The 60,948-nt window shown below is 57.8% G+C and overlaps 1 protein-coding gene across 2 annotated transcripts; it reads left to right on the forward strand.

The window, feature by feature from the left end:
* The first annotated feature begins 13,999 nt into the window (after positions 1-13,999).
* On the forward strand, positions 14,000-60,412 carry ALDH1L1 (aldehyde dehydrogenase 1 family member L1). 2 transcript variants are annotated; one of them, XM_065885725.1, is made up of 23 exons: positions 14,000-14,043; positions 17,642-17,793; positions 19,213-19,447; positions 20,224-20,389; positions 21,999-22,100; positions 22,869-22,958; positions 24,085-24,222; positions 26,147-26,272; positions 28,749-28,840; positions 34,814-34,961; positions 36,474-36,593; positions 37,645-37,772; positions 40,803-40,953; positions 41,909-41,979; positions 44,924-45,029; positions 46,071-46,158; positions 52,797-52,890; positions 54,288-54,387; positions 55,642-55,740; positions 56,387-56,552; positions 58,773-58,878; positions 59,352-59,551; positions 60,357-60,412. In XM_065885725.1, exons 2-23 carry the CDS (start codon positions 17,667-17,669, stop codon positions 60,410-60,412), a joined length of 2,709 nt encoding a protein of 902 aa, XP_065741797.1. In that variant the 5' UTR covers positions 14,000-14,043; positions 17,642-17,666. The 2 variants fall into 2 exon arrangements, with proteins under 2 accessions (XP_065741797.1, XP_065741798.1); XM_065885726.1 differs by lacking the exons at positions 14,000-14,043; positions 20,224-20,389; positions 21,999-22,100 and having other exon boundaries at positions 17,667-17,793; positions 19,213-19,436; positions 22,893-22,958.
* The last annotated feature ends 536 nt before the right edge of the window (positions 60,413-60,948 follow it).

The raw sequence follows: 60,948 nt of genomic DNA on the forward strand, positions 1-60,948 counted from the left end.
GGAATTAGGGGACACTTACCTCAGGTTGGTGATGACCAGGGAAAGGGGGACGCCCGTCTCTTCACTGTGCCTTGGCTTAAACCTAGGACTGAGAACTTCGTCCTGGGCCCGTGTTGGGCCAGGACCCCTCGTCCACGTGTGAGATCAGGATCCGTAGTCCACATAAGAGGCTGGTTTTTCATTTTCAGTGATGGCATACACATATTTTTCAAAGGATATTAAACAAAGACATAACTTGATTTAAAGAAAATTTTAATAATTGTGCCTGTGGTATCCAAATATGCCGTAAAAACCAAGGGACTCAGGTTGGAGACACAGTGCCCTGAAGGTAAATCATGTGACGGGTGAGCAAGGGGGGCGCAGTGGAGTCTCGCCACCAGGCCAGGTCTGGAACGACCCCCTCTGAGGCCAGGAGGGGAGGACCTGGGCCCCACGCAGGGCTCCCCCATGGCGGGCTCTGTGGGCCCCTCCCAGCTGGCACCCTCCTGGGCAGGACAGTCCCCCAGTCTGTACGTAGCGAGTCATTTCCAACAAGAGCCTTGGCCCATCTTGGAAGTGTCTCAGCCTGACTGACTTTAATTATGAACAAAGAGCCACACTGTGGGCTTGAGTCTTCGGGGCTTAAAAATGGGGCTTCCAGGTAGGAAAACGTGGTGGGAATTTTGACAGGCAGTTTGGGAGAAATCGTGATCAGAAAGGAGATGTCTGGAAAGGAAACCACAGCCAAAGTGTTCAAATGGCTCCTTTGTCAAAATGCCGACCGATGGCATTGTTTCAGGAGAAAGATGTGGCCGAGGTTTTGTGAAGGCCCACGGGCCTCCCCAGATCTCTGTCCAGCTCAGGCCCTGCACGGGCCTGGGGGCAGGGTGGGGGATGGCGGCGCCTGGACCAGCAGAGAAATTCCAGGTGGTGAAAAAGCACTCGCCCTCTGCAGGCAGCCAGGACCCTACTGGGCTGGAGGTTTTGCAGGAGACAGTGCAGGATCTGGAAGAACCAGTCTGCGCACTGAGAACCGATCCTGGGCTGGGTGGATTGCAGACTTCCCTCTGTCGTTCACTCGCTGTGATGTTGGTCCATCAAATTCTTCCCTGAGCCTCAGTTTTCTCACCTGCAAAATGGGTGTTTTGCTTCATGGGATTGTTTGGTCTGCGGGCCGCAGGGCCGGGCACGTGCCACTCCCCATCTTCCCAGGAGCCTCGGCTCTCTGCTGCCCTTGGCAGTGCCTGGATCGCAGGCAGCAGGACCTGTGTCTGGTCAACTGGAGCAAGAATCACATAGCAATGGGGCAGCTCACAGAATCGAAGAGGAGGTGGAAAACCAATTCCTAAGAACCAGAGCCAAGGGCAGCTCCCGCTGAAAAGCTGGAGAACACTCCTCTCGGGGGTGATGGTGGGTCTCCTGCCATCCACGTTTGCAGTACTCTGCTCAGGACCCAGGTCCCCAGGGACCCAGAGTCTCGGCTTGTGTCACAGCCTGTTGCCCAGGAGGTGTCTTGATCGACTTCTCACCACAACTGCGTGCACTACGGATCTGCAGGCCCCAGAGCAAAACCAGCGAGCACTTGGAAGTGGGACTGGGTCTGGGGGTTGCAGGAAGGAAGAGGGCAAGCGTCCATCAGCCCCTCCACTGAGTGTCTTCTCTCCTGAGAGCCTCTCCGCCTCCCGCGTCCCCCGGGCCCGGGGCTCTCTAAGGAGCCGTCAGGATAACAGGGCACCTGCTCCATGGCGATCACAGCCTCGGAGGTACATTAACACCCCACGTGGGCACGAACCTTCATGTTCCCCAAGTGTGATCTCAGCCTTTTTTCACACCCACTCTCTCTCGTACACCTTCGAGCTGGCAGGCAGGGGATCCCGCATGTTCAGGAGGCTCCACAGAGACTCGGATGGGAGAAGTGAGTGGAAGTGGCCGCTGTCCGGTCACAGAGCTCACAGGATGGTACTTACTAATTTTAGTAGTTTTTCTGTTTACTCTCTTGGGATTTTGTGGATCAAAATCATAACTTAAAGTGGTAGTACTTTGTCTCTTCTAATTATTATATATTCTACTTCGTTTTTCTTTTATTACACTACCCCAGAAATTTACAGTAAAAACAACAGCCGATGCCCCTGTTTGCTTCCTGATCTCAGTGCGTTTGCCCCTCAAGTTCTGCCTGGAAACGCGATGCTGGTTGATGTGCTTACAACAGCGTCTGGTCTACAGTGGGTGTTACATAAGTGTTCGAGAGTAACTATCATCACTCCGCCTCACAGAGCCAAGCCCCCTCACCCCTTCCACACCTGGGCTTGGGTGGAGCTGAAGGGGCCTTGGGTCGTGAGGCCAGAGGCTCGGGCACATAGTAGGGGCTCGGCGCGTGTTTACTGGCTTAAAGTGCATGCCTGGTGGACAGTGAAGGAGTTCCAGCAGCTCCGTCCGGGATACGCCAGCCTCGCAGTGGAGGGGACAGTGGTGGGACCGTGTGATGGTCCTTACAGCTCAAGGTGGAGTCGGACACCGTCCTTCCCCCCGCCTGCAGCCAGGCCCCTCACACCGAGAGCCGGACTCTGCCCTCACCCCGGAATCTGGACTGTCTCAGTGACTGGCCTGACGGGTAGACAGTGGTGGAAGCAACATTCTGGGACTTGAAGGCCAGTGATGGGCCTCATCACTCCTCCACCTGGACTCTCGCTGTGCTCACTCTGGGAACACTTGTTCTTGAACGCTCCCTCATGGAACCGAACTGTCACTGAGAGCAGCCCTAGGCCCACAGAGATGCCGAGTATGAGTGCTCCGGTCACGGGCCCCAGGTGACGGTCAGCATTCCCTGCCAGCGATGTGACTGAGCCATCCTGGGCTTCCGGCCCAGCTGAGCCTTCAGAGGACTTGCAGCCCCAGCAAAGACCTGAGAAACCCCGAGGAAGAACTCCTGAGCCCGTCAGCGCCCCTGACCCCAGCGTCATTGCATGATGGCACACTGTGTTTCAGGCCGCTGTGTGTGTGTGGGGGGGTGGTCTTAAAGCTGGAGTCGATGCCCAGAGCTTCTGCTTAGAGGGGCACACACCACTTCCCCTCTCAGGATCCAGCACCGAACCCCCAAGTCAATGGCCAAGAATTGGTGTCCACGGGGCAGAGAAGTATCATCCTCCCTCAAAGGGGCTGCAAGTGCTCAGGACAAGAGTGGAGAGCGGAGGAAAGTGGCTGGATACAAGATAAACGCAGGGGTAAGGTGCATTAGTACACACTGGCCATAACCCCTTACAGAATACAGTGAGTGAGGATCCCATTTACAGCCCCAATAACAAAAATAAAGTATCTGGAAACAGCGTTCGCACCTTGAATACATCTGGTTCCTGGTACATGGCCCCAGGGAGGTGGGAGAGGTTTTGCAGTGAGTGCGTCAGCAGGGTTGCATGCTGGGAAATTTCCAGCCAAGTTGCACACGGGCTTCCTGCATCTTCCAGATGACTGAAAATGTTCTTCTGAACTGTTAAAATGTTACTGTGTACGTGCTGAGGTTGGAAAACATGGTATAAAGTAGGGTAGCTGGTCTGATTGGACCATAACTGGGAAATTCTTTTAAGTATGTGCCAACGTGAAAAAGCATAAAATCACCTGCAAGACGGAGGCCCCAGGCCTGGGCATTGGTTCCACAAGCACAACCGACGCCACTGAGCCCTCTACCTCCGTGGGCGCCCAGCCCAGGCCTGGGCGGATGGCCCCCGAGAAGAAGGCAGGTGCCCCTCCTCTAGAAATAGAGTTTCTAATAAAGCTTTGCGTGCAGGAAGAACGCAGCGGGCGTCCCAGGGCTCCTACCCTTTGGGAGTGAGACTCTGACCAAGGCTACAGATCCTCTCCCGGGGAGAACCCCACCTGCACAGCACACACATTCCTGCGTGACACTTCTGATGGCTGCTAACTCAGAATCTTGTCCCAACCCCCAGGTGAGCAGAGCCTGGGTTTTAGAGGTCTGCGTGACCAGGGGAGGGGGAGGTCGGCAGGGAGACAGGTGAAGAGGGTTTGCAGCACGGAGCACACACCATAGTGCTGGGCAATGATCAGCAGAGAGCGGTGAGGAGAGAATGAACAGTGAGGGAAGAGGTCCTGGGGTGTCTCAGAGGATGGGGTCCAGAGCCCTGGGGCCTGGGCGGCCCGGGAGGCGAAGGGCACCTCTCCTCTGGAACGAAGGGAGGGAGAGGAGGGGGCAGGGCCCGGGACCAGCCTCACAGGTGCAGGACCCTCCCAGGCACGGGGTCCTGGACCCTTCCCACAGGCATTTACTGGGCATCGCTGGGCTGGGGCTGCTCTAGGGCACCGTCCCTGCTCTCATGGGGCTTGAAATAAGTGAGTAGAATTTCGTTAATAAACTGGACAATTTCAGGCATTGCTTGGTACTGGAAGGAAGTACATCAGGGGATGGGAAAGGGGACAGTAGGGTCCTCGAGGAGGCCAGGCAGCTGGCTGAGGAGAGCATCAGTGGGGGCCAGCGACTGCAAGGGCCTGGGGGAGCTGGCTCTGCTCCCACGCCCAGCCGTCAGCTTCTCCCTCCCCATGGAACTCTCACTGCCCACAGCGGGTGCTCACAGCCCTGAGTGAATGAGGAGCGAGGAAAGGTGGATATGTGGTCCATGGCCCCCCACGACCTAGGTGCTGGATGCACCCTGATTCCCCTTCATCCAGGAGCTCGCCAGGCACAGCCCTGCCCCAGAGCCTGTGCTCAGCGTGCCCTTCCCCCAAGTGTCCCTTTCTTCCAGGTGTGCCCTTCTGCAGGTGTATCTTCCCCCAGGTATGCCCTTCCGCAGGTGTATCTTCCCCCAGGTGTGCCCTTCCCCAGGTGTATCTTCCCCCAGGTGTGCCCTTCCCCAGGTGTATCTTTCCCCAGGTGTGCCCTTCCCCAGGTGTATCTTCCCCCAGGTGTGCCCTTCCCCAGACGTATCTCCCCCCAGGTGTGCCCTTCCCCAGGTGTCTCTCTCCCCAGGTGTATCTTCCCCCAGACGTATCTCCCCCCAGGTGTGCCCTTCCCCAGGGCCCACATGGCTCCCTCGCCTTCTCTAGGCCTGTGCTCAGCCATGACTGTCTCATGAGGCGTCTCTCACACCCTGTTTAAAAGGCAGCGTGCCCAGCCCTCCTCTTCCTCTTCCCCAATTTATTTTTCTGCATCTCACACACTCCATAACTGCCGTGTTTATTGTCCACCGCCAGCCATCAGACGTTGAGTGCCAGGCGGGCGAGGTGTGTTTTGAGATGTGTTCCTTTTGTACCCCTGGCGTCCAGAACAGCGTCTGCAGCACAGCAGGTGCTCAGCGCACCTTTAGCAAGAGAAAGAATGGTCTTTGACTTTGAACCTCAGAAGCACAGGAACCTCATCCTTTTCATCAGGGCCAACACACAGTGGGTGTTTGTTCAAATGTTGGTTAAACTCAGTGGCCCATCTGCCACTAGAGACACCAGTAATTTCCAGGAAGCTCAGAAAACCCTTACGGGAAAGGTTCTCCCATGCCCTGGTGGGGACGGCTCCCTCCCCAGTTACCAACTCCTGTCCCAGCAGTGACCTCAGTGGGGCTTACTCCATTTGATCAACAGAGAAATTTCACAAGCCCGGTGTCACTCCTGTGGGGAACCTCAGAACACAGGAGAGCTGGGGCAGCCCTTCCCTGTCCAGACTCACTGCTCGGGGAACCAGTCGCTGGGATCACGTTCACCAGAGCAACCCTCAAAACGGAGAGCGGAACGCTGCCTGTGAGGCTAGCCAGACCTGCCTCGGCGGGCGGCTCGCTCAAGCATGCATCAGCCCACGGACAGGGTGCCACGGTCCCGTTTGCAGTAGGGCCCCACCAGAGAGGGTCTCAGAGGTGACAACGAGCTCCCCCAGACAGCACCCGAGTCATCAGCCCCGGGCTCCCCTGAGGAAGAGGCCATGGAGAGATTGTCGCTGGCCTTCTGGGTCATCTGGGGGCCATCCGCTGGCCACGACCAGCATACTGTCCGTAGACATTCCAGCCGAGTAAGCCCCCAACTGACCCCGCATAACTGTTGGGCCCTTTCAGCTTCCCAGGACCCCATGCATGGAGCAGTGTATGTGTGTGTCTGGTGGGGAGCCCTCTGCACCTGAGTATGGCGAGCTGCTCTGCCCAGCCCGGGCACTGGTGCAGACAGCCCTGCTGCGTGGACGGTGCCTAGAGAGCAGTGCTGCCCAGGGAGGGGACACAAATGCGACCTGCAGGATGAGTAGGAGTGGGCGGGGCGCCAGGAGAGCTCAGTGTGTGCGCGACGTTCCAGGGGCTGAGGTCGGCGTGGTGAGCAGAGCGAGTGTGCTGAACAAGCGCGCACGTGTGGGTCCTTGGCTTGGGAAGGCGGCCCTGGAGGAGGGGACGGGGAGGGGAGAGCCATACAGCCTCCTGGCAGGGTGGCCTCTGCTAGTTCAAGCCACGAGCCTTCCGAGGAGCCTTTGGAAAGGCATCTCACCGGGAAGGGGAAGCTCTTAGCCATCCACCCCACCTCCCTCGGGTCCAGGCCTGCCTCGTGGGGTGGAGGTCCCTGAGCTGTGGCTGCCAACACCCGGCAGAGACGAGTCCAGATGGGCAGGCATTTCCACAGCAACCAAACCAGCATCCCCCAGCTGCACCTTGACAGATGCGCTTCCATGGTGACCTGTAGGCCGCGTTTGGTGCAGGTCTTAGGCGCCCAGACCTCCAGGGAGGACCTGGCTTTCACGGGCCCTTGGGACAAGTGTGGAGTTGCATCTGCAGGGAGCCGGGATGGTTGTGTGAACCTTTATTATTTTTTTTCTTTCATTTTAACTTTTAAAAGAAGTTACAGAAACCTGGTTAAAAGACACCCTTCCGATCCACCGTCCTCACTTTAGACCCTCCCTTCAGTGTCCTGGGCTCCGACCTGGCGATTGCGTTCTGCTTCTACTGCTCCTTGAATGGAATTTGCCTTTTTACATTTGACAAGCACACCAGCTTGTGTGGCTGCGTTAACTGTTCTTAATGGCGCTCTGCTTATCCTATGCTTAATTATCAAGCAGCACTCGACTCTGCCCTGATCGCACATTGAATTGGGATGTTCTGGTCGCCACATTCCAACCATCGTCTGTGTAGGGCCCAGTGAGCCTGCGGAGTCCTGCCCACCCTCCAGCCCCCCCTTGGGTGGCGTGGGGTCACAGACTCCGGCTGGGCCGGCCCCCCAGGCCAGCCGGGATGGCCGTGGCCAGTCCAGGTGGATCCGAGGGAGGTCCAGGCCTCTCAGCGCTTTCACAGGAGGGGTGAGGTGTGAATGTCTATCGAGATAAGGAAACACATCCCCTTGCCATGTATGTGCCCGTTCTGCTTTGCAGAAACAGAAAGTCCGTTTCAGGAGCGTGTGTCACCACAAAGGAGTTTTGGTGTAGGAAGCGCTGTGTGCACGTGTCCTGCTGGAAGGGGCGGGGGGGACGGAGCAGTGGGGACTTCTCTGGACTCCGGGAAAGGGGGGCTCAAAGCCCGAGGCCCCCCCTCCCTGCGTGGTGTAAGGAGGCCCCTAAGTCTGCCGGCCTCTGCGGTGCGTGATCCTGACCCTTGCAGAGGTTCGTCGCGTCGTCCACAAACAGCAGGGCCCAGTGCCTGGCTGCCCCCTGCCCACCGCCCCTCTCAGCACCCCATCCCCGAGAGCTGGCACGCAGCGGACAGCGGTGGCCTCCGCCTGGTGGCCTCACCTCAGCTCCTGCTTGGGCCCTATCCCGGCCTCCCCGCCTCTTCACCTGCACTCGATGACAAGTAACTGAAGACGCTGCAGCGGCGCCAAGCCCAGGGGTTTTCTCCCCAGCCTGGTGCTTGCCGGCGTGCTCTGGGGTCTGCCTGACACCCAGCAGGTGGCTCTGTTCCCCCGTGGACAGAGGCTGGGTCTGGGAAGGGATGGGGGGGCGGCCCTCCCGAGGGCGTGGGACGCGACCCATCAGACCATGTCCCCCGCATCGTGCTTTTCTAGTCCCTGTAGGGGAGAGTGAGGGAGAAGAGTCGGAACGACCCAGTTGTTAACGTTTGTTTTTATGAAAACGGCACGCGGTCACACGCTTGAACAGCGCTAAGAGCACAGGACGAGAAGGCCTCCAGACCCCGTCCACTCCTGCCCCTCTGCCTCACGCGGGCGCCGCATCCACAGCACGTGCGCTCCTTCAGCCGCTGACTTTGCTCCCCTGTCCCTGTGCCTAGAACAGTGCCTGCCGGGCAGTGGGCCTGCCAGGACCGTGCGGTGGACTCTGACTTGGTCAGTGTTTCCAAACAGCAGGCGTCCAGGACTGCGGCTCGGGGAGAAGGTCTGTCACGGCAGGCGAGGGTCTGGTCCTCGCCGGTGACTCCCCCTCTCCCTCACCCCCGACCTTCCAATACAGGAAGAGCAAAATTTTGGTAAAACTAGTAATCGGTCATAAACTGAAGAACCTATCATGGCCGTGCATCACTAGGCACTGTAGAGACACAGTCGGACATTGTGATTTTCCTTCCTGGTCCAGTTCTTCGTTATTCTTAGAGTCAGTTTTTTAAATGTGCTCAATTTCAATGTATGGGTCTTTATTTTTTATTTTTCTGAAATGCCCCATCAGGCCTGTCACATGCACAGCCATGTTCTTTCTTTCGTGCTTCTCCTAATGTAGAATCTGTGGGCTTCCGTCCCAGCCCCTCTCTGCGGACGCTTGTCCGGCCTGGCCGGCCATCCTGAGATTGTCCTTTTTTACTTCCTATGCTGAACCCTGTTTCCTTGATCCAAATCCTGCTGTCTCTGGGTTTATTTTGTTCTTTTTCTGGATCACGTGCTCCAGTGTCCTCTCAGAAAGAATGCTGTGTGTGTGTGTGTAACTTTCAGTACTAGCTTGTCTTCAAAGTGTTCTTACACTCCCTCTGTGTCTCACTTGGAGTTGGGAATAAAATATTTGAAAGTAATTTTCCCTCATAATTTTGAGAGCAGTGGTTCTTGCTTCTGAGAAAGCCTCCTTCTTTATTTGGTGCTCAGTGCCCTCCCTTTGCCCTGTTCTGAAATTGTGTGGACACCTGCTTTTCCGTTCATGGAAGTGGTGCCAGGCGAGTCCTTTCCATCTGGACGTCCTGGTCCTTCGATTCCTGAAGGGCATGAAGCACCATTGTCCAAGACTGTCTCAAATTATTCACTTTTCATACGAACTTGTTTCAGAACATAAAAGCTTTTCTAACTTCCAGTATACAGAGGGCTTCTATAAATTGACAGAAAGACAAAGAGAAAAAAGGGAAAACGCAGGCAAATTCTAGAAGCAGAATCCACAGCATTGATAAGCATAGTAAAGGTGATAGTTCCTCTGGTGTCACAAAGTTGCAATTTTAAAAGGACAGTAAGATTCTGGTCCTGAGGTTCTGGTTGGCAGAAATGAAAAAGCCAGACAACTTCCAGGGCTCTCTTACCCTGCAGTGTGAGGGGGAAGCGTGACGTATTGTAACATCTTCGAAAAGCAAATTTGGGTAATATCTGCTAATATCAAAAGTGTCCATACCTATAACTCAGCAGTTCAACATTTGGAAAACTAGCCTTCAGAAAAGTTCCAGCACGTAACGACGTTTGCTACAGTTTTGTCGGTTGGGGGGCAGGGGGGTGTGAAACTCTGCGACGTGCACCAGAAAGCTGTCCCAGCGGCCACACGTGAGCCCACGCCCGCTGCCGTGCACGTGTGTGCAGGACGGTGCCACCGGGCAGAGCGCACAGATGCGAGAGGAACCGCGGCTCCTCCCAGCCAGTGTGCGGGGCTGGGGGATGCAGGAGCCACTGTGACCATCAGCAAGCATCCCAGGAGGAGAGCAGCACAGAGGGCAGACCAGAGGGTTCAATGAGATGTTGCAGCTGAATTTGAGCTGAAAGTTTCATTATGAACTTGTGATAAAGTCTGTCTTTGCACGTGCTTCCTAGCTCCTGACCTGGGGTTCCTGATTAAACGCATCCCGGTCCTGCCAGGCCTTATCCTCCCAGGGGGGGCCTGACGCAGCCCAGGCCCCACTCTTTATGTCTCCCCTCTCACTGATCACAGCACTTCCCCGTCTTTGGTTTCTGCTCCCCCGCTGGGCTACAGGCACCTCCAGGAGGGACACTGCGCCTGACCCTCTGCCATTCTCACTTGCTCCCCTGCATCGAGCTCCTGGGGGGCCACCTGCAGCCCAGGCACTGTCGCAGGCGCTGGGGATACAAACCCAACCACCCCCCACCAAGGTTTGATTTTACATAGGGGTCAACAGGCCCTTGTGCGAGGCCTTTGCAGGAGCACAGCTGTGCACTCTGTGACTGTCAGCCCAGCTCTCCAGAAACCCTTGTTTTTATTTCCAGGTCCTTGCATGGGTCCCGGTTCAAGGCCTGGAGCTGTATGAAGGTTCACTCTTACTTTACCTCTGTCTGTGCTGTGGTCTGAATGTCCGTTTCCCTGAATTTGTATGTTGAATCCTAACCCCCAAAGGTGCTGGTATAAGGAGGTGGGGGCTTTGGGAGGTGATCGGGTCATGAGGGTGGAGCCCTCGTGAAGGGGATTTGTGCCCTTAGAAAAGGGACCCCAGAGCTCCCTCGCTGCTTCTGCCACGTGAGGACACAGCGAGAAGTCTGTGACCCGGGGAAGGGCCCTCACTCGACCATGCTGGCACCCTGACCTCAGACCTTCATCCTCCAGAACGCCAAGTGATGAATGTCTGTTGTTATAAGCCACCCAGCCCGTGGTATCGTGTTACCAGCCTGAATTAAGACAATATGTGAAATCCCATGTTGCCCGTTTCAAGGGGGAATATCGAGGAAAACCATCCTGAATTCTCAGTCCCCGTGGGGGCTGGGCATCAGGTGACACCATGAATAATTCACAAGGTGGGTAGACGCAGGGGTTGAGGGGGCGGGTCTCGCTTTGCACCTGAACAGGAGACCTTAGGGCTTGGGCAGAGGAAACACTGGCCCCAAGTTGGGAAAGAAAGCCTGGGTCATGCGGCCACTGCCTTTGCTTTCCCAAAGGCCACAGACCTCCCGAGTTAATGTTTCCCTTCCAGCATACGCACAGCACCCAGCTCCTGAGTTCCTGAAGGACAGCTGACTCATCCTTACACAACAGAAAGAGATTCCATCTGGTCACGCATCCACCTGGCTTGAGCCACACTCACCCCCTGGGCTACCCCAGACCGCCTCTCACCCTCAACCTCGGGCCGAGCAAGCCCCCACTGTGCTCCCGGCCACTGAGCGGCCTGCGGAATGCTAGCAGAGACTCTGTCTGTTGGGGGCATCCTCCGTCCACACTTGCCCGCTGGGGCCTCTTTAGAGGCAGCTGACGGAGACCCTTCCCCCTCCTCAGGAGTCCCGCCATTGTGGAAAGACAGACAAGCATATGGCAAAGTAGATTAGGGTGTGAGTTGTGCTATGAACGTGGGACCCCCAGGGAGGAGGGCTGGGGCTGCAGGAGCCCATCCCTGAGCCGAAGCAAGGCTCAGATAGACCAAGTGCAGGGGCATTCCGCAGAGCAAGCTGAGCTGGCAGAGGTGGGTGCGGTGGGACGCACTCAGCACCACGTAGTTCTAGGATGCAGGAGAGCTGCCTTCGGCCACTCTGACCTCAGGCCCCATTCCTCGATCTGGGCCTGAAAGGATGGACTCAGAGTCACACACCGTCACCTCCACCACGTTGCACGTGTGAGAAGTGAGCCGCGGAGTTCAGGCCACACTCGAGGGCTCGAGGAACTGCACTCCTCTCCTGAAGGGGCGTGTTAAAGACCTCTAAACCGCCACAGTCCTCCGAGAGCCCACAAATTACTCACAGTTCCACACGCAAAATATACGCACTCCCCAAATCCCAGCCACAGCAGATGGGCTCAAAGTCCAGAGTCTGCGTCTAAACCAGGTTCTGATGTGGAGGAGGCTCCTGGAGTACAGTGGCTCTCAATCTGAACACCTGTGAATTCAAGGACCAGTTGTCTGCACTCCCAAGCCCTGCCCACACCCAGCACACAACAGTGGGACAGGCACAGCGTGACCACCACAGGCACTCGAAGGGGACAGGGCTGGGAGGCGCACGGGTGTCACTCATCCATACAGTCCTGAAATCCCCTGGGCAGAGACTGGAAGCTCCTTCATTAGGGCACGGTGTGATTCTGGCCTGAAAATGTGTCCTCGGGCTCTTGGTTCCACCTTTGGACTCTTCATTCTGCTCTGCAAGCCATCCTTTCATTTCCGTAAAAGGTACCCTATGTTTGCACCTGTGTGGTCTCTCAGGCTGCTTCCTGCCAGAAAAATTTGGGGGTGGGGGAGGGGAGTTCCAGAGGTCTCTCTTTATTTTGCACTGTCTCTGATACTTTCAGTCTAAGCTTTTGCCAATATAATTCTTTTAAAAACCAAGTGTGTCTTCTGTGAATCTTATTGAGGTTCAGTCCTTTGATCAGCTGGCAAACCCACTCAACCTCTTTGAGATACACCCTTCTCTACCTTGGGCTTCTGCTGAATGACAGCTTTTTCTTTTTTTAAATTCATTTATTTATTTATTTTTTGTCTGCGTTGGGTCTTTGTTGCCACGTGTGGACTTTCTCCAGTTGTGTCGAGCGGGGGCTACTCTTCATTGAGGTGCGTGGGCTTCTTGTTGCAGTGGCTTCTCTTGTTGCAGAGCACGGGTTCTAGGCACTCGGGCTTCAGTAGTTGCGGTGCACAGGCTCAGTAGTTGTGGCTCGTGGGCTCTAGAGCACAGGCTCAGTAGCTGTGGCGCACGGGCTTAGCTGCTCTGCGGCGTGTGGGATCTTCCCAGACCAGGGCTTGAACCCGCGTCCCCTGCACTGGCAGGCAGATTCTTAACCACTGCGCCACCAGGGAAGCCCAGAATGACAACTTTTAAGCTTCCCGGAAGTCCTACTGTTGAACCGAATACCCTGAGGTGCCACTTTTGACCTTTTTGAGAACTTAACAAAGGATCTTACAGCATACACTGGGCTTCATCTTTAGACCCTCTTTTCCTGCCATGGCCATGCCTCATGTTTCCCTTCGCCTGGGAGTTGTGTGTTAATTTTAGCAGCACTTGACATCCAGAGAAGCTAGGAAATTTGAAAACCAGCAAGTTCTGGTTCCTTTTTATTTACCAGTCCTCCTTCGGCTTATCTGTCTTCTCTCACATTTTAGTATAAGCAGCCGGAAATCAGGAGGCACCTTCAACATTCTGCCTGGAGATTGCCCTAGCTGGACAGCCCAGGTCCCTTGGCACATTTTCTGCTTTCCATGTTACTGCAGGTGGCAGTGCTGCCAGACTTGCCGCTTAAACTCCCCTCCTCTCTGTACACCCCCTAAGACTATGGGTTCTTCTCTGATTTCCTAACACCTTTTTGGGGTGTCCGATCTCCCAGCCATTCTTCCAGTGTCACCTGTCACTCTTCGTTCTCTATTCCAGCTGCAACGTTCTCACACAACTTTCCCACCCCAGGCTCCTCACATTCATCCATTTACTCCACAGGTTTTATTGAACACCTGCTAAACACAAGGCACTGCACCAGGTGCTGGGGAATTCCTGCGACTGAGATCGTCTTTGACCTCGTGCTCCAGTGGGGGAGCCGGTCAGATAATCCCGAAAGCAGTGATAAACCTGCGGCTGAGCGGGTGCCTGAAGGAACACTGAAGCCCTTCTGTGGTCATGTGACGAGGGGGTCTTTCCTAGCGGGGCTGTGGTTAGGGAAAGCTTCCCGTAAGATGTGACCTTGAAGTAGGAGCTTCCTGAAGTACGGGTGGGTTTCCCGGAGCAAGACCTTGACAGCACGTGGAGAGTTGCTGAGCCAGTGAGTGAAGTTACCCGCCTGGCCACTTTCCCCTTATCCCGGCAGCCTTGCGGGTGCTCACAACCACGGGGCCTTTGCAAAGCCCTGTGGAGCCGGGAGGGGTGGCAGCCCGGGAGCGCCCTCCCCACCCGACCCGGCGGGACTTTCCGCCCGCCCCGGCCCCTCCCCTCCCGGGACTGGCAGAGGCCGGCCCCACCTCCCCACCGCCCAGGCCGGCCCAGCGCCAGCGCTGTCCCCTGCCCGGACCCGGACTCAGAGGTCCGCTCTGGCCAGAGACGCCTGCGCTCCTCCCGTGCGTGGTGAGTCCCGGTCCCCGGCGCCCCAGGGAGGGAGGCCGCCCCAGCTCGCGACTCCGGGAGCTCCGGGGGCTCCGGGGGCTCTGGGCTCAGGTACCCCGGCGGAGGCGCCTGGGGGCGCGCGAGCCTGGCCGGGGACGCGAGTCAGGGTTCCCCTGGGGGCAGCCGAGGCTCCAGCCTGGCGGTGGGGGGGTCCCCTGGCTACAGGACCGCGGTGCGGGGCAGGGCCTGTGGAGGATCGCAGGATCGCGCAGCGGTGGCGTGGGGGAGGGCGGGGCGGCCTGGGTGGGCGTTATCAGTCCCGCTTACAGAAAAGGAAACTGAGGCCGGAGAGGGAAAGAGACGAACCGAAGGTGACTAGACGGTCCTGGCCCGCTGCGCCGCCTGCCCCCCCCCAAGACCCTCACCCCATTTGGGGGGATGAGGAATGGTCCCCTCTGATTGGCCAGATCTGGGGGCCGGGAACGAGGACCTCTTGTGATTGGAGAGCTCCAGCCCTCCCCCCGCCCCCGCCCGCGCCGCCGTCCTTCTTGCGCCGGGGGAGGGGGCGGGGGGTGGGGAGCTGGGACCCCAGAGCCCCAGCCCCGCCCCACGACCTGGTTTGGGGATTGCACTAGCTGCGTGTATTCAGAGCCCGGGCCCTTGGCGCATCTGTCCAGGCCCCTCACCTGCCACCTGCCTAGGGGAGACGGAATCTCCCTCAGGTACCGGAGTCGGAATTCAGTGTGCTCGGAGCAGGGGACCACCCCCCCGGGCAGGGTCTGGCCGCTGGGCTGGGGCGGGGGGCCTGGGGAGCCCGACGGTCCCTCTAGTGCCACCTCAGCCCCACAGCGTCCCCGGGAGGAGGGCACCGAGGGCGCCAACCGGGCGGGAGGCCGTCGTGGGCTCTGCGCCTCCCCCATCTGACTTAACGGGCACCAAAGCCCAAGGTGGGCTGTCCCTGCCCAGGGCTCCTGCCCCGCCCGCTCCACAGGTGTCTTCCCTGACCCTGCCTCCCTGCTTCCAAAGGGATCTTCTTTGTCCCCTTTATTTTTCCACAAGTAATGTACGCTCAATAAAAAATAAAAACTTAAAAGAAAACATTCTGGAAAGAAAAAGAGAATTACCATCATCAAAAGACTTCCAAACCCCAAAACCCTAGCTGGTGACTTTTAATATTTCCGTGTGAGTTCTTCCAGGCTTTTTCTCTGCCAGTACACACGTGCACGTACATACATACCACACACACACATACATACCACACACACCCCACACACATACCATACACACCACACACATACCATACACACCACACATACCATACACACCATACACACACACGCCACACACACATACCACATACACACCACCCTCACACACATATCACACACACCACACACACACCACACACACACCACACACACCACACACACATGTACCATGCACACCATACACACACACGCCACACACACACCACACACACACCACACACACACCGTACACACACCATACACACCACACACACACGTACCATACACACACACGCCACACACACACCACACACGCATACATACACATACACACCACCCTCACACACATATCACACACACCACACACACACCACACACATGCACCACACACACATACCACACACACACACACACAGGACCACCATCCTCATTCATTTGACAGTGTCTTTTGCAGACTTTTTAATCTTGATGACGTCCAGCTTATTTTTTTCTTTCTTGAATCGTGCCTTTGGTGTTGTATCTAAAAAGTCACCGGATACTCAGTCATCAGGTTTTGTCCTGTGCTGTCTTCTAGGAGTTTTATACTTTTGCATCTTACACTTACATCTATGATGCATTCTGAGTTAATTTTTGTGAAGTGTGTAAGATGTGTGTCTAGATTCATCTTTTGCGTGTGGACGTCCAGTTGTTCCAGCGTCATTTGCTGAAAAGACCATCTTTGCTCCATTGTGTTGCCTTTGCTCCTCTGTCAAACAATAAAGGTTTTAGAAGGCGAAGAGAACATCTCTAGGAACTTGGAGGAAGCAAAGATTTCTTAACCAGAATAGAAAGCCCACTAAGCATAAAGGGTGACTTTGATGCAGTGCACTATATAGAGTTTAAGAAATTGTGCTCATCAAAAGGCACCACAGAGTAAAGAGTCCAGCTACAGAACTGCAGAAGGTGTTTCTCCTAAATATATCTGACAAAGGACTCATAGTCTAGATTATTTAAAAACAAAATGAAACAATACCAAGCACACAAAAACCTCCTACAAAATCAGTCGGGAAAAGGTCGCCCAGTGGAAAAAACAGACAAGAAGAAATCCAAGTGGCTGATAAAGGTAGGAAAAGGTGCTCACCTTCATCAGCCATCAGGGAATGGCCAGTGAAACCCCAGCAGCACAGCTCCAGTCCCTGTCAGCAGGACAGTAAAATGAACAGGTAGGAGGCTGCAACGCAAAGCACATGGAAATTGGTAAAACCACTTTGGAAAACTGGCAGAGGCTGGTAGGCTGAACATTTTCACACCTGGGACACAGGAATTCCGCTCCCAGGTACACACCCAACGGAAGTGTATTCTTGTGTTCAGTATGAACCGTGTGCCAGAATCTGTATCACATCCGTCTTGGTAATGGCTTCAAGCTGGAAACTACCCAGATGTCCACCCACCGTAGGATGGATACGTGAGCGTATTTATTTACTCTCACAGGGGAACGCTGTGGAGCAACGAGAATGGACACAGCACAGCTACATGGACAGCGCTAAGGGGAAACGATGCACAGAACATCACGCAGTGTGATTCCATTTATGTAAATGGAGTCCACCCGTGTCCTGCCTCTCTGTTATCTAAATGGGCTTCTGGAGTGTTTCTTTATCTGAGCACTGATTATACTGGTGTGTTCAGTTTGTGAAAATTCATTGAGCTACATACTTACAGTTTGTACACTTTTCTGTATGTCCAAAGCATGTAGTACTTCAATAAAATTTTCTCCAAAAATGTATATTTTTGTGGATAGATAATCTAAAGAAACGTATCAAGTAGATAATAGGTTTTACGGATATGAGCACGGTGAATGAATGAGCAAACTTTGGTCCAGCCGTGCGTCTTCCCATGCAGCCAGTGGCCCCTGTCGCCCCTCCCACCCCACCTTCCGTCCTCGGCCCGTCCGCTGGGCATCTGTCTCTGTGCAGCCAAAGTCCAGGCCCACTGCTGCTTCCTGCCCAGGGAGAGCCTGGCAGCATTTGAAGAGCATCTTTCTCATCAACAGTGAGGAAACTGAAGCTGACGTGACTTGACCGAGGCCACAGGACTGCTTAGTTACAGAAACATGCTCAGATACGCCTGGGAAGACACCGCACGCAGCGCCCCATGCCGTGTTGGAGGTTCCAGGGAGGAGTCCCCGAGGCTGTGCTCGCACGCGACTCACGCTGCAGTATCTGCAGGCCCACCGTTCAGGACCTCTTCCTTCGTTCCTCACGCGGCCGCCTCCCCACAGTGGCCGGTGGCCCAGGGAGCCCGGAGCTGGGCCGAGGGGTTGCGGCGGGGGCGGCTGGGCCGCCCCCTTGGCCCAGCGAGCCCTGTCTGACGCCGAGGCCGTATTCCTTTCCCAGGTCCTCCCGCCCCAGCCCCGCTGCCATGAAGATCGCAGTGATCGGACAGAGCCTGTTCGGCCAGGAAGTTTACTGCCACCTGAGGGAGGAGGGTCACGAGGTCGTGGGCGTGTTCACTGTGCCGGACAAGGATGGGAAGGCGGACCCCCTAGGTGAGTGGGTGGCCCAGGAGCACGGAGAGGCGGTGCCCCGTGGGCGGTGGTGGGAGCAGAGCCTGCGGGGTCTTGTGTGGGGCTGTGGGCTTCCCCGGACAGAAGCGGCCACTCATGGTCCGCCCCGGATCCTGCTCAGGTGCCAGCTGGCCGCTGGGCTTTTCTGGAACCAAGTGGACTGCAGGGTGGGGCCTGTGTCCTGGAGAAGGCACGTGGAGAAGCCTGGCCTGCTCCCAGGACCCTTCAGTCTGACCACTCTGGGCTCCCCCCGACCGCAGCACCCATGCTCTGAAAAGGCCCCTAGGCGGGAGTCACTGCGGCCAGTGTTCTCAGACGTGAACGTGCCCTGCACCGCATCTCGGTGGGCACCTGTTGGGCAGGGTGCCGAGGCCCCGACGCAGGCCCCCGGCGGACCCCCTGGAGTTTCTGCTCAGAGGGATGGGAGGGACTTGAGAGTCACATTTCTAACAAGTTCCCGAGGGCATCTCAGCAGCGCAGCAGGAAGCAGGGCCCTCCGCTCGATGAACAGACCTTCAGGCCCCTCCCGGGTCCTTCTCAGGCCTGATGGATTCAGAATATGGGTCCGGACGAGGAAAGGGGCCTCGCGGGGCTGCCAGGCCCCAGGGCTTGGTGCATTAGGAATAGAGAGTCTCCCCAGATGGAGAGTGCCGGCTGCCCCCATGCCAGCCAGACCTCGGCTCCAGATCAGAGCCCACCACAACCCATAGCATAGCCTGAGTCCTGCCCGTAGCCACTCAGGGACCCCTGACAGCAGCTCTGAGCCTGGCTGGGGCTGCTTCTTGACCTGACCTCAGATGTCCAGCAGATGTCCCTGGTCACAGTGGGGACAACTTTTGCAGGCGTGGTCTGGTCTGCTCACATTGACCCACGTCCCTGAACCCAGGGCACAGAGCGGGTCAGGTCAGCCAGGGCCACACACCAGCCAGGTGTGTACCAGAGAACCGAGGGCTGGGAAGTGCTGGACAGGGGCTGAGGGGCAGGCAGAGGGGAGCTCGGAGGAAGCGGCTAGTGTCTGCAGGGGCAGCGCCGCCTCCGAGGGGCAGTGGGGTGGGCAGAGGCAGGAAGCTGCATTCTAGAAGTTGGGGACTTGCGGACTGCACGTCAGACCCGTGGGAGGGCGCCCTGCTCCGGGCAGCTAAAGAGGCCAGGGGTCAGGCAGGCGCCTGGGAGAGGGAGGCGGTCAGCAGAGGTCAGTCCTGGCACAGCAGCTCCTGAGACCTGGGCCTTGGCCAGCGCCGTCCCCTCTGGGCTGTCCGGAGCAGCCCGGCTGGGCAGGGGGGGAAGTTGGGGGGACAGGCTTGGGGAGGGGGTGCGGGAGCCACCCTGCGGGGCAGGCAGAGGTGCCGAGTCGGAGTGGGTGCAGCAGTGGGGAGCAGTTTCTCACCCGCTGTCCCGCAGGCCTGAAGGCCGACAAGGATGGAGTGCCAGTGTTCAAGTTTCCCCGCTGGCGGGCAAGGGGACAGGCTCTGCCCGACGTGGTGGCGACGTACCAGGCCCTGGGAGCCGAGCTCAATGTGCTGCCCTTCTGTAGCCAGTTCATCCCCATGGAGATCATCAGCGCCCCCCGCCACGGCTCCATCATCTACCACCCGAGTCTGCTCCCCCGGCACCGGGGGGCCTCGGCCATCAACTGGTGAGACAGGGCCCAGACACCCCACCTGCCCGAATCGTCCCCGTCCCTCGGCCCGGAGCTCTTCTCTGCGCCTGAGGGGCAGGTGTCACGCGGTGCCTGTGCGCGCTGCTGGACGGCGTCCATGCGGTAGATCACAGCACGATCCCTGAGGAAGAACTGGGGTCAGGCAGCGCCGTGCACCCTGCATTCTCACAGTGAACCGCAAAGTGTTCCCGTCCTGCAGCGGGGTTGCCGGGGCAGAGTGGGCTGAGGGGCTCCCTGAGGCCTGCTCTGACCCCCTCCAGCTACCGGTGCTCTCAGCAGCCCCCCGCTTGGAAAGAGATAGAGATGGAGGAAAGAATCACCTGAACAACATAGTCTGAGACAAGAGGTGATGTATGTATCTGGAGGGTGGAGCCGTTCAGAGGAGCAGTCAGGAAGGGGAGACCTCTGAGCTGGAAAAGAGAGCGGGTTTGCAGTCAGACTGGTCTGATTAGGATTCAGGCTCCCTGGCCTCCAGTCACGTCTCCTCGCTTCTCTGGGCCTTAGTCTCCTTATCTGTAAAAGGGGCATACGATGCTCTTACACCAGTGGGGAGGAAAAGTTACACGAGGCGTTAAGGCTTTTAGCACAATACCTGGCACACAGTCGGCGTCAGTAAACACCATTTTCCTTCTTCAGTCCTCCCCCGGGGAGATGGGGGTGTGCTGCAGGGTGGCGTCGGTCACAGGGGCAGCCCGCAGGGCCTCCTCCTCCTTCTTCCTTCCGGACTCAGGTTCCACTCATCTGCTCCCTAGGACCCTCATCCATGGAGACAAGAAGGGTGGGTTTACCATCTTTTGGGCAGACGATGGTCTGGACACCGGGGACCTTCTGCTCCAGAAAGAGTGTGAGATCTTCCCGGACGACACTGTGAGCACGCTGTACAGCCGCTTCCTCTTCCCCGAAGGCGTTAAAGGGATGGTAAGGCTGCCCCCAGGGCCTCCCCTGCTGGCACCCCCACTCCGCCCAGCTCCAGCCTGCTGCCCTGAGCTGGCCAGGATTCTGGAGGGGGAGAACGCTCATTTCAGGGTTTCAGAGGCAGGATTAGGACATATAATATTGTATACGCGGGACTCTTGCTTACAACTGTCAGAACAACTCAACAAGCTTTAGCCAAAAAGGGACATTTTTGGCTCATTTAAGATAGAAGACTCCAGGCAGGATGCCATCAAGCCTGGCTGAATCCAGAAGCTTAAGGCCTGTCACGGGATTCTATCTTTCTATTTCTTCACCCTGATTCTACTTTCCTCCGTTTGATTAGCTTCATCCTCAGGTTGCCCTTAAATGGGAGGAAAAGTAGTCACTTGTGGCTCAAGTTTTACACCTCTTGGTTCTAGGGGAAGAGAAGCTCTCTTGCCTCTAGATATGAATAAAAAACCAGAGGAGACTCTGATTGGCTGATTCAGGTCATGTGATGACCCCGAGCCAATCACTGGCTGGCATGGGGGAGCACTCTGATTGGCAGCCTCTGTCACACGTTCCGGTCTTGAGGGCTTCTGGCCAAGGCTGGCCCAGGTGTGGTCACTGCACTGAACTCGCGCAGGAGGAGGAGGGCCGACCCAAAGGCTGATGTCAGAGCTGGTTGTGCAGGCCCCGTAGAGGTGGTGTGTCTAGCCGGGGAGGCCGGCCAGGACAGGAGTCAGATGGGGACATCTTTATAGCACAGCAGTGGCTGCGCCCCCAGCCCTGGGCCCCATTATGTGGCCTTGGATCCACCTGTTCACAGGAGTGAGCAGGGAGACCTGCTGGAGGTTTGACGTGAGAGGCAGGAAGGGGTCATCTTGTTCATCCTACAGAAAACAACCGAGAGCATCCTTCAGGGCGGCGTCCAGTGGGCAGCCGCTAGTCACTGGTGGTTATTAAATTAATTTAAATGACTTGTAGTTAAAGATCAAGGTCATCAGGCTCACTGGCTACGTTTCAGGTCCCCAGAAACCACACGGGGCTGACGTGGAACACGTCCGTTACCAGGGAAGTTCCCCCTGGGCAGTCCTGCCTTAGACGCTTCTGAGTTCTCCCGGCTTCTCAGCCTCGGGTCTCCGGGGGCTCCCACCACCACCTTCCCTCCCTCCGGGCCCAGCGCTTTGGCTCTCCTCCCCAACGTCCCTGACTTCTTCTCCACAACCTTCCTCTTTCCTGGAGCAGAGAAACTGCTTCCTGCTGAACTTATTAGGGACCTCCAAACCCATCACGCAGTCCAGGAGCCATTCTGCCTAAGAGACAAGGAAGGTTTTAGAAACGTGGACGTTGGTGTGTGTTACACCGTAGAGGGCTTTAGCTTACATGATCTTCTAGGGCCTTGTGTGGGAGAGAGGGCGGGGTCTTGCAGTCATTGATCAGACTGGAAGTAGATTCGAGCTAATTTTACCTGTCCCTACAGCACCCATTCCGTGGGTGCCCGTCACGTGCCCACGTGGTGCCAGGTGGGTCTGTTCAGTGAGTGGCCTGGTCCAGACTCAGTGTGAATCCAGGGTCTGAGAGTTGGGGGGGCCCTAATGTTGGGGACACCAACAAACCCTCGTCTCCCCAGGTTCAGGCCGTGAAGCTGATCGCTGAGGGCAGAGCCCCCAGGCTCCCTCAGCCTGAGGACGGCGCCACCTACGAGGGGATTCAGAAGAAGGAAACAGCCCAGGTGAGTGCCAAGGCCCTGCCCACCCAAAGCCTGCCTGTACCCGGGCTGGGGAAGATGGGCAGCCAGGACGTACCTGTTCAAGGCCAGAAGAAAGAACGGCCCCAGTGCAGGAAGCACGCGCTAGGCTCAAGTGGCACCTGGACAGGCAGGGAACAGGGTCTGTTTGGGTGCTTCCCCAAGGAAGCTCTTGGCTCTCGGCTCTTCCCCAAGGAAGAGGCAAGTGGGCCCTCAGGGAGAAGAGCTGGTGCGGGGGGAGGGTGTAAGAATCCGCCGTGCTGCTGGCTCCTCACACCTGCGATGAGACACCAGAGGGAATTCGGTTCCTCGGGACCGTCACCGGTCGGGAGCCCAGGTGGGCCCCTGGGCTGTAGCTGTGCTCAGGGCTCGCGGGGTGCTCTGTCGGGATCTGTGTGAGCCCTGTAAGTGAGGAGAAGCCGCTGGGGGGGAGGGATGGGATGGGACAGGCCTGCACTTTGTGTAGGGCCTTGGCCATCTTGAGCACAGAACATTATCTCCCCCAGGCCATCCCGGAGTTCACATCCCGTGAAAGACTGAGGGTCCACGCGCACCCAGATCCGGGTTGCCAGGGGGAGGCCCAGCCCAGCTCTGGGCCTCCGACTGGAGTCGAGAGGAAGCCAGACTTCCCAGCCCGTGCCCAGGGCTCCACCCAGTGTCAGGGTCATCAGGGCAGGAGGAGAGGCCAGAGGTGTTGCCCAGATGGTCAGGGAGAGGGGAGAGACCGCTGAGCACACACGTCCTGCCCCGCAGATCAACTGGGATCAGCCAGCAGAGGCCATTCATAACTGGATCCGCGGGAACGACAAGGTGCCGGGCGCCTGGACGGAGGCCTGTGGGCAGGTGTGTCCCTGCGTGGCCGGGACGGGCTGTGCTCCGTGTGTGTCCCCTGGCTGCACAGCTATCAGAATGTGGCTGAAGTAAGCGGTACACAGCCATTGCCCAGACCCCCAACCCCAGCCAGGTGCCCCCGGCCCCCTCAGCCTCTCCCTCAGGACCCGCGCGGCTGAAGGAGAGGGGCTGGCGCAGAGCGAGGCCGCCAGGCCCGGCGGCAGCTCTGGGGTCGAGCTGTGCTGGTTGTCCGACTCTCAGCCCCGGGCTGTCAGAAGTCCCGAAATAGCAGACGTGAAACTGATGAGTCGGCGAAGTACTGCTAAGGAAGTTCATTGTGCGCACACGGAAAAGACGCTTCCGGGCTCGGGAGCCCTCAGACCACACGCGGTCTGTCGATGAGCTGTGAACTGAGGAGGCAGTGACTGGTTATAACAAGAATTGCCTCCAATGATAGGGATTTGGCTAACGGTTACTTCATACCCATTTTGAGGAGCAGTGCGAATTTTGCTTACGATTTCCAGAGACACAAGCAAGACGTGACTGAGGTCAAGTTGGCCTTGACCAACTTGCAAAATAAGCTACATTGAGCTCTGCCCCTGGGACTGAACTGGTTTTGTCTGCTCAGGAACTCTACAAGGCTGGTCTGCATTTGTGTTTGATCTGAGCAGCTCCCAGAGACCCCGGGCCCGGCCCTCACTTGTCTTTGCCCCGGGGCTGGGGCCCTTTGGCCGAGCTCCGTCGAGGGCAGCCCTGTCCTCCACGGAGCCCCCGGCTGTCCCAGCCCCTGCTCGCAGGCTGGCTGCCAGACCGTCCAGGGTCTCTGCTGCCTGCGCCGCCACCAGACCCCCTGCACGGTAGCCGGGGCTTGGTGGCGTCCCCAGGCAGCACCCTCCCTTGGCGGTACTGCAGCAGACCTGCCGGTGACTGTCCCCCCCGGGTTGGAGGTCACGGGCCAGCGCGCGGTGACGTAGGGCCCCTCCGAGCCCTCAGTGCCTTCTCCAGGTCTCGTCCGTGCCCGCATTTGTGCCCTGACCCTCACCCCCACCCCGTGATTTCCCAGCCCCCACGGCCCCTCCTGGCCCCCCCCAGTGGGCCTCTCTCATCCAGCACCTTCTGCTTTTCCTGTCCTCAACAGAAGCTGACGTTTTTCAGCTCGACGCTGAGCACTGAAGGCCTGGTGCCCGAGGGAGAAACTCTGCCCATCCCAGGAGCCCATCGGCCAGGGGTGGTCACCGGAGCGGGACTCATCCTCTTCGGGAGTGACGACCGAATGGTAACGTTGCTGCTGTGGGTCCTCTGTCCGTACTGTAGGCTGAAGGCCACACACGCCTGTCCAGGGGCTCGGGCCCCACAGGGAGGCTCCAGGCTTTTCTGGAGGAAACGGAAAAAGGAGACCACAGGCACCAGGAGGGAAGACCCTCGACTGCTGGGTCGGCCGGCTTCTTCCCTGTCCCGGGAAGGCTGGCCCTGGGCTCTTCCTGCCCAGGTGCCCCCACCCAAGCTGGGTGCCCTGGGTGGGTGTCAGAGTTGGGAAGGCCCTCTCCGGGGAGCCCGGACCTGGAGTCCGGGTGCCCAGGGCACGGTCATTGGACCTCTGTGCCTCAGTTTCCTTCTCTTTGAACAGGGAAGCCGCACCGGGCACATGACATGCTCTGACTCGCCTTAGAGAAGAGCAGCTCAGAGTGACAGCTACGATTTATGCAGCTAAACATTTATAGCATCTCTGCGCGCCAGGCACTGTTCAAAACAGCTGGTTTAATTTAGTTTTCCTAACAACCGTATGAGACATGTGTCAGTACCATACCCATTTTACCGAGTAGAAAACTGAAGCAAAGAGGTTAAATCAGCTGCCCATCTTCACCCAGGCTAGCCTGTGGCAGAGCTGGGAGTCCAGCCCTAGCTCTGGCTCTGAGGCCCACCGCTCAGCCGTGATACTCTGCCTTAGCGCTCCCCCCACGCAGCGGTGGGCAGATCTGGGCCTTAAGGTACCAGGGGCAGAGAAGAAGCAGGACAGGCAGGGGTCTCTGAGCACTTTGGGGAATTTCAGCAAACGCTGGGATGCTGAACGCTTGGTAGCGGTGGCACGCACAGGCCAGGTGGGTGTGGGGCAGCTTTCGTCGGACTGGCGTGAGCTCACGCTGGGTGCCCCCCCGCTGGCCTGAGGCTGCCTGCAATCTGCAGTGACTGGGGGTTTCAGGTATTCGTGGTTGATGCCTTCAGACGCTACGTATCTGTCTCCGATCACGTTTCCAAAGCAGATCTGAAACAAGAGTTCTAGTGCTTGTGAGTTATCGAGGGAAGCGGCTAGGGCAGAGGAAAATGCTCAGCAAAGATACAGGTTCTGGAGCCGTACAGCCTCCTTCCGCCCCCCGGGCAGGCTCTGCGCTGTGAATTGCCTCTGCCCACTACGCCCCCGCATCCTCACGGCACTCAGGCCTGGGTTTCCACCCCCACTGGGGGTGGGTGAGGGGCAGCGAGGCGTAGCCCCTGGGCTTCTCTGCATGACCATGACCGTGCTTACCCACCAACAGCGGTCAGTGAGAAGGGTGCACGTGTAGACCACTAGCAGCAGGCGGAGGGAGTAGGGGGTTGGGCTAAGTCCTCCGTGAATCCTTGAGGCCGGCAAAGTAAAGGAGCAGCCTTCGTGGAGACCCTTGGTTGAGCGTCTTTCAGGAACTTCCAGCTGGGGCCTGGCTAGGCTTTAGCTCCAGAAATCTCCAGAGCATCTTGGGAAGACAGCAGGGGTGCGCAGTCAGCCGGGAGCCCGGCTGTGGTTCTGTCCGGTGTGTACAGAAGGTGCCGTTTTCATAGACCACTGTTACCCGACAGACGCGGTCCCTGCCGTGAGCTCACCTGCTTCTCTGCCCCGAGGGGCACCTGCTGACCTGTGCCAGGTTTCTAGGGAGTTTCTGGAAGCTGGGCTCTTGGGTGATTAGTTGTTTTCTCCATTGACTTTCAAGGTAGTGCTTGAATTACTTTAGTCTAACGAGTAGGCATCAGTTTTATAGGGTAACCCAGCCATTACTGGTTTTCGAGAGCATGGTGGGGTGGACGGCAGGGAAGGAGCTCGAGCGGGTCCCTATGGCAGCAGCCTCCTCGCCGGGTCTGGGCTCCCGGGCCTGCCTCCGGGGAGGATGGAGACGAGCGTGTGCCCGCCGCTCGGGCAGCCTCGGGTCCCGACAGCCTTCCTTTGGCAGCTGCTGGTGAAGAGCATCCAGCTGGAGGATGGCAAGATGATCCCAGCCTCGCAGCTCTTCAGGGGGGCAGACAGCACTGGCCTTGAGCTGACGGAGGAGGACCTGGTCACTGCGGAGGCTGTGCGGGTAAGAGACACCTGCGAGGCCGCCGTCTGGTGGGGCAGGTCGTGCACAGCAGGTGCGTTTCGCAAATCGCACCCCCTGGGGTCGGGCCGTGCATACCGTCTAAGGACGTATGTCCTGGCCCCGGGCACAGTGTTGGTCCTGTCCTGTCACAGGGCTTCCTGATGCCCCCGCCCCTCCTTCCTGTGCCACCGGGACCTAGGACTCGGCTGCTGGGTCCGACTCCTCTGGGGACACACTGTCAACAGTGGGCAAATAGAATAGCTGGAGGACCCGGTTGTCCTGCCGTAGAGCATGTGCGCCGGAACCTTCCGGAAAGGCCTCCCGAGAGGGAGACCCCCACGTGGTCACCAGCACAGGTGTCACAGTCGGCCGCCCTGGACTCCGGGCCACCCCTCCCGTGTGCCGCTGGACACCACTGCCCTCTCGGAGGCCCGGTGTCCCCCCGACCTGGAGTCCAGGCGTCGGCCACTTCCCAGAACCGCCCTCCTGCTCTCTGCTCCACCCCCCTCTCCCTGGAAGGCGTGGTTTGGAGGGTGTTTAGCTGTGTTGCTCAGAGGGGGCTGGATGGATTTTCAGCTGTTCACTCGTTCGGTCGTGGCTTCGCTTATTTGAGATACGCGTGAGACACTAGGGGTGTGATGGTCAGCAGTGTCTCTGCTGTCAGGCGTGTCCCTTCTCACAGGAAAGAGAGCTGGCAAGCGACCAGGCAAGGGATAAAATAATTTCCGACGGGAGATGTGCTCAGAGGGCGGTAACGGTGACGGGAACGAGGTGCCTGGAGGCCGGGGATGCTGCAGAAGGGAGTTCGGGGAATGCCACCCTGGGTAGGGGCGTGGTCTGTGCTGAGACCCAAGTGCAGAGAGACGGCAGGCACAGCAAATGCTGAGAGCCGGGGAGCCGCGGAGGGCCAGGCGGCGGCCGCGGGGCCACTGCGTGCTCGTGACCAGTGCAGACGCAGGACCCAGCAAGGGGGGACGGGGGAGCCTGCCGGTCCGGGGGGCACCGAGCACCTCCTCAGGCGGAGGCTGAACATTCTGAATGTCTATTAAAAAAAAAAGCCTGTTCATTCAAAAAGTATTCTTGGAGCAATTGCTCTGGCCCTGGGCCTGAGCCTGCCCTGGGGTTACGGGGCCAGCTGGACAGACTGCCTTTTGGAGCTGGTGGCCGAGTGGTACCGGGATGGCTGAGGCTGGTGGCAGAAGAGGTAACAGCTTAGGGGCACCTGTTAGGACCTCAGTACCGCTGGCCGTGAGCCCAACGGTCACAAGAAAAGCAGATGCTTCTAGAGTGTCCGGGTTACTCTAAACTGAGTTCCAGACGAGCAGCAGAGGCCTCACGGGCTCTGAGGCAGCGTGGGCTCCTGCACCCCGAGCTCTGCCAGCCTCGTTCCAGGGATGCTCCCAGGGCTGCCCCCAGCCCCTTGCCCAGATGAGGAGACCGAGGCAGGGGAGGCTGCCTGCATCTGACGGCTTGTCAGGCGCCGAGCTGGGGTCTGGACGAGGCCACGCGGCCGCTCGGGTTCCACACGCCCCAGGAGGGTCGGCGTGCACACCCACACAGCGACAGTGACTGCTGGCCCCAGGCTGAGCGAGCGTTGCAGTCAGTGAAGGTTTGGAGGAAGAGGTGATTTAGCAGTTGACCTTGAAGGATGCCCAGGATTAAGTGTGAGCTGGGGGTTCAAGGAAGCCTGTCACCAGAGGGTGAGAGCCTGGGTGGAGGCCCGGGGAGAAGGGATGGCTCAGGACGGCTTCTGATGGTCTCTAGGAGGATGGGGAGTGGGAGCAAATCCAGGGCAGCCTCCTGAGAGAGGCCAGGCAGGGTCAGCCTAGGGGTCGCCACGGGCTGGTCCTGGTTGGGCCACAGCCTGGAGCCCGGCCTGAGTATGGGCCTCCCGGCGCCTGCCCTGAAACACCCGGCTGGGAGCTGCCCAGAGAGCAGTTGTCCCGTTGTGTCCTGTCGTGACCCATAGGATGGCCCTCCTGTGCTGCCCACTCGGCTCTCACTGCCCTGTCCACGCTCGTCCACGAGGCCTGGGGCAGGAACCACTGCCCTCCACAGGCCCGGCACAGAGGGGCACAGAGCCAGCACCCCCCGCTTTGCTCTCCCTTCCACGTGGCAGCACCCCCACACAGTGTCAGGCGGGGACACCCACACTGGGCAACCCTCCAGGTGGGGCCGGCGGGGGGCGGGTCTCGGGAGGAGCTCTGGCATATCTGTCCTCCCGCCCCCCCGGACCAGTGTGGGGACCCCCGCGAAGCTGTGGTCAAGATGAGGTGGGTGTGCGGACAGCAGCCTGGGCTCCTGCTTCCCCAGGGAGGCTATCACCCCAGTACCATGAGGCACCCGGGAGCATCAGAGAGTGGAGTGGACGGGCCAGCCTGGCGCCGGGCAGTGCGCACGCACCCGGGGCTGTTCCCACCCCCGCCGCTCGCGTCCGGGCCCTGGGAGCCGCGTGTTCACCGCTCCTGTTTTCCAGGGTGCCTGGAAACGGATTCTCCCCAACGTCGTGGAGGTGGAAGACTCCACTGACTTCTTCAAGTCAGGGGCCGCGTCGCTGGACGTCGTCAGGTAAGGCCTGGAGTGGGGGTGGTGTCCCAGGTGTCTCTAGGTCAGGAGTCACCCTAAAACGGAGTGGCAGGAAACCATGCGGGTCAGGGATCCAGAAAGGACTCACGAGTGCAGGCCTCGGGCCCACCAGGAGTGGACCAGCGGGAGCTGGGACAGCTGGGCAGGCATGTCCTCCCCCAGGCTGTGTCGTGGCCCCAGAGCGGCCACTCTGGGACTTGGACGTCTAGCTGGCGGCTCCCGGCTCTACAGACGTGAGGCCAGCAAGCAGACGGGTGCGGACCACTGCCCTGACTGGTCTCAGTGGCCACAAGCCCACCCAGATTCAAGGGTAGGGGTGGGACTGAGACTCACCCCTCATGGGAGGAAGATCAAACAATGTGCGGCTCTTTTATTTTTTTATTTATTTTATTTACGTTTTTAAAGTAAATTTATTTATTTATTTTTGGCTGTGTTGGGTCTTTGTTGCTGCACGCAGGCTTTCTCTAGTTGCGGCGAGCGGGCGCGGCTCTTCGTCGCGGTGCGCGGGCTTCTCATGGTCGTGGTTTCTCTTGTTGTGGAGCACGGGCTCTAGGCTTGCGGGCTTCAGTAGTTGTGGCTCACGGGCTCAGTAGTTGTGGCTCGCGAGCTCTAGAGCGCAGGCTCAGTATTTGTGGCTCACGGGCTTAGTTGCTCCGCGGCATGTGGGATCTTCCCGGACCAGGGCTCGAACCCACGTTGCCTGCATTGGCTGGCAGATTCTAAAGCAGTGCGCCACCAGGGAAGCCCTGCACGGCTCTTTTAAAACTGCCACAAGCCCAGCACCGTGGTGAAAGCCAGCATGTGTGGGGAGGGACCAGGCAGGTAGGGCCTGGCACAGGTGGGCCCGTTGGGCTGGAGCGCGGGCAGTCAGGGAGTCGTGATTGCGACTCTTTCTATTTCATTTTATTTTTTGAAACGGATAGTTGTTTACTTATTTTTTTTTTAAGTCTTTATTGAATTTGTTACAATATCGCTTCTGTTTTACATTTTGGTTTTCTGGCCGCGAGGCATGTGGGATCTTAGCTCCCCAACCAGGGATCCAACCCACACCCCCTACATTTTAAGGCCAAGTCTTAACCACTGGACCGGCAGGGGAGTCCCACAAGTCTTTTTAAATTTTAGGAATGACTTTACGTGCAGTGAGGTGCACGGCTCTTGAGAGGACAGTGTGGTAGCTTTGATTTAACGTGTGTAACACACACGTTATAGCACATGTATAATATATATATTACGTGATGTATATCGTATCTCACAAGCTACACGTTGATGAAGACATGGGCCCCAGCCTCACTCCAGGGCATCCCTCCTGCCCCTCCCCAGTCGGCAGCCCCCAGGGATGATCCGTCACCACAGATCAGGTCACCCAGTCTTCAACTTCATGTGAACTGTCTCTCTTGCCCTTCCACAGTGGTAATAAGTTCTAATTTGTATAAAGAGAAGGATAATTTTGTATCTGTATTCATCAGGGATATTAGCTTGTAGTTTTGTTTCTTCTGCTGTCCCTATCTGGCTCAGGTATCAGGGTAACGCTGACCTCGAAACGTGAGTTTGGGAGTGTTTCCTCCTCTTCCGTTTTTTTGGAAGAGTTTGAGAAGGATTGGTATTAATTCTTTTTAAATGTTGGGTGGGATTCACCAGGTTTTCCCTGGTGAATCCCACCCAAAGTCCTGGGCTTTTCTTTGTTGGGAGGTTTTCCATCACCAATTCAGTCTCCTTACTTGTTATTGGTCTGTTCAGATTATCTGTTTCTTTATGATTCAGTGTTGGTGGGTTGTGTGTTTCTGGGAATGTATCCATTTCTTCTGGGTCATGCAATTTGTTGATGTGTAATTGTTCACAGGAGTCTCTTATGATGCTTTTTATCCGTGTGGTATCTGTTGTATCGTCTCCTCTTTCATCTAATTTTTTTGTTTTAGTCTTCTCTTTTTCCTTAGTCTACCTAAAGATTTGTCTCCTTTTTTTATCTTTTCAAAAAGCCGACTCTTAGTTTTGTTGATCTTTTCTATTGTTTTTTCCCCCCCCACCCCGGTTTCTATTTTATTTATTTCCACTGTGATCTTTGCCATTTCCTTTCTTCTGTTACCTTTTGACTTAGTTTGTTCTTCTTGTTCTGATTCCTTGAGGTGTAAAATTAGGTTGTTTATTTGAGACTTTTTTTCTTAATACGGACATCGATCACCACACACTTCCCTTTAAGAACTCTTTCTCTGGGTCCTATAAGTTTTGGTATGTTGTGTTTCCTCTTTCATTTGTCTCAAGGTAGTTTTTGGTTTCCCGTCTGATTTCTTTGGCCCATTGGTTGTTCAGGTGTGTGTTGTTTAGTAGCCGCATTTTTTTGAATTTAGTTTTCCTCCAGCTTTTTTTTTTTTTTTTTTTTTTTTTTTTTTGCGGCACGCGGGCCTCTCACCGCTGTGGCCTCTCCCGCCGCAGAGCTACAGGCTCCGGATGCACAGGCTCAGCGGCCATGGCCCACGGGCCCAGCCGCCCCGCAGCATGTGGGATCCTCCCGGACCAGGGCACGAACCCGCGTCCCCTGCATCGGCAGGCGGACTCCCAACCACTGCGCCACCAGGGAAGCCCTTCCTCCAGCTTTTGATGTCTAGTTTCCACCATCGTGGATAGAAAAGATGCTTGGTATGATTTCAGTCTTCTTACATTTGTTAAGACTTGTTTTGTGACCTCACCTGCGACCTGTCCTTGAGAGGAATTGGTACCGTGCCGCTGGGTGGAGTACCCTGCGTATGTGTGTGAGGTCCGTCTCACCCCCAGAGTTCAGTCCCCTGTCTGCCTCTTGATCTTCTGCTTGGATATTCTGTGCGCTATTGAAAGTGAGGTGTTGAAATCTCATGGATCTTTGCGATGCTACTTCTCCCTTCAGTTATCTCAATATTTGTTTCGTACATTTAGGTGGCCCGATGTCGGGTGCGCATATGCTTATAATTGTTATATCTTCCTGGTCAATTGGCCTTTAACCATTGTACGGTGTCCTTTGTTTCTTGACGGTTTTTGATTTAAAATCTATCTTGTCTGATAAGAGTATGGCTACCCCAGCTCTCTTTTGATTATATTTGCATGGAATACCATTACTATCCTTTTTCTTTCAGCCTTTTTGCATATTTTCATCTAAGTGAATCTCTGGTGGTATATGGATGGATGCTGTTTCTATCCAGTCTCATAACCTGTGTTTTGAAGAGGAGAGTTCAGTCCATTTCCATGTAACCAGATTACTGATAAAGGGTTTACTTCTGCTGGCTGGCTGTTTTCTGTATGTCTTTTATGCTTTTTGTTCCTCAGTGTCTCTATCACTGCCTTTTTCTGGTACTATACCACTTGGATTCCCTTTTTTTTTTTTTTTTTGCTATTTCTTAATTACCTTGGAGATAACAGTTCACATCTTTAACTTATAACAATGTAGTTTGAATAATACCAACTTAATTTCAATAAAATATAAACACTCATATCCTATATATAGTCACCCCACCCCTTTATATTGTTGTTATCCTAGATTACATCTTTATACATTGAATACCCATTAATATAGGTGTTAAATGTTTGTTTTATGTATTTGCCTATTACGTAACGTAATGAAAGGGGAGAAGCTGTGAACCATACCAAAAGTACAGTAATACTGGCGTTCCTATTTACCTACGTAGTTCCCTTTGCTAGTGCTCTTTACTTTTCCTTATGGCTTTGAGTTACTGTTTAATGTCCTTTCACCTCAGCCTGAAAGACTCCCTTTAGGGCACGTTTACTAGCAATGAACTCCCTCAGCTTTTGTTTATCTGGAAACGTCTTAATTTCTCCTTCATTCTTGAAAGATAGTTTTGATGCATATGGAACTCTTGGTTGACACTTTTTTCCTTTCAGGACTTTAAATATGCCATCCCACTGCCTTCTGGCTTTCATGGGTTTTGGGGGGGAATCAGGTTTTCATTTTATTGAGGATCCTTTGTGTGTGATTAGCTTCTCTCTTGCTGCTTTCCAAATTCCATCCTTGTCTTTGGGTCTCAGTGGGCTGACTGTCACGTGTCTTGGTGTGCTTCTCTTTGAGTTTATCCCGCTTGGAGTTCATTGAGCTTCTCGAACGTGTATATTCATGTGTTTCCTCAGATCTGGGAACTTTGGGGGCATTATTTCTTCAAATGTTTTTTCTGTCCTGTTCTCTCTCTTCTCTGGACCTGGTATGATGAGTGTGACCTGGTGATGTTCCACTGGTCCCTGAGGCTCATTTTCATTTTCATTCGTATTCATTCGTTTTTCCTTCTACTCCTCATACTGGATAATTTCAGGTTCACGACCTTTTCTTCTGCTTGTTCAGATGTGCTCTTGAAGCCTCTAGTGAGTGTTTCATTTCAGTTATTGTATGTGTCAGCTTGAGAATTTGTTTGGCTTATTATTATAATTTCTATCTCTTTCTTGATATTCTCATTTTTTTCATAATCATTTTCCTAGTTTCCTTTAAGTCACTGAACACATTTAAGATGGTTGATTTAACGTCTTTGGTAATAATCCCTAGGGATGGTTTCTTTTTTCCTGTAAATGGGCCTGTTTCTTCGTATGTTTTGCGACGTTTTGCTCAAACTGGACATTTTGCGTGTAGTGCTGCTGTGTCAGTTCTGAGAATCTGATTCTCTCACTCCGGGGAGGTTGTTAAATCTTGCTTGTTGAGGGTTGGAGCCATCCATTTGTGACTTTTCCAAACTTTTCTTTGCATGGTGTGTATACCTTGTTGTGTGTAATCATTGAAGCTTCTCTTGTTATCCCTGGGGTCCTACACACTATGCAAAGCGTGTATGAGATTGGCCGTCCTTTGGGCCAGCCCCTCAGCGATCAAAAGCAGCCCCAGCACTTGGAACCCACGACCCAGATGTGTGGAGGACGAGGACCTCATTGCCCCCCCAACCCCCGCCTCCAGGAGGCCACTGCAGGAGTGACCTGCTGCCACTGCTGCCTCCTGCCCCGGGGGTGGAAAGTCTGGAAGTTCCTGCCACACCCCAGCTCTTCGCCACGTTCTTCCCTGGAAGCTGCAAGTGTCGCCGAGACTCGAGAATTCCAAAGCATTTGGTTCAGACAATTCCTGTCTGTTCAATAGTTGCTTAGGTGGAGGGACGGGTTTTTGGAGCTTCTTGCTCTGCCATTTTGTGTCTATAAAGGGGCTTTTATTCCTCTTCGGTAAATACCTAAAAGCGTTGGGAAGTATATGTTTAATTTTTAGGGGACTGCCAAAGTGCTTGCAACGTGGCTGCCAAAGTACCGTTTTACAATCCCACCAGCAGGGGGCGGGGGTTCGGGTGCTGTGCAGCCTCACCACTGGTTGGTGTTAACCAGTGGCTTTAAGTTCAGAGATGCTGGTAAGTACGGAGCCGTCTCGTTGTGGTTGGTTCGCATTTCCTGTGGACGAGCGACGTGGAGCATCTTTTCATATGCTTGTTTGCCATCCATATTTCTGCCTTGGTGAAGCATCTGGTCAGTCTTTTGCCTATTTTCACTTGGGTTTTTTTCTTAGAATTGATTTTAAGAATTATTTACGTATTCTGAAGCCGAGTCTTTGATCAGGTATGTGAGTTGGAAATATTTTCTCCCAATCTGTGGCTTGTCTTTTCATTCTTTTCACACTGTCTTTCAATGATTATTATTAATCTTCTGTTAATTATTACCACGTGGATTGTCTCATTTACTCATCAGGAAATAGTAGAGGAGCCATGATTGGTCCAATTTTACAGGCAAAGAAACTAGGCTCAGAGCAATTGGTCACTTGCCCGAGGTCACAAATTCATAAGTGCTGGAGCCAGAACTTGAAACCAGAGCCTCTGAATCCACGGACTGGGCTTTTAACCCTAACTGTAGACTGACACCCACGCCTCGGGGGCTGAGATGAGCCACCACCTCTGCCGCTAGAACCAGGCAGGTCTGCCAGGCCTCCTCCAGGCCCTCGCTTTTCCATCTTCCCTCCAGACTGGTTGAGGAAGTGAAGGAGCTGTGTGACGGCCTGGAGTTAGAAAATGAAGACATCTACATGGCAACCACCTTCGGGGACTTCATGCAGCTGCTAGTGAGAAAGATGCGAGGGGACAACAAGGAGAGCCAGTGCGTCATCGACCACGTGAGTCCTGGGCCCCCCATGCGGGCCCGGCCTGGGTGTCATCGACCACGTGAGTCCTGGGCCCACCACGTGGGCCCGGCCTGCACACCCCTCAGGCACCCATACCTGTGGATCCACAGTGACACTTGGGGGAAGCCTGGATGTCCAGAAGCTTTAGTGACCCGAGCTTCCCTTGGTAATTCCAAATAGCCTAAAGATGCCAGGCGGCAGGACAAACTCAACAGAGGAAATTGTTGTCCAAGACTCAGCATAGGGGACAGGTTCGGTCCCAAGACAGGAGACAGGGTATTAAGGAGAGACTTTGACAGTGTTCTTCTCTCTCCACCCCCTTTCTCCTTTGGTGGGTTTCCTGGCGTGGCTTCCAGCCCTGCCAGCTCACCCTGTGCCCCCGGGTGACCCTCACCCCTGGTCCTGGCTCCACCACCTCCCAGCAATGGCAGCGGCTTCCTGCTGGTGTCGACCTCTGGCTTGACTCGTGGCTTCTCAGCTCTTCTACCACCTGTGCAACCAGTCACCTATGTGAAATTCCATTGGTTGAAACGAGAGAGAGAGAGAGAGAGAGAGAGAGAGAGAGAGAGAGAAAGGGATTGGGAATGTTCTCCCAATAAGGAAAACAAATGATCCTCTACATTCAACTTGTATATATGAAGTATGAGGAAGTAACTAAGTGCAGATGTAATTTTTTTTTTTTTTTTTTTTTTTTTCATGCTGTACGCGGGCCTCTCACCGCTGTGGCCTCTCCCGCTGCGGAGCACAGGCTCCGGATGCGCAGGCTCAGCGGCCATGGCCCACGGGCCCAGCCGCTCCGCGGCATGCGGGATCCTCCCCGACCGGGGCATGAACCCGCGTCCCCCGCATCGGCAGGCGGACTCGCAACCACTGCGCCACCAGGGAAGCCCTGTAATTTTTAAAGAACTGTGGAAAAACCATCCCTGGGGTATCTCGGTAGACTACCAACTCCTATGGGAATTAGCTTTGTGATAGTTTGTCTGGCTGGTGCTTTGGAACAAGGGCTGATGAAGAAAGTATGGGTGACCGGGGTGGACACCAGGCTGGCCTTAGGGCTGTGGACAAATGACTGCGGAAGGAGGGGCGGCATCCCGGAGGCTCCGCGTTCATCGTGGGATTGCAGGCCCGAGGGGCAGTGAGCGGGGGCCGCATCACGTCTGGGGGCCGCAAGTGCTGTCTGCCCGCTGGCACTTCCTGTGTGTGGAGGCCACGCAACCAGCCCAAGGTCAGCGGCAGAGCCGGGGCTCCAGCCAGGCAGTCTAGCTGCGGAGTCTGGCCCTCCATCTCTGCTTACCACTCAGCTGCCACCTCTGCCCACACAACCGCTCCCTGGGCAGCAGGGCTGGATCCGATGAGGAGACCGAGTAGCCCGGGCCCTTGCTTGTGTATTGGGGGGGGGCAGGGTGAGTGGTCCCTGTGTCTCTGGTGGGGTCGTGCCCATCAAGGATGCCCCTTCGCGAAGAATCCACACTGCAGCTCCGGCCTGTGGCCCTTCGTCCCCAGGTGGAAAAGACCGTGAACAAGCTGACCCTCCGAATGCCCCACCAGCTCTTCATCGGAGGCGCATTTGTGGACGCTGAGGGCGCCAAGACCTATGAGACCATCAACCCGACAGACGGAAGTGTGAGTGCAGGCCCAGCACCCCCTTGCCCCGCACAGGCCCCCGATGCCCCCTCTCCCATCTACTCCCCCTCCCCAGTCTGGGGGCCTCTGGGACCCGACTGGGGGCCTCTGCTGGGGAGAGAAAACACTGCAGTCAGCCTCCAGCCCTTCCTACAGGAACAGCGTAGAGGGAGATGCGGTGGGGAGGGTGATGGGGACGCGGGAGGACTCTGGAGGGTCTGCAGCAGAGTTAAGCCCTCCCAAGGAGGAAACGGAGGCCATTCCCTCCCCTCCACACCTCAAGAATAACCCCAGCGTCGGGAGGGCCGCCTCGCATCCCGGGTTTGTCAAGACGCCCTGGCTGTAGCTGTCCTGCTCGGTGCACACGTATGGCGCTGTCACTTTCGTGCACGCTCACACACACCTTCCTACAGACACGCACCGCAGAAGACAGGGCCTCAGAATGGTCCTCTGAGGGGAGTTTAAGAAAGTGATGGGCAGGTTGTGTGGACCCGGACAGGTGCCCTCAGGCAGGAAAGTCAGGTGCTGCCACCACAGCCTCGGGGCCAGTTTTGGGAAGCCCGGGCAGGAGGCTGTGTGGATGCCTGGCGCCGGGGCCGTGGGCAGGGAGGGCACAGCCTACCTGCGGTGACCAGCGAGGAGGCGCTGGCCTCCGCCCTCCCACCCCATCCACGTGGCGGGAGGTATGGGGGCCTGTGCTGTCGGGAGGTGGGCACCCTCGGGACATGGAATGCAGGGGCGTTGGGCTGGCTTATGTCACTTCAGGAGCAAACCTCCCGCCTGCGCCTCACTAAATTTATGGGTCTCTGCTCTCGGTTTGCAAACGCTGGGCTGACCCTCGGCCTTATGGCTGCAGCCTGAGTCCGCCACCCTGTTTCGGGTCAGTGGGAGAGTAGAGGGAAGGCCCTCGGGACGTAGGAACACGGCCCCTTCTGCAGGCCCCATCTCCCCTCGTCATGCAGACCCTGCCCATGCCCTCCTGTCTGCCGACCTTCGCCTCTGCGGCCGCCCAGGTGGCCAGGCAGTGCTTCAGGGCTCCACTCCACCACAGGTCATCTGCCAGGTGTCCCTGGCCCAGGTCAGCGACGTGGACAAGGCCGTGGCTGCTGCGAAGGACGCCTTTGAGCACGGGCTGTGGGGGAAGATCAGCGCGCGGGACCGGGGCCGCCTCCTGTACAGGTGGGACCTTGCCCGCACCCACCTTCCTGTCCCGGGCCTTCCTCTCAGGCCGCGGCTGGCGCTCACGTCCTCCCGTGAGGACGCGGTCCCGGAAGGGCAGTGTGACCACGGCCTGAGGCCCAGGGGAGGCTTCTCAGAGGAAGTAGCTTGAGAGGCAGGAGGCACTGTCTCAGGCGGGGGCCTGGGGGAGGTGCCCGGGTGGAGGGAACAGTGTGGGCAGAGACGGGGCACCGAGTGAGGCTAATAGCTGCTCCTGGGCCGGCCCACAGGGCACTGCTTCCTTGCCGGGCGGGGCTCCCAGGAGCCGGTCGGGGGGAGGGGGGGCGGGTCTCCCAGGAGCCCGGGGTGGTGGGGGGCGGGGTGGGGCGGGGCTCCTAGGAGCTGGGGGGCGGGCCGGGCCGGGCCTGGCTCCCGCTGCCAGAATCTTCTGTCTCGCGTTCCCCTTCTGTTAAACCCTCGGCCCCGTCGGAAGTCCAGGGAAGGGTCGGGATGCTCCGGCTCATGACCCGGGTGGGGGTGAGGCGCGGAGGAGAGCTGCTGCCCGCCCTCCTCGAGCCAGGCGGCCCCACTGGGGAGGATCAGGTGCCCCAGGAGGCGGGGTGGTGTTTCCAGAAGGGGGCTGCTGGCGGGTGCACCGAGCCGTGTCGGGGAGCCTGCTGAGCCGGCCTCAGGAACCCGTTTTTCTCTCTGGGTCCTGCAGAGCCGAGCTGGGGCCAGTTTGCACTGCAGCTCCCACGTTGTCGCGGGGCGGGAGGGCCCCCGCCGTAGCCTTGCTGTCCAAAGACCTTTTGTGTCCACTCCGAAGGCCAGAAATGCCGGGGCAGCTGCCACACAGGCAGCCAGAGAGAGGGGCCAGAGTGGTTTGCAAAACAGAATGGAGATGGTGGCTTTGGGGCGGGCAAGGGCGTGCCCAGCCTGCCGTATCTCAGGAGCCATCGGTTATAGGAAGGCATTGGCTGGAGATCTGAGGCCCCAGGGATCTGGCAGAGCTGTGAACCCTGGCAGAGCAGGGACCCTGGTGGACTGCCCTGAGCTAGGCCACGTCCCTCCCCCGAGACCCTCTGCTGCCCTGTGGTGGTACGTGTTGCAATAGCCCTACTGGCCACAAGGACCTTGGAGGAGGTGCCCCGAGCAGCTGCGTAGACAGATCCCTCAGGGCTCTACAGCTCCTGGTGACCCAGTCCTCTCCCAGTCCCGGCAGAGGGAAGAGACAGGATTTCCCTGGTCCATGGAGGGAACTGGGACCCCCATGGATGCATCACAGGAGCAAGACACCATGCAGTTATGGGAGAAGCTGGGCAGAAGGGTCCAGGGGGAGAGTCAGAGAAAGCCACCAGATGCCCCCAGGAGCCGGGGAGCCGTGTACCCAGCTGCCGGAATGGACCCTGCCGAGCGGGTGGGCGTCCGTGGAAAGCTGCTGCCCTGTGCTCGCACACTTCCTTGGGTCCACGGCCCAGAGTCTGGTGGTGGCCCGGGCTGCCGTGGTCAGGGGCCGGGGAAGGGGGTCTGAGCCGCCTGGCACCTCAGCATCTGCCCCTCCCGGTGCCCACCCCACAGACCTTCAGGAGGCCAGTGCTGCCTGCCCATTCTTCCCCGAGCTGGTGCTGTGCAGGGAGCAGGCTCTGGCAGGTAGAAGGCACCCTCACCCAAGCTGCCCCCCAGCCTCCCAAGCAGCTCAGGTGACAATGACTGAGGGACTCGTGACACGGCCACATCATACGCACGTGGCATTTTGCACAGGTGTGGCGGATGGAGGGATTGGGGGCTGACCAAGGAAGAAGACGCGGCCACGAGAGCCAGCAACACACCGCAGGCTTCATCGGGCGGCACCCCGCAGCGGGAGGTCCCCCGAGGCTGTAGTGGCGGAACAGGGGCGCTCCGGGGGGGAGAGGGACCTGAGGGGGGCTCCCGTGTCCGGGCAAAGTTGCCCAGCAGCACGCACGCCAGGGTCTCTGCGTCAGAGGACTGGGAAGGCCCGTGGCTGTAACTGCACAGCCCGTCTCACCAGTGGTGACAGCTGTCGTGTGCGGTTCCTGGGGGACGCATCCACTGACCAATGGCTAAAAATGTGCACATTGGGCTATGTGTAAAATAGCCGGCTGTGTAAAAGTTGGCGCTGGCGGGCTTTTGAGCTAAGGTGTCTCAGGCTGCGAACACCTTAAAAGACGGGAGACACGACAACCTAGGGGCCGACACACACAGGCCACCTCATGCTGACTTTAACACGGATTTATGTCTTTGGCCTTCTGTCCTCGTAGCTGATGGAACCCTTGTCCTTGTAACGCCAACAACACGGTATCTCCACTGTTTGGTCTATAATTTTTCTCAAAATGTGACTTACCTTTGCTCTCGTACCCGGAGAGTGACCTGGTGCGTCCCTGTTTGTGCGGTGACGATGGGCCCTTCTGCTCAGTCCCCAGTCCCACTCGCCAGCCCCACGCTGTGTGCGGGCCGTGCACCCAGCAGGAGCGGGAGGTCAGGGAGGCCAGCTGTCTCTGTGCTCGCGGGAGAGGCAGGCAGTCTGGAACGCCTGTCCCAGCACATGTCTGTGCAGGCCGGAGAGTTTGAAGGGCGGCGGGAGCGGGAGGGTGCTGGCAGGACGCTGTGGGGTGTGACGGCGGGGGCACAGGGACCACTGAGGGCGGCTGGACGTGGGCTCAGTCTGGAGGAGGCTGTGCAGATGCTCCGTCCCTCATCCCTGGTACAGCCGCGGGGAGTGGTTGCTGCTCGACACCGGCGTGCTGTCCCCGGACAAGGCGTCTTCTCGCAGAGGCAGGAGGTGTAATTAGGAAGCAGTGGATCCATTGATATCCCAGGAAGGAAGAGAGAGAGGAGAGGAGGGGACGGGGCACCATGCGCACGCCCCTCCAGCCGAGGACACGCCGCTGTCCCATCTCACAGATGAGGACGCTGAGACCGGCACCTGAGTGAGGTGGTGCTGGCGGGGCGCCCGGCTCCTGAGGAGGGGCCCCGGAAGGGCAGGCGAGGCCGTGCCAGGCCTGAGCCCCGCGCCCTGCCCGCCCCGCGCAGGCTGGCCGACCTCTTGGAGCAGCAGCAGGAGGAGCTGGCCACCATCGAGGCCCTGGACGCGGGGGCCGTCTACACGCTGGCGCTGAAGACCCACGTGGGCATGTCCATCCAGACCTTCCGCTACTTCGCCGGCTGGTGCGACAAGATCCAGGTGGGGCTCCCACGGGCGTCCGGGCCGGCAGGGCCCCCGAGGGCGGCACAGCGCTCTCACGGCCGCTCCACAACCCGCCACAGCTTTGTGGCCTTAAGAAAACGCCGGTTATTCGCTCCCGGTTCTGCAGGTGGGAAGCGGGTCGGGCTGGGCTGGGTTCTGTGCCAGGGTCTCGAGGGTCGGTGTCGGGGTGTCACTGGGCTGGGCCTTGCCGGCGCCTCCGGGGAGGACCGGGCGTTAGCGGCGCCCGGGGGCAGGGCTGCGGCCGGGGCTCCTGCAGGCCTCTCCCTGGTCCTCGCCCAGCCCTCCACACCCCACCCCTCTGACTCTGCTGCCACTCAGCAGAGGCTAGAGGAGAGCCACCTGCCCTCCCCGAGGTTCCTGTGCTTATGCTTGGCCCACCTGCACCACCTCCCCATCCTAAGGCCAACTCTGTCATACTGTGTCATCGTACGGGCAGCTCACCAGGTTCCAGGGGTCAGGGCCTCACTTGGGGGCCATTAGTGGAGGTTTTCCTGCCGCAGGCAGTGGTGGCTGAGCCCTTCCAGGGAGACCCACGGCCGTGGGGTTCTCGGTGTCTCTGCTGAGTCTGGGCGCTCGCCCCGTCCGAGTGCAGGCGTGAGCTCGAGGGAGGGGGTCTGCCCGGTGCCTGCTCCCCGGTAGCCCCTGCATCACAGGCCCCCAGAGGCAACGGGCCCCCACCTTGGCCCTTCCCTGCCCCAGAGGCCGACCCCGTGCAGGACCTGCTTCCCGTCTGAGACCAGGCCCAGCACCTCACCCCCTGTGGCTGCCCGCTCCACCCGGCTCTGGACCCCTCAGCTGTCCTGTCCTGCACAAGCGGGGGCATCGGGACACAGCCCCTGTCCGTCCCTGGGTCCCAGGCGCAGGCTGGCTGCCCACAGGGGAAGGGGGGAGGGGCCAGAGGCCCTCCCGGTGATGCTGCTGCTTCTTCCAGGGTGCCACCATCCCCATCAACCAGGCCAGACCCAACCGGAACCTGACCATGACCCGGAAGGAGCCCATCGGGTGAGTCACGCGCCGGGCACTTTTTAGGACTGCACGGGGGGCTCAGATGTCCCCTCTCTGTGTATTTATCAGACAGCCGTTTATTTGCCAGCCACTACCTCCCAGACACGGCAAGGGCGGGAGATGCAACAAAGAAAAACCAGTGAAAATTCCTGTCCTCAGGGTGAAAACAGCTTTCGCCTCCACGGCCCCTGTTCCCTGCCAGGCACTAATTAACGACTTTGAGACCATAATTGTGTTTAATCCCTATAGTAACTCTCCGTCAGTCAGGGTCATGGGGGGAAGAGAGGGCACGCCCCTAAATTTTATCTGAAGAGTGTAATACCGGTGTACTTAAGGACAAGGAATCCCTACACAGCAGCGGGGACAGGAACCCTCAGCGAGACCAGCCCGCGGCACAAGGAGGACAGACGTCCAGTCAACATGGAAAGACTAGGTGTGGGAGGGATTTTAAACTCGCAGCGAGGGGCCCCATCTTACCATCCGATGTCCAAAGGCCCGTGGGGGCAGCAGGCCTGCCTCGGCCGAGGCCACCCGGCAGTGACCGCTGAGACCTGGCGTCTCGCCCGCGAGGCTCAGTGTGGGGACTCGCTAACGCAGGACGGGGACGGGCACCCTAGGAGACGGCATGTGGCAGAGCTAAGGGCTCAGCACGTGGGTGCAGACGCCGCCGGGAGGGGCTCAGCGCCGGGGGAGAGCGTGGGGTCAGGACACGGGGGCCGCAGAAACCACCCCCCCAGCAAAGAGCTACCCAGCCGAGGTGTCAGGAGTGTGGAGCCAGGACCCTGCTCAGAGACCCCTTAGGTGCAGGGGCCAGTCACGTGAGTCTGCAAGGTCCCTGAGCCTCAGCCCCCGCACAGGTTGCCCATCCCGTCGGACTGAACAGGACGCTGACCCTGCCCGGGTGCCTGGCTGGCCGGGCGAGTCAGTGGGGAGGCCTTCCCTGTACTGGTGAGTGGGGGGCTTTGTCGGAGCTTCGTAACCAAGCACCACAGCCTGTAAGGCTCGCGCCGCGGACTTCGGTCATCTCACGGTCTGGGGCCCTGGGGTCCCAAGCTATGTGTCGGTAGAGTTGGCTCCTTCTGAGGCTGCCTCACTGGCTTCTGGTGATGGAGGCCACCTTGGTGCTCCTGGGCTCTGCCCTCGCGCCCACACGGCCCTCTCCCTCTGTGGCTCTGTTTTCGCAGGGCTGTCCGTTCATAAGGACGGCGGTCACGTGGGGTTAGGCGCCCACCCTAATCCGGTGAGACTCCATCTTAACTAATTACACCTGGGATGACCCTGTTTCCAAATCAGGTGACACCTGGGGCACTGGAGTTAAGTCCTCAGCACCGGGATGTGAGGGCATGATTCAGTCAAGGGCAGGAAGTCTGTGCTGCGTTTTCTTCTCTGGAGCCTCAGCCTCCTCCTCCTCGGTGACCTCTCCCGCTTCCCTGGGGGCTCTCACCCTGCTCCCTCCGCTGCCTTGTCCCTCTGGGTGTGCTGGGTGTATGTGGGGTGAGGACCGGCTCTCCTAACCCCTCAGCACACCCCACCACTCCCAGGAAGGTGTGTGGGGCCCCACTGCACTCCCGCTCTCCCGGCCCACGAACCCTGTGGCTCGTCAGCGACCCGTCATGCCCTCGGCCTCTGCGTGTGCTCTTCCCACTGCCGGGTCAGCTGAGCCGTCATTGTTTGGGGAAACATTCTCTGATGATGATGGAGGTGATGACGATGAAGAGGATGGTGGTAATGGCGGTGAAGACGATGACAATGAAGAAGATGGTGATGAATGTGACGATGGTGAAGAAGATGGTGATGAAGAGCGTGGTGATGATGGTGAAGAAGATGACAGTGAAGATGGTGATGATGGTGATGAAGACGATGGTGAAGATGGTGGAGGTGATGAAGACGATGGTGATGTAGACGATGGTGATGATGGTGATGAAGACGATGGTGAAGATGGTGGAGGTGATGAAGACGATGGTGATGAAGACGATGGTGAAGATGGTGATGATGGTGATGAAGACGATGGTGATAAAGACGATGGTGAAGATGCTGGTGACGATGGTGAAGAAGATGGTGATGAAGAGCATGGTGATGATGGTGAAGAAGATGACGGTGAAGATGGTGATGAAGACGATGGTGAAGACAATGAAGAAGATGGCAGTGACGATGATGAAACAGCAGTCACTTGGTCTGCACGGGGCTCCGTGTGGACAAGCTCATCTAACTGTCTGACCCACAGGGAGGAGCTGCCATCACCGGGTTCTACAGGCTCAAGAGGAGGCAGGGCCACATGCCTCCTGGGAGCACAGGTGTCATCAGTAGGTCTCCTAGGACGTAGGGGCTCCCTCCATGGAGACACTGCCCAGCCAGAGGCTTCTCTGGGACAAAGGGGAAGCACTGACCCTGGACACAATCTCTCAGTGCATAGCAGGCAGGCTTGGTCAGGTCCCCGGACTGACTGCGTCCTTCTTGTCTCCTTGGCACTGACCCTGGCCTAATGCCCAGGAGGACCCTCATCCACAACCACCTGTGGGACCCTTGACCCTCTCTCACATCCTCCTGGTCCACACATATGACCCCTGACTCTCTCCCGCGTGCCCCCAGCCACCCCTGTGACCCCTGTGTCCCATCCCCTGCCTGTTTCCACCTGTGCCTGCTGCCTGCTGTCACCTCCCCTTCTCCTGGTGCTGCCTGTACCCAACTGTGTCCCTAGACTGCGTCCCATCAGAAGCTGTGCAGTGTCCCCTGCCATCACACCCTGCTGGGAAGAGGGGCTACTGCCAGACTGGACATACTGCCCCATCAGGGCCTGGGAAGGCAGGTGTCAGCAGTCCCTCTGCAGGGCCATTGGTGCTGCATCAGGAGCCTGGCCCTGGAGTGGAGCGGCGGCAGCGGCAGGTCCACGCGGGACCCAGGCCGAGCGGAGAGATGAAGGCCTGCTTCCCTTGTCCAACAGGGTCTGTGGCATTGTCATCCCCTGGAACTACCCCTTGATGATGCTGTCCTGGAAGATGGCCGCCTGCCTGGCTGCGGGGAACACAGTGGTGATCAAGCCTGCCCAGGTGGGTGCGGGCACGTCCTGGCGGGGCCTGAGGCCTTGGAGGGCGGGTGGCACCTCTGAGGGGTGACGGGCAAGGAGGAGGGCTCTGCGGGTGAGGGTGGCCTTCGTGGGCTGGCGCACGGGACAGAGGCGGCCTTGGGCGGATCTGGTGTTGTTTGGGCCACGGGGCCGAGTCAGGCTAGCCGGGCTGCGCGTGTAGCTGCTTGATGAGTGGTCGGCGGTCTTTCACAGACGCCGGCTCAGCCCCCTTGTGTGGCCCCGGGAACCAGGATCCGGGCTCCAAGCCCTGGGTGTCTGCTGTTAAAGCTGGTGCTTCAGGGCCCAGACATCCTGGGGAAGCTTCTGTGTGTCCGCCGCCCAGGCCCCTCTCAGAGAAGCCATGTGACGGGGTCCCTCATGCAGGCTGAGGGGCCCGAGCAGGATGCCCTGCGGTGAGGTCACCCCACGAGCCTCGAACCCTCATCTGCACTTTGGAGGGTTTAGTTAGGAGCTGAAGGTCAGATGCTGGGGTGGTGGGCCCAGGGGGTCTCTCAGCTCCTCTGGGGCGATTTGGTCTCAAGGGTATTAACATAGTAAAAACCAGCAAAATGATACTGGCTTATAGTATTGACCCTGAGTTAGGCACTCCTCAGGCATTTTAACATGCATAACAAATTTCCCAGCATAGTATTCACCCTGAGTTAGGCACTCCTCAGGCATTTTAACATAACAAATTTCCCAGTAATTTGCGTACATCTGCTTACTAATCCCTGAGGTGACCCTTAACCTCCCCCTTTAGCGTGGGGGGATGCTGAGAGGTCACAGCAATTGTCCCTGGAAGGCCCCACTCACCCAGCCCCCACAAGCTCTGAGCACCCACAGATGCACCTCTCAGCCTGAGGCCCAGCAGTGGGTGGGGTGTGGACCACCGAACCAGGGGAGGAAAAGTTACCCCTTTTCCTCCAGAAGAGGAGCGGCTGCTGGCTTGTGGGGTGTCGAGAGCAGGGGACGGCCGCCAGCAGGGGACAGCGGAGCCCACTTCCCTCCTGTCCTGCCTCCTCAGGTGACCCCACTCACAGCCTTGAAGTTTGCAGAGCTGACCTTGAAGGCTGGCATTCCCAAGGGCGTGATCAACGTCCTGCCAGGATCTGGTAAGGGCCGTGGTCGGGGGGCATGAGGTGCATTTGGTCAAAACAGGGCCTGCTATGTGGTGTGCCCTGGTGGGCGGGGCAGCGGTGGGGAGGCCTGCCTGGAGGTGGAGGATGCTGCCCTGGGGGGGCGGGGGAAGAGCTGCACCTGGAATGGTTTACCGTTCAAACGCCTCCCCAGATGTTTTCCATTTTCTGTACATGTGTGTGTGCTCTGGAATAAACTACACAACTTGGGAATTATCAGTTAAGAAAGGAAAGAAAATATGCATTTACCCTGTCTTCTATAATTATATAATCACGTTTACCGGTGTCCTTTGTTTTTTTCTACGGATGTGAATGACCGTCTAGGTCACTTGTCTTCCTTATTTTTCATAGGTGGGTCTACTAGCAACAAATTTTCTACTATTTTGTTTATCTGGACATGTTTTATTTTGCCTTGATTTTTTGAAAGGTAGCTGTGCTGTCAGCACTTTGCTTGTATCATCCCACTGCCCTCTGGCCTCTGCTGCTCTGATGAGTCAGCTGTGGGTCTTATAGTTCTCTTATGTACAAGTCAGTTTTCTCTTGCTGCTTTCAAAGTTTCCCCTGTCCTTGTTTTCCAGCATTTTTACTATGATACATCTGGGTGTGGTTCTCTTTGTGGTTATTGGATGTGGAATTCATTCCGCTTCATGGATGCATAGAGTAATGTCTTTCATCAGATTTGGGAAGTTTCTAGCCATTATTCATTCTAATGCTTTTTTCTGTGGTTTTCTCTTTCTGCAGGCCTTCTGGCACTTCCATTATGAGTATATTGATGTTGTTACTGCTGTACCACTTTTCTATGAGGCTCTCTTAACTCTTCTTCATTCTTTTTCTCGCTATTCTTTTTTTTTAAATAAATTTATTTATTTATATATTTTTGGCTGCATTGGGTCTTCGTTGCTGCCCACGGGCTTTCTCTAGTTGCTGTAAGTGGGGGCTACTCTTCGTTGCGGTGCGTGGGCTTCTCATTGTGGTGGCTTCTCTTGTTGCAGAGTACAGGCTCTAGGCGCACAGGCTTCAGTAGTTGTGGCTTCGCCGGCTCTAGAGCGCAGGCCCAGTAGTTGTGGCGCATGGGCTTAGTTGCTCTGCGGCATGTGGGATCTTCCCGGACCGGGGCTCGAACCCGTGTCCCCTGCATCGGCAGGCGGACTCTCAACCACTGCGCCACCAGGGAAGTCCCTTCTCGCTATTCTTTAGATTGCATTATCTCCATTAGTCTTCAAGTTTACTGACTCTTTCTTCTGCCAGTTCAAACCTACTGTTGAGCTCCTTTACTGAGTTTTTATTTCGGTTGTACTTTTTAGCTCCTGGTTCTTTTTTTATTTGTTCTTTCTTGATATTCTCTGTTTGATGAGACATCGTATTGCAGCTGCCTTTAGATGTGGTTTTGTTCAGTTCTTTGAACGTCTTTTTTGTTTTTTGGTTTTTTTTTGCGGTACACGGGCCTCTCACTGTTGTGGCCTCTCCCGTTGCGGAGCACAGGCTCCAGACGCACAGGCTCAGTGGCCATGGCTCACGGGCCCAGCCGCTCCGTGGCACGTGGGATCCTCCCAGACCGGGGCACGAACCCGTGTGCCCTGCATCGGCAGGTGGACTCTCAACCACTGCGCCACCAGGGAAGGCCTGAACGTCTTTATAACCGCTGCCCTGAAGTCTTTGTTAAGTGTGACATCTGGGTCCTCTCAATGTCAGTTTATTTTGCCTGCTCTTTTTGCCTGTGATGGGTCACATTCTGTAGTTTCTTTGCATGCCTCATAATTTTTTTGTTAAAACGTAGATATTTTAGGTAACACATTATACCAACTCTGGGTACTTGTCCCCTGTCCCCTCTCCAGAGCTTGTGTTCACCATTTTCTTGTTTGTTTAGTGACTTGCTGGACAGTTTCAGAGAAGTTTCCTTGCCCTGCAGCGTGCAGCCAGTGAGGTCGCCCCCCCAGAGAGCACAGCTGTGGGCTGTGCAGTCGCCCAGTGGCAGCTGGTGTACAGGGGCCTCTCCCTCTCCCCGTCTGCTCCTCTGACTGCCTCAGTCGTTATCACACCAGCTGCTCAGCTCCACTCACTGCAAGCTGGCTGCTCTATTGTTTTCAACAGTACCCTGGGGCATAAACTGCTCCACTGGTCTCATCTGGTTAAATTCCTGTCTCTTTGCTCAGCCCTTGAGGTTTGTTCTTACTCAGAGGGCTCTTCCCTGGTTCTCTCTGGTAAACTAAATGACCTGTGGTCTATCTTATTGCTGCCATAGAGCTACCAGCCTCCTCTTAATTGTTCACCTCCAAAATCTCCAGTGTTTTTGAGAATGTCCTTAGGATTGAACTTCCTCATACAGTTTCAAATAAAGTCAGTTCCTCTGGGGAGTGGTTTGGAGCTCTCTGTTTTTATAGAAAACCTCTTCCCCGGCCAAAATCTCTGAGCCACGGCCTCAGGCGCTGGGCCCCCTGCAGGAGCTGGGGGCAGGTGGAAGAGGTCCTGGGAGACTCAGCCTGCCACACCTGGGAAAGAGCTGTCACCTTACAAGAAGGGCAGGTGGGAGCCATACTCACAAAGAATTTGGCCTCTGAAACTCAGGGTTGGAGGAGATGAGAACCACTGCCGGCCTCCCCTCCTGGAGAGGTGCCGCATCCCTGGACTGCATTCCTGACCACACCTGCTTAGGCTGGAGGAGAGGGGAGAGTGGTTCACGGCTCAGGTGCCACAGACTCTCCTGAATAAATGTCTCTTCACTTGCTCTCTGCCCTTAGGAAAATTTACAGAGACTTTAAATTGTTGTTTTTTAATGATTTTCACCAGTTTTGGTTGTTTGCCTGAGAAGTTGTCGATAGGGCTCCTCATACTGGCCTTTGGTGGTGACTCTCACCTCATACCTTTTTTTTTTTTTGCGGTACGCGGGCCTCTCCCTGTTGTGGCCTCTCCCGTTGCGGAGCACAGGCTCCGGACGCACAGGCTCAGCGTCCATGGCTCACGGGCCCAGCCGCTCCGCGGGATGTGGGATCTTCCCGGACCGGGGCACGAACCCGTGTCCCCTGCGTCGGCAGGCGGACTCTCAACCACTGCGCCACCAGGGAAGCCCCTCACCTCATACCTTTTGAATACATTGTGTTTATGTTTTTATTATTCTTAAAAAATATGTCATTGTAATTTTGGTATCCTCTCTGACCCGCTAAGTAAAAAGAGATTTTTTTTCAGCTTTTTCCCCCTAAAATTCTGTTCTGATATTTCTAGCTTTACTGTGTCATAATTAGAGAATTCAGCCTGTATATTAGTTTTCTAGGGCTGCCATAACAAAGTACCCCAAGCCAGGGGGCTTAAACAACAGGGATGTATCGTCTCACAGTTCTGGAGGCTAGAAATCCGAGATCCAGGTGTTGGCAGTTCTGTGCCCCCTCTAACGGCTCTGGGGGACGACCTTTCCTTGCCTCTTCCAGCTTGTAGAGCATCACCCTGACCTGGGACTTGACCTTTACATGGCATTTTTCCTGTGCATGTCTGTATCCAAGTTTCCCCTTTTATAAGGACACCATTGTCCCAACAACAACCTACCTTATTCCCGAATAAAATTACATTCTGTGGTACTGGGTATTAGGATGTCAACATATGAAATTGGGTGGGACACAATCCAACCCATAATAGCCTGTAAAAATTCTACTTTCTAAAATGGAGAATTTCTTTGTGACCTAGTATATGATACCTTCTTATAAATATTTCTTGGATAGCCTAAAACAGTGATATTATTATTATTCAATAGACTTTATTTTTCAGAGCAGTTTTAGGTTCACAGAGGAATCGAATGGAAAGTATAGAGATTCCCATACATGCCCTGTCTCCCTCATAATGTCCCACATGTGTTACAGTTGACAAACCTACACTGGCATGTCTTCATCACCCAAAGTCCATAGTTGACATGAAAATTCACTCTTGCTGTTGTACATTCTGTGACGAGTGTAAAACAACATTTACCCAACATTGTGGTATCAGATGGAATGGATTCACTGCCCTAAGAATCCTCTGTGGACCAGGAAAAATCCCATTCATTTCTCCCTCCCCTGCAACCCCTGGCAACCACTGAGCTATTAAGCGCCTCTAGAGTTTTGGCTTGTCCAGAATATCATTTGGTCATCATCGTACAGTGTGTAGCTTTTTCAGATTGGCTTCTTTCACTTAGTAACATGCATTTAAGCTTCCTTCGTGTCTTTCGCTGGCTTGATGGCTCATTCCTTTTTAGAGCTGAATAACATTCCACTGTCTGGAAGGACCACAGTTTATCCATCAGCTACTGAAGGACGTCTTGGTTGCTTCCAAGTTTTGGCAGTTATGAATAAATTGACCTTCCATGGCATTTTTCCTGTGCATGTCTGTATCCAACCCCCTATGCAGGGTTTTATGTAGACGTAAGTTTTTTACTCCTGCGGGTAAACACCAAGGAGCACGATTGCCAGATCATATGGTAATAGTGTGTTTAGTTTTGTAAGGAACCGCCCAAAATGGCTACCCCGTTCTCGCGATGACGAGAGTTCCCATGGCTCCACATCGCTGCCGGCATTTTGTTAAGGTTCTGGGTTTTGGCTGTTCTGTGGATGGGTAGGGGAGTCTCGTTGTTGTTTTAATTTAAATTTTCCTGATAACATATGATGTTGAGCATCTTCCCATGTGCTCATTTGCCATATGAATATCTTCTTTGGTGAGGTGTCTTTTCAGATATTTTGCCCGTTTTTTAATTAGGTTGTTTCCTTATTGTTGAGTTATTTGCATGTCTTGGGTAATAATCCATTATCAGATACATCTTTTGCAAATATTTTCCCCCCAAGGCAGTGATTTTTCAAAACATTGGTGGGGGAATGAAATTCGCATCAGAATCACTTTTGGAGGGGCTTCCCGGGTGGCACAGTGGTTGAGAGTCCACCTGCCGATGCAGGGGACACGGGTTCGTGCCCCGGTCTGGGAGGATCCCACATGCCGCGGAGCAGCTGGGCCCGTGAGCCATGACCGCTGAGCCTGCACGTCCAGAGCCTGTGCTCCGCAACGGGAGAGGCCCCAACAGTGAGAGGCCCCAACAGTGAGAGGCCCGCGTTCCGCAAAAAAAAAAAAAAAATCACTTATGGAGCCTTAACTGTTTAGAGAGAATGCAAGTGTCCTACTCCAAACCTTCCAAACCAGACCTTCACTGGTGCCGCTGGGCACAGGCAGTTCTGCAGGCGTGGAGACAGGTGCACAATGGCGATGGGGGGACTGGGTGGGGTGGAGGAGCCCCAGGACCGGCTGATTAGTGGAGGGTTGGGGGAGGGCAGGTGTGGGGACTGACTGTTGGCTTGAATGGCTGGCTGCACAGAGAGGTTGCTGACTGAAATGGAGAACATGGGGGAGAAGCACGTCTGGGGAAGCGGAGGAGTTCAGTTTCAAACATGCTGAGTTTGAGAGGCTGTAAGGCATCCAAGTGGAGGTGCCGAGCAGGCCGAGGAGTGATAGATGGGTCTGGATGCAGGGAAGCTGGGCATGAGATAGAGATTTAGAGGATGGTGAGCCTGCAGATGGCATTTGAAGAGGTGAGCTGGGGTGAGATGACTGAGGAGACCGTGAATGGAGAAGAGAAGGGGGCCCAGAGTGCAGCCAGAGGCACTGGGTGTTGTAAGAGTGGAGGGAAGTGGGGCGCAAGGAGGTGGAGGAAGGGCAGTCAGGGAAGCGAGAGTGGAGTAGCAGAGGAGGAGACGTCAGCAGGGGCCTTGCGTCAAGTCTGCACAGAGGTGACCCTGAGGTCTCATTGCACAGCAGCCCGGGAGGCTCAGTAGGCGCTGGCCACGTTGGGGAGGGTCCCTGCAGGTCCAGGAGGGTCAGCAGGCGCTGGCCACGTTGGGGAGGGTCCCTGCAGGTCCAGGAGGGTCAGCAGGCGCTGGCCACGTTGGGGAGGGTCCCTGCAGGTCCAGGAGGGTCAGTAGGCGCTGGCCACGTTGGGGAGGGTCCCTGCAGGTCCAGGAGGGTCAGTAGGCGCTGGCCACGTTGGGGAGGGTCCCTGCAGGTCCAGGAGGGTCAGTAGGCGCTGGCCACGTTGGGGAGGGTCCCTGCAGGTCCAGGAGGGTCAGCAGGCGCTGGCCACGTTGGGGAGGGTCCCTGCAGGTCCAGGAGGGTCAGCAGGCGCTGGCCACGTTGGGGAGGGTCCCTGCAGGCCTGGCATGGCGTGGGGGGTCGTGGAGTGTGGGGCGGCCAGGAGTCCAGGCATCCCCACAGGAGGGGTAATGTGTACTGGCTGGGGGCTTTCACCCTTCTCTCTGCGTCCCCACATGGTCATCTGTGTCTCTGTGTGTCCTTGTCTCCTCATAAGGACACGGCTCGTATTGGTTTAAGGCCACCCTAATGGCCTCATTTAATTCAGTCACCCCTTTAAAGACTCTGCGTCCAGTACAGTCACATCTGAGGTCAGGGGTCAGGACTACAGCCTGTGAATTTGGGGAGACACAGTTCTGCCCACACCAGGGACCAAGGCGCAGTGAGCCCGGGGGTGCCGAGGCCCTGGCACGTGGGCCCCGAGCTCTGGCCATGGGAGGACGGGCTGGAGGAGGGTGGCCGGACCCCTGCCTCGCCCTGGCACCGTGGCCATCCTTATCCCCCGCCCACTCGTCCCCCAGGCTCAGTGGTCGGCCAGAGACTCTCGGACCACCCCGACGTGCGGAAAATCGCGTTCACGGGCTCCACCGAGGTGGGAAAGCGTATCATGAAAAGGTAGGCGGTTGGAGTGAGTGGAGGGGCCGGCACTGCGGGGCCGATGGCCTCTGGTCCCGCGTGTGAGGCGGACAGTGCTGTGCGTGAGCCCGAGCCTGTGGCCGTCACAGGGTGGGGCCGCTGCAGACCCTGGTTCCGTGAGAGACGAGCCCTCGGTCAGGCCGGTGCAGCGGGGTGGGACCAGCGAGGGGCTGGGGCTTCGCTGCGATCCAGGGCCCCGAGCAAGCGTGGCTGCTGGGGGCGGAGCCGTGAGCGCGGGGGACACGGATCTCGGAGACTTAGTGCAGAGTAGAGCATCGCGACAGTTTCTGTACAGGTTACCAGTTGGAATGATATTATTGTTAGTGGGCTTAAATAGAAGTAATTTCACTGGATTCTTTTGAGCTTGCTTTTAACGTGGCCAGTAAACAAAAATTACCGTGTCCTGCAGCTGGTATGGGGGGCGTTTGCCCTCCTGATGACCAGCGCTGGCCGAGGGCCCGCTCCTGGCTTAGTGCCTGGACGTCAGCCTCAAACCCGCTGGGTCGTGTCGCTGATTTATGACACGACGTGGCCTGTTTCCCCCGGTCCCGTGAAGGAAGTTGCCGTGTCAGTGGCTCTGGTCCAGGCTGCTGACGAGCTTGGAGAGGTCGATGGGGCCGGACCCCAGGGCAGCAGCTGCAGCTCTGGCTGCCCCAGGCCTCGCAGGGTGCCTGAACGCCCCCGCCAGTGCAGCTGACTTTCTGGGGTGAGGTCTGGGCACACGTCTGCACTTTGAGTGACAGGTGCAAAGGGAGAGGAGCTGGGGCTGCTGAGCCGTCTGACCTGCGGGGTCTCCAAGCCCTTTCTCTGAGGACACCTGACCGCTGTGACTGCTGTGCTCCGAGGGTCACGCATGGGACCTCCCGGGACGGTCCAGCTGTGGCGGGGCATCTCCATGGGGATTAAAGCTGCAGCCCTGCCCCTGCCCTGGCTCCCACAGGCCTCTCTGTACCCCTCAGCCCTGAGGTGGGGGCCATGTGCCCCTTCTTGAATGGGCACCACACGGGTGCCCGTCAGAGTGGCTCTGCGTGGCCTCCTCTTGGGGTCAGGCCTGAAGACAGCAAGGCTGACCTGGAGGATCGTCTGCAAGGGGAGGGGTGCAGGGGTGCCCGTGGGAGCAAGGCCTGGGGCAGGGCTGGGCTGGGGTGCTGGGCTAGGAAGGCGGCAGGGAGCTGGGGGAAGCGGGGGGACGAGGGGAGAGTGACGGGGGAAGGCGCGGCCTGGGTCACACAGGGCTTCCCCCAGCCCGGACCCTGCGCCGTCCTTTTGAGTGAAGCGTGCTCTGGAGCTGCCCTCATCCCTCCCCTGGCTCTCCCCCCGCCACCCTGCGTCCCGGGCTCCGGGGACCCAGCTAGCCAACTCTCTGTTCCCTTCAGCTGTGCCCTGAGCAACGTGAAGAAGGTCTCCCTGGAGCTGGGCGGGAAGTCTCCCCTCATCATCTTTGCTGACTGCGACCTCCGCAAGGCCGTGCAGATGGTGAGGGCCGTGGAGGGCGGGGGCCGGGGCTCAGGGTCCACGGGCAGATGCACAGGCATCCTGGACCGCAGAGGAGGAAGGAAGAGGCCTTGGGGCCAGGGAGTGGCATGTACCTTACAGGACAGACACCCAAGAAGTTTCACAACTGCAGGGATAACTGCAGTCAGTTTCAAAGATGGGGAAATGTGAGCCAGGGTTCCGTCTGTTGTGAAATCAGCGCGGCCAAGTTTCCTGTCCCACAGAGAAGCAAGCAGAGCCCTGGGCACTTGGGCGGGACCCTGCTGGCAGCGGCCACCCCTGCTGTGGCTTGCCCACACTTGCCCAGCGCCGCCATGGACTCGCTGGGCAGCGTCGGGCAAGTCACTTAGCCTTTCTGGGCCTTGCGCTCTCACCGGGACGATGGGGGAGGATGGGCGTACGGGATTCAGCTGTCATGTCTGAAGGGCGTGGACCACGTGGCAGGTGCGGTGAGTCAGCTGTCCTGACATTGTCACTGTTGCCATCACACCTGTGCACACCAGTGGGAGCACCGGTCAAGCCACGCTCAGCCAGGTGCCCAGACACCCCCCACCCCGTCCAAGTGCTGCTGTGCCCCGGAGGAGTGAGCCCGGCACCGCGTGGAGGGGCTTCAGCCTCATTAGAGGGGAGACCGAGGGAGACTGTCGGCCCAAGGGTCTTGGCGGCCGAGCAGAGGCCGATGCTGCCAGGCCGGAGGCCTGTGTGTGTCTCTGGGCAGTGCAGTCGCAGCTTCTTCCAGGGGAGTTGAGCCTGACTGGCTCTCCCTCCCTCCCTCCCCCGACCCCCGGCTCCCCAGGTCCAAAGAGCAGGCTCCCTGGGGCCTCTTAGGACGTTTATTCGGACTCGGGCCTGGGCAGGCACCATCCCTCCCGAGAGTCCCACCCCTACCGCCTGCTTCAGGGCGCAGACCCCATCTCCGGGCTCAGCTCCAGGAGCGCGGTCCCGAGCCCTGTCATGCCCGGAGCCCACCCAGCCTGCGGGGTGTCCAGGCTCCCCCACTGCACGCCCCACTGCTCCCCCCGCTGGCCTGGTCCCCCTGCGGCCTCACTTCCCGCTTGTTCGCCTGTGGCCGCTCGTCTCCAGGGATGGTGCCCAGTGCCGGTGAGCCTGGACGGCCGCAGGAGCTCAGGACACCTGCCTCCTTCCCCTTCCCGACGAGGGGGCGCTGGGGCCCAGTGGGGGCTGGGGGCTGGTGCCTGGGGGTTGTAACCCAGCCCTGTCACCTCTTCTGCGAAGGGAATGAGCTCTGTCTTCTTCAACAAAGGCGAGAACTGCATCGCCGCCGGCCGGCTCTTTGTAGAGGACTCGATTCACGACCAGTTTGTGCAGAGGGTGGTAAGTTGTGCCACAGGGCCTGGGAACTGCCCACTCACCGGGTACAGGGCCTTGGCGGGCAGAGCCAGGGCCGGGCCAGGCGCTGTCCACCTGGTCGGGGGCGCTGTGACAAGTCTTCCTGGTTTTTATTATTTCGGCGGGAAACGGCAACCCCGCGGCTCCCCTGACGTGAGCAGCAGGGCCCGTGTTGGGGCGGGGCCCTCCTGGTGCAACCCGGGCGAACAGATGTGGGGCCGGGCCAGGGGGAGTCCAGGTGCAGCCCCTGCACAGTGCTCCGTCTGCCCACCTTGTCACGGGGCGTCATTGTCTAGTTTCCCCACCCTGTGGCCTGCAGCTCCTCCGTCTGGGAGGTCGGGTGCAGGACCCCCCTGTACTGCCCCTGCACCACACCCCTCTCCCACCTCTGCACATCGGCGCCATCCCAGCCCCCAGCACCAGGCCCAGGTCTCCCTGCACGGAGGGTGCACTGGGGGCTTCAGCCTGGAAGGCAGGTTTGGAACCAGAATACGGTCCCAGGAGTCAGAGCCCTGCGTGTGCACTTTCTTCAGGGGCCAGCGGTTGGTCGCTGAAAAGGCATACGTGGGAGGCGGGGCAACTGGTCAGGAACCATGGCACCAGGCGACCCTGACGGGGAGGACCTTTGCAGGTGGAGGAGGTGGGGAAGATGAAGATCGGGAGCCCCCTCGACCGGGACACCAGCCACGGGCCACAGAACCACCAGGCCCACCTCCAGAAGCTGGTGGAGTATTGCCAGCGCGGCGTGAAGGAAGGGGCCACGCTGGTCTGTGGTGGGAACCAAGTCCCCCGGCCAGGTCAGTCAGGCCTCCTGGCCACGTGGGCCAGCCAAGACAGCGGGTGGCATGGCCTCCGGGGCAGGCATCGCAGAGCCAGGCTCCTAGGCTCCAGCCCCCAATCCGGGACCTCGGGGATGGGGGGCACCTTGGCTATTTGGACACCTGCCAGGTCAAGTGTGGGGCTGGTAAGATGCGGCCCTGGTTGCCCAAGCATCTCCGCATCCTTGAAACTCTTTCCTCCCGTGGATCTGTGATACTGGATTTCATGGTTTGCCTATCTTTGGCCATCACTCCTCCATGGCCACTCTTGGCTGGAAACCCCCTCTCCGCCTGTCCCTTAAATGTAGGGAGAGCCCCAGGTCTGTCCTGAACTTGGACACTTTCCCTGGAGGGTCTCTCGCCCTGCAGCGGCTCAGACTTGCCCAGGACTTGTCTCCTCACCCAGACTCCTGAGCCCTGGACCCCTCTGCTTGCACGTCACCCAGGCCCCTGAGTCTCAGTGGTGCCAAGTCCACCTCGTCACAGCATCCCCAGCCCCGACCTGACCCCAGACACACACCTGCCCCTCTAGAATCTTCGGTCCAGTCCAGTCACCGAGCCCGAGAAGCCGGAGCAGCAGGTTCAGACAATCTGGGCTGCTTCCCCTCGGACCGCCTGCTCCCCGTGTCAGGCACACGTCTGTTTCCTACACCCTCACCATCCAACCCTTGGTGCCGGCACCGAGCCTCACGCCAGCCTGTCCGCCAGATGGCGGGAAGGAGGGAACAGATTCCAGGCTCCTCCCTTTCTTGACCCCAGCTCTTAATTAACTGCCCGATTCTCTCAAACCTGGAGATCTTCCCTGCCACCATCGTGCCGACTCTCCCCTGAGTCTGGACCGGAACAGGGGTCCTGGGGGCCTCCTGAGCCCCCAGTCATGCACTTACGCAGCTGCCGCGTCTGGCTGTGTGTCCTCCGTGCCGAAACCCTCCCACGGTGAGCGCCTCCACAGGGGCAAGCTCAGCCCGGCGTGTCTCCCCACCTGTGTCCAACCTGCAGCCCTTAACTGTTCCTCCGAGTACGCCCGGCGTCTTCCTGCTTGTGTGCTGGCTGCTCCTCCACTTACAGGTGCCTCCTGAGCGTCCCCACCTGGTGACCTCATCACTCAGGTGACGTCGGGCTCAGGCTGTGGTGCTCCCGCAGGTCTCGGGCGTTCCTGGGCACCTCGTACCTGCACAGAGCTTATGTAGCCACTGTGCCACTGCTGTCTGCTTGCCCTCTTCCCTGCCCCCACAGACTTGGGCTTCCACGAAGCCAGAGTCTGGGGCTGACATGACGTGAAGGCACCTTTGCAGAGCAGCTAGGGCTGCAGCACCCAGGAACCATGGGGCCTGCTCCCCACCACCCCCTGGCCTGAGGGCCCCCATGGGGGACAGTGCTGTGAATACAGGCCCACCCACCTGGAGGCCAGAGGATGAGGGATCACGGGCGTGCAGCCCTCCTTCCCGGGGCCCGGCACGCAGGGGGGACGGGGGTGTGGGCGGAGACTGGCCACCCCGGAGCACCGGGTCCTGGGGGCACATTTCCTTTGCAGGGGTCAACGTGTTCATACACGACTCATGTTTTAGAAACTGTAATTACTGTTAAAATATAATTTATAAAAATATGGAATATTTTATTAAAGATAAATTTGTTTGTTCTTCTGAACACTGGAGGTAGAAGATTTCAAGTCTCTTGGTTTTCCCGAAATCAGGCCAAACTAAAGTTTAGTCCAGCAGGTCTCAGGGCCCGCAGCTGTATGTCCAGAGGAGAAGTAGTCAGAGAACGCCTTTCTGCCGCCAGAAATGGTTTTGTGGGGCGGCAGTTGGGATGGGAGAAGGTGTGTCCGGCCGAGAGCACCAGCCCCTACCCCCGGGCAGGCAGTGCCCACCCCGCAGGGTCAGGAAGGATGGGGAGGCTGTCCTGGGAGGCCCTGTCCACCAGGACCTCTGTCCAAGGCCCCCTCCACAGGGCCGATGGAGGGCCTTCTGGAGGCTGCACTGGCCGAAGGATCCAGATGTGCTTTCAGACTGAAGGTCACTAGAAAAACCCAGGTTTCGTCCGGCTGCGAGCTGCAGCCCTGGCGGTGGACAGACCAGCTCCTCGCATCACCTCACTGTGCCTAGAGCACTTAGTTGAAAGGCTGTGAGCGTCAGGACTCGTGCGCCTGGGGCAGGAAAGCCACCCACAGCGTCATGAACTCCTCTGCCTCCACCAAAGGTTTCTTCTTCGAGCCGACCGTCTTCACGGACGTGGAGGACCACATGTTCATAGCCCGGGAGGAGTCCTTCGGGCCTGTCATGATCATCTCTCGGTTTGCCAGTGGGTAGGGAGCCCGCTTATGGCTCATGACAGCCTGACTCTTGCCCTTGTTACTGGGGTCTTCGCATGAGCTGCGGGGCCGGGAGGGGAGCCCAGATGGGTGGGGGCTGTGGACGCAGCCCGGACCCCACAGACTCCTCGCAGCCGCGGGCGTGGGGACCCCAGGGGACCGCAGGGCGGCTGGGCCCACCAGGAGTGTCCTCTGCGTCTCTCTGGGCGTCTCCACGGCGTGCTGGGTTCAGCCCTGAGCACCCACGGCTGCGTCATGAGCCAGCCAAACCTCAGTGGCCGGAATAGCAACCATTGTTTTTTTCGCTTGTGAATCTGCAGTTTGGTCAGGGGGGCTGACCGGTCTGTGCCCTGTGCCAGCCGTGTCGGGCTCCCCCCTGGGGCGGGGGGCGCAGGTCTCTCTGGGTCCCACGTACAGGGCTGGACCCTTGCCCCCCTCACGGAGGTCCTCCTGGCTTTTCCCTGCAGCGATGTGGATGCGGTGCTGTCTCGGGCCAACGCCACAGAGTTCGGCCTGGCCTCTGGCGTCTTCACCAGGGACATCAGCAAGGCCCTGTACGTCAGCGACAAGCTAGAGGCGGGCACCGTGTTCGTCAACACGTACAACAAGACCGACGTGGCTGCTCCCTTCGGAGGCTTCAAGCAGTCGGGATTTGGCAAAGACCTGGGTAACCTAATCGTGCCCGCTTTCATTTATCCATTCAACAAACATCGGTTAGAGCCCGCTCAGTCCCAGGGGCCAGGGGTGGAGCTGATGAGATGGCTGCTGACTTCTTGCTGGGAGGGGGTCGGTGATAAATGGGGCTGGAAGCCAGATCCTGCTGGAAGCCGTCCAGACAGAGCGATCTGAACAGGAAGCTGGAGGGTGGCTTTAGCTGGGAGCCAGGTGGGCCTCCCTGAGGAGGTGTCCTCTGGGCTGAGACCTGAGTGGCTGGAGGAGCTGCCGTGAAGGCCCAGGTTCGTGCATTCCTGCCAGAGGGGACGGCGGGTCCTGAGGGAACCAGCTTTGGTCTTGGAGCTGCAGAGAGAGGCCGAGTGCTGGAGTGGGCCTGCCAGGGAGGCAGGCAACGGCCGGATTGCAGGACCTGGGACCACGGTCAGGGCTGAGGCTTCAGAGAGGGGAACCCGTGGGGGCCGAGCATGCCCAACGTGGTGACGTGAGGCCCAGTGTAGAGATGGTGTCACCGGGCCTGCCTGCCCAGGGAGGAGGACTTCTGCCCGGCACCCCTCTTTCCCTGGCTGCTCTGTAATGTAGGCTGGGTCCCACTCCCCGCATCCCGCCACTGCGGAAGCCAGAAGCTGGGGGTTAGGTCCAGTCGGGGATCAACTCTGACGTCAGATTTGCAGCGGGGCAGGGGGGTGCGAAGGTGCAGGAGAGCACAATGGTCTTCTCAGCTACGGGGCCAACGGGGTCATGAGACCACAGCGCTGCCGGGCCCGTGACGTTGCTCCCGGGCTCGCGGTGTCTTGCAGGAGAGGCGGCCCTGAACGAGTACCTGCGGGTCAAGACGGTTACCTTCGAGTACTGAGGAGGGCCTCAGGATGTGTCCCCGGCTGTGGGCTCACCCCCCGCAGTGCACAGCCCCTCCCTGAACGTGGTGGAGCCCTCCTGCCGGCACCCCTGTCCCCATCTGGGACCCCCGTCCTGGCCCGTCAGCGCAGCCATTGTCTTGGGCAGAAAGTGGCCCCGTGCGAATAAAGGTTCTGGCGGGCACCCTGCGTCCCGGCGTGTCTGTGTGCCCAGGCCCTCCGTGCGAGTCCTGCTCTCGGGCCAGCTGGCCGGACTCGGGAGAGCCAGGCGCCCTCCTGGGCAGGGTGTCGGCTCCCGCCTCAGAAACGGGGTGCTGAGATGAAGTTAGGACGCACGTCTGTTGGGGTGACCCCGGGAGACACCAGGGAGGAAGCAGGCTGGGCCGCGGATGCCTCCCCAGCAAGTGGCTGGACCCTCCCCCCATGCCGAGCAGACCCGTCCAGGGCCCCCCCGATGGGCGTGCTCCCCCTTCGCCCTGCCTGTGTCTTCCGGGGCCCGGCGGCCTCCCCACTTCTCCTGGCCCCCACCATGCGG

Source organism: Phocoena phocoena, chromosome 10 (assembly GCF_963924675.1).
Source record: "Phocoena phocoena chromosome 10, mPhoPho1.1, whole genome shotgun sequence".
Taxonomy (NCBI): Eukaryota; Metazoa; Chordata; class Mammalia; order Artiodactyla; family Phocoenidae; genus Phocoena; species Phocoena phocoena.

Coding starts and splice junctions, on each gene's coding strand:
- ALDH1L1 (XM_065885725.1), top strand. CDS start 17,667: ATGAAGATCGCAGTGATCGGACAGAGCCTGTTCGGCCAGGAAGTTTAC. Junction 19,448..20,223: donor GGGGCCTCGGCCATCAACTG/GTGAGACAGGGC, acceptor TCTGCTCCCTAG/GACCCTCATCCATGGAGACA. Junction 54,388..55,641: donor TCCGCAAGGCCGTGCAGATG/GTGAGGGCCGTG, acceptor TCTTCTGCGAAG/GGAATGAGCTCTGTCTTCTT.